Below are 72,089 nucleotides of genomic sequence, written 5' to 3'. Positions count from 1 at the left end.
CTGAGCTGTGGATGGAACCTGTGCTGCCACAGAGACAATGCTGGATCTTTAACCCACTGTGACACGGTGAGAACTCTGCCATTTTCACTTTAAATCAGAGAATATATTTTTCACAATTATAATTTTAACAAAATAAAAAGTAGCCTGTCTTCTCAATTATCCAAGTTAAAAAAAAAAAAGATAGATACCAAACTGGTACATAATAATATATTAAGGGAAAAGGGCTATACAGACTGATATAAAATGTGCTTTGAACACCTAAAATAAAATATGTTTATTGCACCACTTGGGACTTTTAAGACTGTCCTCCCACACACACATACTTGATGATCCTGACTCATTCCTTGGTGGGTGTAAACTCTGTCTGATCAATGATGATGTCCAGACAGGTTAACAACCTATAGAAGTCCTATACTAATTACTGCTGTAGGAAAGATGGAGAAGGAACGTTTAAGAGTTTCCAGGAACAGCACATCTTTTGATAAAGTATATTACTCATAAGCAATTAGTCTCTCCGAAAGTATATATGAGAATCCTAGATTAAGGAGCTCCTTCATCGTGGGAGAACTGGGCTGCAGTTACTTCCTAGGCTTATATTCTTAAAGGATTAGACACCAGAAGCAATTAATGTCCAACAAAAGAGTATTTCTGGGTACTAAGGCTCCTACAGCTAAAGGGATTAGTTTGTCTCCCTTCTAGAAGTAACATTTTGATATTTGGGCAGGCAGGAAGACTTTGACATTTTAACAGGATGGGGAAGATCATTTTCCAATACCATTTGCCCTGACTAAATAAAAGCAGAGGGAGAGCCTGAATGAGAAGGGGCAACAAATCTTCAGTTATGGGCACAGCATTTAAATAAGATGCCCTTTACTCACTAAAGTAATATGGAGTTGAATAGTACTGAGTATGGATGCCTGAACAAAAGTTTGTCTCAAACAAGATATTTTAGGTGCACATGTTGTAACATGAAAGGAGAAATCCCCTTATGTTCTCAGAGATGATCTGATGCTCTCTGGAACCTCCCCAGTTAACACTATCAATTGAAGTAAGAGACGGGTCACAGACTCAGAGGGATGATTTGGGGAGAATTTATACAGGAACTATTTACAAAGGTATGAGTAGGATTTAAGGGACGAGAAAGGATAATGTGTTATTCTGGATGAGTAACATTGTGCCATGGTCATCCACAGGCTTTAAAGGGCAAGAGGACAGTCATTGGATTGCAGACAAGGGGTAAACTGTATGGAGAGGGCTTTTGTTTCAGAAACAATGGTGCCTTCAGAACAGGGACATGAATACTCTAATTTCTCCCACTTATTCCCTCCAATCTCTCATCTGTGTTTCTTATTACCTGAACCCAGTTGAAAGCCAGAAGCTTAGGCAGCCTGACTGGTTTATTACACAGGAGGAAGCCTCTCAACCCAAACATAGGGGAAGACGGTGGGTCTGAAATGACAAAGGCCAAGTAACCAGCACGTAGACTTAATTCCACCATGACAGTCACCCACGGCAGAACTGCCACATTCAGTCCAGTACTCCGACTTCTGTAACCCTTACCCACTTCTCAGCTGCAGATGGATAAAACGAATTCTCTGTATACTTTCTCTTTGCTTTCTTCCTTTCTTCCAGACTGCATTACAAACACAAACTTCCCCCAGAAATCCACCTGGTCACCCTTCTGTCTCCTTGACTCCCAATTCCAGAAAAAATTTCACATCTAGACCTTGCCTTTTGAAAGACGATATTTGTCATTCGGAGTTCAGGATACCTTGGACCATGACTTTGGAGGTCTCTCCTGTCCGTTGAATGTAATGCTTTTGGACATGGATCTTTGCTCTCTACGTGTTCAGTGTGAAGGGCCAGCACACTTCGAATTCTAGGAAGACTGCCTGGAGACCCATTTTACAGCTTCGGTGGGCCCGTTGTTAATTGCCCTCTGATGTTGGCAATTTATTTCAAGTCTGTGAACTTTGATATGTTGTAATCTTTAAAATGGGCATCATAACACCTACCTTAGTTCTTTTACAAAGAACAAAATAAAATAGCCTGTGCAAAAGTCATTTAAAAACCATAATTATAAAATACAATTAAGCATTCTAGATTACTTTTTTTTTTTTTTTTTTGGTCTTTTTTAGGGCCTCACTCATGGCATTTGGAGGTTCCCAGGCTAGGGATCAAATCGGAGCTGTAGTTGCTGGCCTGTGCCACAATGACACAGCATCTGAGCCTTGTCTGCAACATACACCACAGCTCATAGCAATGCCAGATCCTTAGCCCCAGTGAGCAAGGCCAGGGATCAAACCTGTGTCCTCATGGATCCTAGTCAGGTTTGTTATCGCCGAGCCATGACCGGGAACTCCTACTTGCATTTTTAATACAAGCAGGAACAGTCACTGCAAACTAGTTAACTACAGCTCATTCATAAAATCATAAAATATTGTCCTGAGTGGGGTAAAAACATCACTGAAGCTTTCAATAAAAGGTTTCATCTGTTTGCTTGCAGAATTATTGGTTCAGACTGTTTGAGTGTTTCTTCCTAATCAGCAAACAATTTCTCTTTCATCTAGACCTTCTTACAAATGTCCTAACAAGCCTAGCATGTATAAAAAAAAATATCTGTTTCTCTTGCCTTTATTCCTTGTTGGTCACTCAAAATCCAAAGGAATGCACGGTAAGTATGCACAAGTGTTCAGGAGACTTGGGGGGGGGGGGTTGAAATTTAACATTTTCCCAAATATATCCACCCCATTTCTTAATAGCTGGGGGACACTTGCAGGGAGACACTAACAAGGAGAAGGACAAACACATCTATCAATCTGAATGTTGCATGCTTACCACAGAATTAGATGTACTCTGACATCTGCCCCTTCCCTACCATTCTGGTTTCACCTTTATTCCATCCAATTCTCCATCTCTCAGCTCTAATCAGTAGGCTCCAGTCACCCAGATCTCTTGGCATTTCCCTGAATGTTCCTTGATATGTCACACTTTATGGCTTTGCTCAGGCTGTCCCTGCTGTCAAGAATTTTCTTATATCCCTCTGCTTCTGGAAAATGCTTGCTCATCTTTCAACTATATTTTTTCTCCATACTCTTATCTGAATCTCCATTAAGAAATGATTTTCCTTTCTATCAAAGCTTTACGTGACCTAACATGTCTACCGTGCTTGAAACATTTTCTTATATTTATGTGTTTATATGTCTGTCCTCTTAATTAAATTGCAAGCTCCTTGAGGACAAGATCTATGTCTTCTCTCTCTTATCTCCAATGGTTGGCAACTGGATAAGCTCACAGCTTGCTAAATGAATGGATGAATCAGTGTAAGAATGATTGAAATAATTCTCAAAAATAAAATGCCCTAGAGGAGTCAACTTGAACTATCCTTTTTATGATTTTTAAAATTCTTTGAAGATTCTTTTCCATTATAGTTTATTCCATTATAGTTTATTTGATACTGAATACAGTTCCTTATAATACTTAGTAGGACTAGAGAGTCTTTATTATGAATAAGCATTGAATTTTGTCAGGTATTTTTTTCTACACCAATTAAAATAATGTTTTCTTCATTCTATTAATATGGAGAATTACACCAATTTACTCCTGAAGCTAAACTAAACTTCTGGCCTTGGAATAATCTCCACTTGGTAGTGGTGGTACTTTTTATATTGCAGGATTTGATTTGCAAGTATTTTAAAAATCTGTATTGGTGAGGGATATTGCCCTTTAATTATCTCATTATCTAGTATTAGAATCAGGATAGTGCTGACTTCATACAAGGAGTTAATCACTTTTGATTTCATTTTTCCTCCTGGAAATGGAAACTAAAGAATAAAAAGTCTGAACATTTTTTAAGAATTTTGATAGGTATTACCAAATTTTCCTCCAGAAAAACATGCCTATTAACTTCCCAAAGCAATATATAACATCTTTTCCCTATATCTTTCATAATACCAGGAAATATCATTTAAATGAAAAATGAAAAGGATCAGAGTAATTTGAATTTCTTTGATCACTACTAAAGAGAATATTATTTTATATATTTATTGTGGTCATTTGCATTTTTTGAGAATTGCATGTTCACATTCTTTACACTTTTTCCCATGGGTATACCTCCTTTTCTTTCTGATTTGAAAGAGCTCTTTATAGATTGAGAATAATAATCATATGTAGCAAATATTTTCCTAGTTTGTTTTTTCTCAACTAAAACCTCTAAGAACACAGATAGAAGTAATCTAAAAATATCTGATATGGAGATAAATGGTTTCTACATATAGGAACCCTTTCAAAATTAGAATCCTAACTTAAACATTGGCATCTCTGGATGCAGATGTTAATTTTCCTCTGTGAAAACAAAGAATAATGAGTATATGTTTAAAAGGAGCTATTGAATCCCCTTATAGAACTTAGCCTCAGATTATTTAAGGAGATGAGGTTCATCTTTGACAGGTCCACCTTTAGGCCACCCTTAATCTCGCTAAACCTTTTTTAGCTGTCCCTCACTTCAGCATCACCAGCCACCCCAGCTCACTACTCTTCACATCTCATTTAGGCTCTGTCCTTTCTGGCATAGCACTTGCAAGTCACTGCCTTCTTTACTCTGCTGCTTTGTCACCTCCGAAAGTGTGGCAGTTCTCACCTGAGGCATATGGAAGTTTCCAGGCTAGGGGTCAAATCAGAGCTACAGGTGCCAGCCTACAGCACAGTCATAGCAATGCCAGATCTGAGCTGCATCTGCAACCTACACCACAGCTCACAGCAATGCCAGACCCTTAACCCATTGAGCGAGGCCAAGGATCGAACCCTCATCCTCATGGATTCTAGTTGGATTCATTTCCACTGCACCATGAAGGGAACTCCCAGGGCCAGATAATATTTTAGGATTTGGGGATCACTTACGGTCTGTCTCATATCCCTTTTCAATTTGTTCTTCATTTTTTTAATAACCCTTTAAAAATGTAAAAATTATTCATAGCTCACAAGACATAGGTCAGATATGGCCTGTAGGTTGTAGTTTACGGTTCTCTGGTTTAGATTCCACCAGGATATTGCTTGTTTTTTTTTTTGACTGACTTTTTTATTGTTGTTATATATACAAGGAATAAAGTTAGAATCTTCATGTTCCTTTGTGGCTCAGTGGGTTAAGGATCTGACATTGTCACTATTGTGGTTTGGGTCACTGCTGTGGCTAGAATTTGGCCCCAGGAGCTTCTGCATGCTGTGAATGTGGCCAAAAAGGAAAAAAAAAAAAAAAAAGAATCTTCTTTTCAACATTATGCTGGTAAGATTTATCCAGGCTATTGTGTAAAGCTCTAATTCCTTCATTTTCATGGTTCTATAGCATTCCATTGTCAGAATATACCAAATTTTACTCTCTCTACAATGTATATTTTGGTTGTTTCAAAGTTTTTCATTTGCAAAAAATACTACTATGAAAATTTTTATATGTACCCTGGGGTACATGTGCAAATTCATCTGGAGCATAACACTGGTAATGACTTTCTGACTCTACTCTCCAATTTATCAAACCTGTTTTCCAATAGGATTGTAGATATTTTCACCCTCACCAGTGGTGTGTTGGAGTTCCTTTTGATCCACACCCTTATTAGCACTTGGTATTGACAACTCTTTTTAATTTTTGACTATCTGTTTCTGATTTATGTTTGCAAATTGCCAATTGTAATTTTTTTTAATTTCCATGAATGCTAATGATTTGAGCACATTTTTCCTATGTTCATCAGTCATTTGGCGTTTCTATTTTAGTGTGTACCTTTTGAAGTCTTTTGCCATATTTTTCTTGGGTAGCAGGTCATTTTCTTATTGATGTATATTAGTCTATTATCTAATATATATTCTAGATAATAGACTCTGATGTATGCATTGACAATAGCTTCTGCTTGTGTGGGGGTCTTTTTTCCCACGTTAGCAGTGTATTTTGATAAACAGAAGTTCTCAGTTATAATTTGGTTGAATTCAGTAAAATTTCCCTTTGAGATTATTGTTTTCTGGTTGTTTTTGTTGTTGTTGCTGTTTTGTTTTCTAATTTTATGGCTGCACCTGTAGCATATGGAAGTTCCTTGGCCAGGGATTGAATCTGAGCCACAGCTGCAACCTATGCCACAGCTGCGACAGTGCTGGATCCTTTAACCCACTGAGCCGGGTTGGGGGGAATCAAACTCGCACCTCTGCAGCCACCAGCGCGGCTGCAATCAGATTCTTAACCAACTGCACCATGGCGGTAGCACCAATTACTGCTTTCTTTCTCTCTCTCTTTTTCTTTTTCAAGTTAGGGATGGATGAGTTTTGAAAGTGTGTGTAGCAAAGAAGCTTGGCTGCATACCCCACATAAAAGCAGCAGGAAAACTACCTTCTCTGTGTTTTCATCCCTTGTGCCTTTGTAGCCAAGAACCTACCTCTTGCTCACTGTGTCACCATTCATATTATCCAAGGCCTGATGGTCCCTGACAAAATCACTGCAGTCCTCAGCCAATGGCTCTCCACCTGCTTTGTGCCTCTGTGTCTAGCCTTCCTCTCAGAGTGATCTGCTGGTCCTTTATGCCAGTCTTCACTTCATATCTGAAAGATCTACACGTGAAGACTTTGGACCTGTTGGTTTTTTCACCTTCCTTTTCCTTTTTTATAAGCTGCTTTCTCAATCCAATGGACCTCTTCTCTCTCTGAGGTTGACAGAGCCAATCAATAGTATGTTATTCTTCTCTCGGCTTCTAGTACACCTGATTTTTCTCTTATCCTCTTACTAGTTTATTTTTTCTCCCCTTTATCTGACAACTTAAATATTAGTGGTTCTTTACCTTTAGGGGATTCCTGAACTTCTTTGGAAATCTACTGACTCTCTTCCTTAGAAAAATATGCATACGTAAATAAATACTATTTTTCTTAACATTTCAGAGGGTATGCTTCCATTATCTTTCTTGGCCTTGTTTTTTAAAAAAAGTTCAACTGAGTAAATTTTAAAAACCTTACTGGCTTTATTCAATGATTCATAAGTTGGTCAGCATTTCATCTAGCAGGCAGAATAGAGCTCGAAGGAGCTGTTCAAAATGGCAGATTTTATAGGCAGAATGGAGCAGGACTAGGAAATTAAGCAGCAAAAATCAGACAGGTTGTGGCAAGGTCATCTTCCTTTAGGGGACTGTAGGGGCCTACTGGGCAGATTACCTCACTAGTCCTGAGCAGGTAACTCCTGATGGACTGCTTTAAATTTCCATTCCTGGAAAGGCTGAAAATATAATAGAGTTAAATATTAAATCTCCTCAATTTGGGTGATATGGGGCTTATAAGTGACTCCATTTGGGGCGTTTTGGGTTTTTTTTTCTTTATACGGCCTGTGGTAAGTGGAAGTTCCTGGGCTAGAGGTCTAATCGGAGCTGTAGCTGACAGCCTACACACAGCCACAGCAATGCAGGATCTGAGCTGCATCTTTGACCTGTGCTGCAGCTTGCAGCAATGCTGGATTCTTAACCCACTGAGCAAGGCCAGGGATCCAGCCTGCATCCTCATGGATACTATGTCAGGTTCTTAACCTGCTAAACCACAATGGCAAACTCCTGTGTCCTTATTTTTAACAATCTCATCACTCCCTTTGATCAGACTCTCAGCCTGAGAGATGTGATCAAATTTAAAGCATTAGCAGCACTCCTAGCTATAGCTCTGAAGTTCTCACAGGTTTTCCTCAATTCTCTGTGTGGTATTCGGAGGTCACAACTTCAGTTTCACATAGATATATGTATTTTTTCTTAAAACCCAAATCCATCAAAATCAAATAAGTCAAAGAAATACCCCATTGAAGGAGTCACTTTTTAAAATCATGTGGCTTGTTCAGAGATTTTAGGTAGCTGAGTTTTACCCTCACCAGAAGTGTTAATTCAGGCAAAACAAGTGGTGTTGGCCCAGCACTGGTACTTACTTTGTCATCTAGAAGATAATCAAAGGCTCTCCCATTATTAAGGGCAACCTTGGGAAGAGTCTAAGGAATCTTATTGAATGGTTATTGCTTTAGCAGTAGGTTCCATATTACTTTCAAGAGTTAAGGAGAGCAATTCCTTTTGTGACTCAGCGATAATGAACCCGATCAGTATCCATGAAGATGGAGGTTCAATTCCTGGCCTTGCTCAGTGGGTTAAGGATCCAGTGTTGCCTTGAGCTGTGGTGTAGGTTGCAGAGGCAGCTTGTGTGTGGTGTTGCCGTGGCTGTGGTGTAGGCCGGCAGCTGGAGCTCCTATTTGACCCCTAGCTGGGGAAATTCCGTGTGTCACAGATTTGGGCCTAAAAAGCAAAAAAAAAAAAAGAAGTGTTAAGGAGAGGTTCCCAATCATAGCTTCATTTGTACTAACTCCTAATCAGGGAAGTAAGGACCTAGCAAAGGAAGCAAATCCTAATTCTAATTTGGTGGGTTCTTTCTACCCGGATGATGTAAAATCAGCAGAGCTGACCAATGAGGTATCTTAGGAGCATAGTTAAATAACCTAAGAGACATTGTCTGATTATAGATCAGCCATTTAGGCATTTATAGGCCCAAGGAGAAAGATAAATCCTACTGGGGCACAGACCACTCCTACTAAGTTAGCTCTTAGGTAGCAAGGATTGTTGCCTTTGCCTACTGAAGCCAGGGATCAGCTAGGTTTTTGGCATATTCAGGAAATAACTCTCCCAGCTTAAAATTAAAAATTGTTCTAAATTCCTTGCAAAGGTGAGTGTTGCCAGTGAGATCTCTTTGTGATCGCAGGAAAATCGGATTTAGATGATCATAAGAACATGGGGTACAAATGTACTACTATTTGCACAGGTATTTGTGTCTCATTGGGCAGGTACATTATAATCAGGGAAAGGTAAACACAAGGCCCTGAGATTTGTGCCATAGAAGTCAGACTTTGTGAGTGACTTTCAAGGGGGTTGATTGTATTTGATAGTGACATTGGGAAATACAACAGAAAGAAGGCTTAGTATTACTTCTTATTGAACAATGATTTCCATGTTGTGTGATTTAACACATAAAATAAGCCTAATTAGTTTAATATCTCTCTTTTGATAAGGAGAGAGTGCAAATCTTTTGAGATGGTCCAGGGGCCCCTTGGAAAATTTCAAGTTAGTTCAAGGTCAAAAGACTATTTAGAATTTGACTTGGGGAAATTTATAAAATTCTTTCAAAAATCAAAATTTTCTAAGCATTTGGTCGAATAGAATCACAGGTTACTGTGAAATAATATTTAGCAATCCAGTGGAAAATAGTGACAATTAAAGATGTTGCAGGCAAATGAATTTAAATAGTTGTGAAAACCTAAAAGATTACCCACAAATCTTAGCTCTTTTAGTAGAAGAGATTTGGTTTTCTTAAGTAATCAAAGACCTGGTAAATACAACTTAAAATACAGACAATTAATTTAGTAAAACACAGAATCTTTGTTTTCTAGGAAGGTTACTTAGAAAGGTTAAGAAAACCTTTCACAATCTCATATGAGGAGACAAACAACACTCGGAAACAACTTTTTTCTTCTAACGGGGAGAAAGCAAATTCTTATTTGTACTAGTGTATTTTTTAGACCAAAACATATTTTTTAATAAGTAGATTTATTCCAATCTTAGCCGCGTTGATCACACATAAAATTTTTTCCCAAGATCCCTTTTCCACAAACCTTCTACAATTTTGTCCTATTTTCTATTCTTTTTCGTTTTAGAACAATCATTTTACTGTCCTTATCTACTTTCATACACAGTTGTTTTCCTTTTTTATTTCTAGTAGTTTTAGTATACATGTTCATTATAATTCTTAACTCTTAGAAGCCTTAATTTCTATTGAAAACTAAAAATAAGCAATTGTGAGCTGTCTGTTATACCAGCATTCTTTAGTTTGGAAAATTTATGAATGCATTTCAGTATGGTAAAGAACATGTTTAACAGATCCAAATATCTTTAATTTCTTTGAAATAAGCCAAATGTGGATAAATCTATGTTCAGTAATCAATGTTTCAATATTTTATCTTATTTGGAAATAAGCTGAATATTCAAAGAATTTTCATCATTTAACTTAATTTTTCAGTTTCAAGTTACTAAAAAGATTTGGAGAAACTCTTTAAGCAGACATACTATAAAAAGTAATTACTGACAAAAATTTCATTAAAAACTCTTATCTCACACATCTATTTCAATCATTTACTCTCAGCAATTATGTTTAGACTATCCATAAAAATTTCATGACACATTAGACAACTGGTCATAACCCAAAGCTATTTTTCTGGCTGAAAAAAATTTTTTTTTGGTCTTTTTTTTTTTTTCCTTGAGCCGCTCCTGCGGCATATGGAGGTTCCCAGGCTAGAGATCTAATCGGAGCTGTAGCCACTGGCCTACGCCACAGCCACAGAAACGCCAGATCCTTAACCCACTGAGCAAGGCCAGGGATCGAACCCACAACCTCATGGTTCCTAGTGGGATTCTTTAACCACTGCGCCATGACAGGAACTCCTGGCTGAAAATTTTTTAACAGAACCCAGGTAGAATAAATGTTGTATGCCCAGAATCTGAAAAAGAACGGATATGTGTATGTGTATAATTGAATCACTTTGTCGCACTGCAGAAGCTATCACAACATTGTAAATCAACTGTACCTCAATAAGACTTTAAAAAATGAAAAAAGTTGTATATCTATATTTAATGCTGATAATTCTGAAGAATTAAAATAGCTATTTTAATTAAATCAAAAACCTTAAATTAGCTTTTATTTACTAAGAATTATACTAGATCTGATGAAGTTGAGACCATTTATGTTAGTTTCTATATTCCTGAGATTTTTCAGAATCCTTAATTCATTTAAGCTCTTAGTAGTTTTTAAGCCAATTAAATAGAGCTCTTTTACAAATTAATTTGGTAATACCATCAGGAGGTAGACAAATATGATACATCCATAGCATGCATGTATAGACATATATCAACATTCAGACAAATGCAGAAATCTTTTAGCTTTTGTTTTACAATTTTAGCCATGAGTATGATAATGAAAAACTAATTATCATATAAAAAACATTTGGATCCAAATTGTGTTTCTGATAGATGGAATAAGTTAAGGTTACCTGGTCAGATGTCTAAAACTTTTTTTTTTTTTTTTTAATATTTGTGGAAAAGACTTGAGTTTTCACATTTGCCTAAATTCTAAATAACTCCCTCCCCTCTTTTTTTTTTTTTTTTTTTCTTCTAATAAGAATTATCTCCCTAAACTTTGCATTTCAAAGAGGTGGCCTAGATAATAGTTCTCGGGGAAGACCAGGTAGAATTATATCTCAAAAACACAGGGGAAGAATGAAAGTTCTTCCAAGGAGGGTTTTTCTTTCCTAGAGCTAGACTTTTTATCATACTCATAAAGCCTTCGGAGATGAATAAATAGGTGAGGTTTCCAGATTGGCAAAAGTATAGGTGGATTTTGAATAATCTCTGAAGCAACACCTATGACTCAGTTTGTAAGACAAGGGCAGATGTTTCTAATTTCTCAAAGAAGTGGGTTGCAACCTGAATGATGTTGAGGCTGACATACCCATCCAACTATATTATCCTCATTTTTTTTTTTTTAAATATCAGGAAGATGATCTTTGACTAAAATGGACACCAAAAGAATTCTAGATTTAGAGTTTTGTTTTTGGAAAGCTTTAGTAAATCCTTTCCACAAAATCTTCAGTCTTCAGAAAGTTTTTCTTTCCTTCTGGGTACATAACATAGTTTAATTTGTAGCTTAAAAGAGGAGACCCCCCCCCAAAAAAAAGAATCCTGTTAAGCTCTGAATATAAGCTTCCAATCTGGCCAAATTCTCATCATAGAGTTACTTAAAAAAAAAAAAAGAAGAAGAAAGAAAGAAATTCTTTCCAATATCTTGGCAAGTTTCACCTGGGACAAAATAGTAGTCCTAGCAGTTTTGAATGACACCCTACCCCCTTTAGATGCAAGAGGCATCCCTAATGACAGTACAAAATATATTACCCTCCTAAGAATCAGAGTCACTCTCCAAAATAGCCAAAATAAAGAAAAACTTAAGAAATCAAGCAGAGCCCTGTGGGGCTCCTAGGCACCAAGCTTTCCTATGTCCCCCATTGCTTTTTAGGAAATAGGCATCATTCACCCTCCTTGACCTTCCCTGAGTTCAAACAGTTGCTAATCGAAGGAAGGAGATGCAGAAACCAGGGAGCAGTTAAGAGACAATAGTGCAGCCTTGGGGCAAGGTCCTAGTTCCTCCTCAAGGAATATAGATAACAATATCTTTGAGTTCTCCTGCAGCACTAAAACCCCCATGAATGGAAGATGTTAAGAAAGAAGGACCACCAGAACCAGTCCTGGGACCACTTAACAACAGCTTTGAAAAACAGGGCAAGTTCACACCTACCCTGATCCTTATCTGTGGCCCTATTTGTCACTCCCAAACTATAAAACCACCTCTTATTCTCTACTAAGTGGGGGCACATTCTTTATGGCACTAAGCCTGCTGTGACCCTCCTTTGCCTGGCAAAGCAATAAAACTGATTTTTTTTCTCCTTCATCCAAAACTCTGTCTCTGCCTTTCTATTAGGCACCTTTAGAGAGAAGTTGAGTTTTGGCAACGCTTAGATAATTCCCCTGAGGGCTAGCATCAATTTGGTCAGGGACCAGGTGCAAATGCGGTGAAACCCACATTTCTATCTAGCCATATATTCTGACATCTAACCTAAGAACTACAAAGCCAAATTCTGAGGACACAAAACAAGACAAAGAAGAAGGTAACAGCTGTCTCCTGGGAGAAAAAGGATCAGTCACCATTGGGTCCAAAACAGGAGGGAAGGGGGCAGGGCACAGCCTTAAAAAGAATGACACAGCCCTTGAGGATAGACTAAAATTGATTAGGACCCATTAGGCCTATGGTGGCAGAAGGTTGAACTTCCAGTGGACTCATATGCTCATTGCAATACATCAACTAAATGACACACCCACAGGCACTATGAAATTTCTGAAACTGACAGCACTAATGGCCTGAGCCTAGCCAACACACAGATTGGGACTTGAACCCATGTGCTGGGACTCAAACCCAGTCTAAACCCAGATTAGGACTTGAACCCACAGTTTTAAATTAGAATCACTCACCAGGGGTCTGGACTTACAGAGGTTCAGGTTCTTTATGCCTCCTTGCAGAAGAAATTCAGCAAGAGACAAAGTGATAGGCAAGAAACAGATTTATTAAGATAGGGCATTTGTGAGAGATGCAAGCAAACAGGCAAGGAGGCTCTCTGCCCTGAGGATGAGGTGAACTACAATTTTATCCTCCAAGCAAGGTTGGGGTTGGAAAAGACTGCCCTCCTCTTTCTTTGAGTTATAGCTCCTCCTTGGTATTTGGTCATGGTGCTTATTCAAATCAGCAGAAGGGTGGTCCTCAAACTCCTGCCCTTGGTCTGAACCTGAATGCAGGCCTCACCCCAGCCCCCTCCCAATGACCTGAGGCCTATCTCATGCCTCTACCAGTCAAGCAAGCCTGCCTCCTTCTGATTGTCCTCTTCAGCAGTTACTAACTGACAGTGATCTCCCAAAGTCCCCTAGGTTTCCCTATCTATCTATGGTCCCTTACAGGGACTACCTGTGTCTACTCTATCCCTATCAGTTTCAAGGCCAACCATAAAAGGCCAGAAAGTCACTGATGTCCCAATTCCTGGAAATCCATGTCCTTTTCCCAAAATAGTTAGAAAAATTTTCCTACTCATTAGCCTATGAAATTACCCAGCCCATAAAAGCTAACCACAACATATTTTGGGACTGTTCTTTCAGCTTTTGTGACAGACCACATTCTATCTATGGAATGTGTATTTTCCAGGCTGTTCTCACCTTCTGAAATGGCTCACACTCAATACTACTTCTTACCTATCACTTTGCCTCTCACTGACTTCCTTCTGTGCTGAGACATAAAGAACATGAACTTCTGTAACTCCTGGGACCAGGTGTGCAATTTTAATTAAAAGACAGTGGGCTCAAGTCCCAGCCCTTGTCCCAATTTTAGTCCCCATCTGAGTTATATGATTTCAAAAGGGCAAAATGAAGTTTTATTTTTCTCTCTCAACTGAGCATTGCAGACCAAGATTTTGGGGAGAAGACTTGGTTAAGAATTCACACACTTCACTGGCTTCTGCCAGTTTTCTCAGGACCCCTACTGAAGGCTCCAAGGGGGGATATAAAGTAGAGTATAACATCAGGGCCTACCAGAATTTGGCAAGTGTTAATTTTAATTTTAGTTTCCCATGGTTTTTAAAGGGAATAACATAGCATTTTATCAGAAAATCCTGAGAGTCCCATAAACCCTGGGAGGGTCTCAATGGGAGCCCTCCTTTGAAGGTAGATGGGAGGAGGGGTGTATGTAAGGCCATTAACTTGGCCTGAGTTGGCAAATGGTATGTAATTAGGTAGATCATTTTGAATTAATAACTGAAGTTTTCAGTTGGGTGGCTAATCACCAAAGTGTTGATGTAGCAAATTGGCTGATACTTTGCAATGATGATGGGCTTCATAAACAAAATATTTTTAATTATACTCTAGAAAAATGGATGTGATTTCTGGGACAATGGCATGCACATATATACTACATTTTAGCATTGAGCTTTCATTTGGTTAGTCTGGCCATAATGACTTTTTTTTCTGTATACTATCTTTTTTTTTTTTTTTTTGTCTTTTTTGTCTTTTTCTAGGGCCATACCCACAGCATATGGAGATTCCCAGGTTAGGGGTCTAATCAGAGCTGTAGCCACTGGCCTATGCCAGAGCCATAGCAATGCAGGATCCAAGCCGCATCTTTGACCTACACCACAGCTCACTGTCAATGACGGATCCTTAACCTACTGAGCAAGGCCAGGGATCGAACTCATAGCCTCATGGTTCCTAGTTGGATTCATTAACCTGAGCCACGACAGAAACTCCATATTATCTCTCTCTCTTTTTTTTTTTTTTTTTTGGCCACATCCATGACACACAGAAGTTCCCCAACCAAGGATCAAATCCATGCCACAGCTGTAACCAGAGCCATGGTAGTGACAATGCCTGATCCTTAACCCACTGAGCCACAAGGGGACTCCCTGCACAGATTATCTTAAACTTCTCTTACTTATAAAACCAATCTATCTCATTCCTTTTCAAATATTACGTTCCTAGGTTATTCAAAGAAGCATGTTTTGTGGGGGAAGAATTTTAGTCAGCTGGAGAATAATCTTTCACTCAGACACTCACTCATTTATTGTTATAGCAACTTATTTACCTGGATTTTTTATAGACAAGATACTTATTAATTAATTCATGTTAAAATTTGTCCAAAATCTCTTTCAAAGTTCAATGTATACAGAAAAAGTGAAAGAAAATGTAAGCATAGTCCATAACATGATACATTTCCCCTGGGATCATGAAATTTTGAGAATAGCAAATTAGAATTTCCCTGGAGGATCAGTGTTATTGGTTATAAACTACTTTTGAATCTATTTGCTTTTACTTTTATTTGAGATGTTAAAGTTTGTTACAGGAATTTTTCTCTCGGAGCCCTGCGATCAAGCTGAAAGAGTGAGTAGAACTAAGAAGTTTCTGGCAGCAGTGCAGGGTTTAGATTATAAAAGTGAGGAAGGCTGCATGCTTTCTGTTGAAATAGACTGTTAAGAACTTTGTCAAAGAATGAACTCTTACTGTAACCCACACCTCATTTGTCACCCTGATGGGCTGAGGAAAAGTGACATTTACAAACTGAGAATGAAAGCACATCCATTTCCCCAGTCTGACACCCTGATATAATAACTATTTACCTTGAGAAAGAGGCACTGAGATTTCCGATTCTTGTGAATCTTCTCACTTTGGCACTTATTTTCTCACTCTGTCAAACAGCCCCAGATTAATGGAACAATTTGTTCAACAAATCATATTAGTAGAATGCACAGAGGGTAAAGAGGGAGAGGCGGGGGAGCAGAAATTTTTTACTCATTCATAGCAGCGGTATCTCTGCAAATAAAAATGTAGTTATGCCTGACATTTACAGAGGGACAATGTGAAAGGGAAAGAGTGTAATGACTCTGGGCAGTGGAGAGATCATTTTGGAAGGGCAGTAGTGCTCAAAGGGGAATAAGATAAAGTTACACAGAACATCTAGATTGAGCTTCCTTCTAGGATGTATTTGTCAAACACAACAGGACCTGCCTGTGTCCCCCACCCCCCAAAAAGTCTTCCATTAAAATTAAGTACCTTTTGCTTTCTATGCTATGCAGATGTGCTCCTTTCCAGCCCACACTTGCAAAGTTGCAAAGAGTTCCAGGAACATCGGATTTCAGGGAAGATTCCAGACCTCAGAACAGGTTATAGGTATTGGTCTCACAATAGCTGCATGCCATTAGATTGAGGTTGTTAAATCCGATAGGCCTTCAATTCACATTTCAAAGGCAAAAAATAAAATTAGATGAATTGTGGAGATTCTACAATTCATGTTTCATGCCTCTGTGCCAGAAGTTTAAATGAATACTGAGGAAACAGAAATCCAGTAAATAATGGTTACAAAAAATATGTTTATTTAAAGGCATGTTGCCTATTCTTTTTGGGGGGCACAAACACAAAATACATAATGCCATGTTTTCCCACCAACTTTCAAAGGACACTCAAAGTTGGCCAGGATGTTCATTTATTTGTGTTAGGGTTGTCACACTGTTATTATAGCTTGTATCCACAACAGAAATTGTCATTCACTTGTCCCCTGTTTCTATATACTGTGGCCTTGGTGTCAAAGGAAAATATCGCTCTACATTTTTGCTCCTTTGATTTCTCTTTCCTTCCTCCCTTTCTTTTTTCTCTTTCTTTAAGATTCTTGACATATTTTTGAGCCACATGAGAGACCTCAGACACCTCTCAACGTAAAACTAGTTCCCAGAAACCTCTAATTAACTTGGAGAGAATGTTTTCTCTTTCCTGGGTTGGAAGTTTCAATTGACAAATGCTCTGATTTTAATCCCAGGTTTATTCTGAAAATATTTCAGTGTAAAAATGACCTGTTCAAATCATTAAGGGATAACAACAGCTGGATAAAAGACACTTTTAGTCACCTTTCAATGGTAAGTAACAATCTGAAGCCTCCTCGGATATCATGGATTTGACTGCCTCCAAGGCAGTCAAACCTCTCATTTTAGGCATTCATTCTACAGAAAATACTGTGTTTCAGAAGTTTTGACCACTGTTTGCTTGTTTGCCCCACTTTTCACATGGTAAATATTTTATCAAGGAGGATCAAGATATTGCATGTTACTTTTGGGGACTTTTAGGGTCTAAATAAATAAGAAAATACTTGCTATGCCAGATAATATAGTGTTTGCTTATGTCTGTGTGTACGCACATGTTCGTTATAAAGAAAACATATGTTCATGTTAGAACATTTGAAATGCGTATTTTAAAAATGTAAGTCTCTTCTAATATAATGTACAGGTGAGAGAGGATCGTTTCAAGTCACCTGAAATAGACTGAGATGTGTTTTGGGGATACACATGAACTAGAGCTTGTGGCGGTGAGCCCTAACCACTGCAGATAACCCTGCAATAGGCTTGCCCTTTCTGTCTGTTTACCCTGGTTCTATTTACGTGATTTCTCTACTAGTCTTTTGGAGTTTGTGCTAGGTTATTCCTATTTCTGTATCGCTAAGATGATTTAATACCACAGAAGTTTGCTACTCACTCAAGAAACAATCTCATGCAGGGAGCAGCTGTCTTCCTATAGTGATTCAGGGATACAGGCTCATTCTGTCCTGAGGGTTCTAAGGTCATCTGCTTCTAGCCTGTGTCAAAACAGAGAGAAGAGTTTCTTTTGTATCCTAAAGTCCCTGACCCAGGGGTAACACCTGTAATTTCTGTGCCGGGAGGGCTGGGAAATCGTGGCCCTGGCTGGGCAGTTGCCCTCCAGGGACAGCTATCCATTTAGAAAAAGAGGTAAATGCTGCTACCTAACCCTCTGTCTTATTCATTTTCTCTGCTCTTTACTAATACATACTTCTACTTACTTGTTATTTATGCTACCTCATGACCTGGGTTTGGTCAGACAGATTAGTGGCCTTGTCCTACTGTCACTGAACTCAGGCTCGGCTGCTCACTGCTCAGAGCAAATAATTTGAGAAGCAAGTGTCAGTAGCAAGGAAAGTCACGAAGCTCCCGCTGTGGTTCAACAGGTTAAGAACCCGACATAGTCACCATGAGGATGCAGGTTTGATCCCTGGCCTCACTCAGTGGGTTAAGGATCCAGCATTGCTGCAAGAGGATTCATGTCCTGAGACCATGACAGTTTTTAAAGAGAGAAATTAGGGTTGCAGGGTTTGGGTGAGTGGGGGCATCTCAGTGAATCATGGAAATAGGAGGCTGGGTTCTGGATCATTCTCCAGGGCCTGCAGACTGGCTAACCCTCTCTTCAGATGTTATCTTGCCCTCCTGATCTGCCTGCAGGATTGCTAAGAGGGCCATTAGGTAGAAAGCTAGTCACTCTTTACTTAATTCTTCATTCTTACTTCTTTTACCCTAGAAAAAGAATCAGCAGGTTAGGCAAGGCACAGCGTGCATTCAGGAAATCCTAAGTCAAGAGAATGCCTAGTGATCTCATTCTTATAATTGAGTTCTTCCAAGGTTAGAGAGGGACAGACATGGACAGACAGGAAAGGGGTAAAAGAGCTGCTTTCACCACTTCCTGCTGCCTCCCTACATTTTTTTTTTTTTTTTTGAGCTCTAACTTCTAGTCTCAACTGCTTGAACTCTTCTCTGTCTCCCAATTTGAATTTCATAAAGAGAGTACCATTAATCTATTGGCCCCCTTTTCGTCCATGATAGGTGCATCCTGTTGTCACAGGCCAGTCTGTGGAATTAGTGTCTGGATGCCTGGTGTATACACTTAGTCAAATCAGCTATGTCTTTTCTTTTTCTTTTTTTTTTTTTTTTTTTTTTTTTTTTCCGCTTTTTAGGGCCGCACTCGCAGCATATGGAGGTTCCCAGGCTAGGCGTCTAATCCAAGCTATAGTCGCTGGCCTACACCAGAGCCACAGCAACGTGGGATCCAAGCCGCATCTGCGACCTACACTATAGCTCATGGCAACGCTGGATCCTTAACCAACTGAGTGAGACCAGAGATTGAACGGGTAACCTCAGAGCTCCTAATCAGATTCATTTCCCCTGCGCCACAATGGGAACTCCAAATCAGCTATGTCTTTATTCATTGTGTGGGTGTTGGGGGCACAGGCAGATGTTACTGGATCACTGAGTGGTTGTGCTTGATGCAGTTTTTCATAGAAAGGATTCTGGCTACCTTGATTTTACTTGTCTGTTACGTGTTGCTTTATAGCTTGCTCCCCAACCCCCTTCCCCCAAAACATATCAAATATCAGACACACGGTAATAGAATATTTTATGCTTGTCGCAAAATCCTTAAGAAAGTACTAAACCGGGAGTTCCCATTGTTGCTCAGCAGTAATGAGCCTGACTAGGATCCATGAGGATGTGGGTTCGATCCCTGGCCTCGCTCAGTGAGTAAAGGATCTGGTGCTACATTGAGCTGCACTGTAGGTCTCAGATGCAGCTCGGATCTGGTGTTGCTGTGGCTGTGGTGTAGGCCAGCAGCTCTAGCTCTGATTGGACTCCTAGCCTGAGAACTTCCATATGCCACAGGTGTGACCCTAAAAAGCCGCAAAAGAAAAAAAAAAGAAAAAAGAAAAAAAAAAAGAAGAAACCACTAAACCATGTGAATTTTCCTACTTGTTTCCTGAAGCTTCAGTTTCCTTATGCCCCCCTCATGTGGTCCTGGTTACAGGTGACACATAAATGCCCATTTTCCCTATAGAAACAGACTTATTATTTTTGTTTGTGGTGTGTCAGTCTCTGCAGTCACTTCAGGGACTAGAGTATATCCAAGTGGGAAGGAGAAACTTTTATCCACGGTGAGCTCTTCAAAAAGAAGGAATCATAATATTTGGCTTGTTTATGAAATATGTTTCTGAAAATCAGAATTTATGGTCACAATTAGAAAGAAGTTGAGTTTAATTATTTCAGTCTGCCTTATTGGTAGGTACAGGTGATAGAGTGTGATCTTCCTGCTGGGCATCATGCCAAGCCAAACTTCCATTCATTCTCTGAGTTCCCACAACTTTCCCAGGTGGATGTTTTCATCTCTGTCAGATGAGGAGGTGGTGCTTTAGAGAGATTATTTTACTTGCTGGAGGCCCTCCTGCAAATCGCAGGACCTGAATGCTAAATTTACTTCTGCCTCTAAATCCTGTTTTGACTCTATGTTGTTGGTCCCTCAATTTGAATATCTTGTATTTTTTTTTCAGTTTTTAAAAATTTTATTTTTACTCATTTACTATTTATTAATGGGGGGGGGGGTGCTTCTGCAGCACACAGAAGTTCCTGGGCCAGGAATCGAACCCACATCACAGCAGCAACCTGTGCCATAGCAGTGATCACACCAGATCCTATACCCACTCTGCCACCAGGGAACTCTGTATCTTGTACGATTTTGCTGTTTCCTGTATTGTTAACCAGAATAACTCACAGAATGCCACAGAGTATGGCAACCACCATACTGTGGTACAGTGGTAGTTCTGTCACAAAGACTAGATCATATATTTCTTTAGCAACCCTGGGAGGTAAATATTAGTACTATTTCACAAATAAGGAAACTGTGGTTCAGAGAATTAAATAACTTCCTTGGGTGGCAACCATTAAGCGGCTACATCCAGGATTTGAATATAGATCTTCTGAGCCCAATTCTGGAACTCTTTCTCCCTTTCCTCAACTTCTTCACTAGTTAATAAAAATAAATCAGGGAGACAATAATTGCTTCACTTTAGCCTCCTTCTGTAATAAGCTCAGTTAGGGTTCCATATATGTAGTGAACAAATTAATGAATTTACTCCTGCATTTAATGTTAAATTAAAGTTGTTACTAATTTATTGGTTTTTCCTGCTTTTCCATTATGCTCTCCTTTTGATTTGTGTTGCTCTCAATTGGGAGGCTTGATAAAAGAGAGTTTTCAGAGAAAGGTAAAATCATCACTCTCAGATATAAAGATATGAAAAAACTGATTTTTCTTCCACATTTTCCCTTTAGAGGAAGAAAGTAGATTTTACACCCAGTGCAAAGGAAGAATCAAGAGTACACATGTTTATGGAATATACACAATATTCACAGATGTATAAAGAAATATTGAGATGGATTGCAAATGAAGACAAAACTAGTTTTTTTTTTTTTTTGGTGGTATTCAACAAAATCTTCACTAAACAGGACAGAATATATATTACTATCAATTTACAAAGAATTCCCAAATAGCTCAAAAACAATGAACAGGGCTAGAATTGGGCAGCCAGGTAAGGTAAGGTTTGCTTTACATGATGCATATACTTCCATTGAAACACGTTTTTTTTTTTTCTTTTTTTTAAACAGGCCTTTGATGTAGTTTTGAGCATTATACAGTCAAAAAATAAACAGGCAGTTCGAAATAAACAATTCGATAGTCCCACATGTAAAAGATTTATGAATGAACAGAATGTTCTTTTCTATGCTATTTCAGATTCTGGGCAGTAGTCTCTGTGCCGAACATCCCTGTAGGTCTGGTAGAAGGCAAACACAGAGAAGCCTATCAAATCAGAGAAAATGAGCTTAAAATACTTCCACCCTGGACTTCAGACCACCCTTGTTCTCTTAGGTCCCACAGCAGAAGCTGCCTTGCCTTTGGCCTGGGGCAGGGATTAGGAGTAGGAGGATGAGAACCCTTTGGCCTCAGCCTACCATCTCTAAAATGTCTCATATTTACACTTTCAAAATCCCAATGGTGTCCAAATGAAGTTGAACCACAAACGGACTGAAGGAAGAAAATTTTCATTACACTGCTTTCAACGTATCATTTCCAATTACAACTGCTTAGAATTTAAAAAAAAAAATTGGTATTTTTTGAACTCCTGAAATCTTACAAATAACATTATATTGCTCTATGCACCGGGTTTGTACGTATTAAACGCGTTAATTTGTAGGACATAACACACTCTTCCTTCAAGCGCTGCATTTTTCTTTTCTTTTTCTGTTAATCAGGGAGGTCATTCCAAGCGGCCTTGCCTCTCCCAGAACTGATAGGTCTTACCGTGGCCCTAGGCCAAGGCCAGTTTCCCTGGCAAATCGCTAGAGAAGACATCTGTTTGCCGAAGCCTCTTTTAAAAGTCCTTTGAGTGCACGGCCGGTGACACCCGAGGGGCAGCACCCCCACCCTTCCGGATCAGGAGGGTGGGCGGCCGGGCGCAGGGGGTCACAATGGCCCGCGTGGCTCCACTGGGCGGCGGCTGCCAGGTGCGGATGGGGCTGCGCATCCCGCCGGCCCGGGAACTTTCACTGGGCGGCCGCGGCGCGCAGACAATGGGCCGGGGCAGCGCCTTATCGCGGCGCGCAGGCCTTCCCCGAGCGCGGCGGGCGGCGGCGGCGCTTCCTCGGGCCCCGGACCGCCCGCCCCGGCCGCCCGCCGGCCCCCGGCCGCCCCCTGCCGCCGCCGCCCGCCGCTTCCTCTCGCGCTTCCTCCTCGCGACCCCGCGGCCCCCGGGCCAGGCGCGGCCGGCGGAAAAGCTTGGTGGGGTGGCCGCGGCGGCGACACGCGCGGCCGGACCCGGGAAAACAAAGGGGGGATGTGTGAGGCCGAGAGTCCGGAAACGGGGCGCCGGTGGGGGCCGGCCGGGCGCAGCTCCCCCTCTAGGAGCCTATTGTTTGCCGAGGGCCCGGCCACACGCGCTTAACAAGAAATTAACACATCCTGCCGCCGCTTATCAACCCATCGACAGCCAAACAAACAGCAAGGTTATTGTGCACAGGGAGAGTTTTTAATGGGATGACCAGGCCCGAGAATTCTATCTCAGGCCCATCCTAGACGGCCCCCTCTTTGTTTCCACACTGCCCTGCTGTCATTTATGATTCTCACGCTATTGTAATTGAGCCTTTAAAACATGTGCTACTTTTCTTCTTTGTTTAGGAAGGTGGTCTATAATTTGTTCAGGCAAATTTCAAAGATCCCCAGTGTAATATGATGATAATGATGATAATGAAGATTTTGGTACTGATACTGATACTCATCTAGTCTTAAAATGTGCCAAACACTGCTAAGAACTTTATATATGTATTAATTCATTACTCACCATAACAAGCCTGTGATATTTCTAATCTTCACGTCTCAGATAAGGAAAAGAGGGCTCAGAGGAAACCCAGGAGCCCACAAAAATAGCAGATGGGAAGCTAAGATTGCAAATTTAGGCGACTAGTTCCAGAACCCATACTCCTAACTTCTGGAATGCTATGGTTTTGATTTTAGTTTTTCTTTTGATTACTGGAATTAAGGACATTTCTCCAGCCTATGCTGTTGCTGAACTGGTTGTCTGGAAAAACTGTGACAAAGAAGATTTCAGATTAGAGGGGTAAGAAATTTCATTAAGTCTCTGTTTTTCTTTATTCATGGTTCTAGGCTCCTTCATGGTTTTTGATGAAGGGTTGTGGAAATTAAGTGGGTTTTATCCTTTCTGTGAAAAGTACATGTTGCCATTGTCACGGTAAGTGTTCAAGTGAAAAACCAAAGGAGCGTCATTAAGTCTGAAACCAATTAATTAATCAACCTGAATAATTAGGCCAGAATTTCATTTTTCTGATTTATCCAAGTTGGGTAAGTGTGGTCTAAATTCCCCTCTAAATAATTTGAGAAAAAAAGTGTAGATACGTATGTGTGACTGGGTCACTTTGCTGTACCGTAGAAAATTGACAACACTGTAAACCAGCTATAATGGAAAAAATAAAAATCATTAAATAAATAAATAAATTCCCGTTATTAAGTGACTGAATCTATTCTGTGTAAACCTGGGCCCGATGGGTTGTTATAAATGTCAGCACAGTCTTCTGTATTGTGCAAGTCAGCCTCTTGTAGCTGTGGAGTTCACCCCAATTAACATGTGCGGAGCTCTCCATAAGGTCCAAATGCTCTTTGGGGAAGACAATGCACAAATGAATGAGGCCCTCTTCATTCCTAAAGCGATATCTCACTGGTTAGCCAGAAAGATAATAACAGTAACTATAAATTTGTTGTGATAAGTGCTATATAATATGAAAGAAGAACACATATGAGGGATCAGTACTTCATCCTTGGGGTCAGAATGCTACAGGGAAGTTCAAATGCTTCAAAACACCCTTATCCTCTATAAATGACCTTAAAAATAATTCATTCAACACACATGTATTGAATCTCATTATTGTGGAGACATTGTGTCAAAATAAAAACAAAACACAAACAGATCCTATATTCATGGAATTTGCAATCTAGTGAAGGAAGTTTAGAGATGAATATAGGGCTAGGGGATTAAGAGGTACAAACTATTACGTATAAAATAAGCTGCAAGAGTATATTGTACAATGGAGGGAATATAACCAATATTTTATAATAGCTAAATGGAATATAATCTTTAACAAAATAAATAAGAGTACTGGATTCCACCATTGGATCATTAATATTTCTGTCAAAATGTTCATATACTCTTTTGGGGGTTAGTAGATGTAAACTATTACATTTAGAATGGATAAGCAGTGTGGTCCTGCTATATAGCACGGAGAACTATATCCAATCACTTGTTATAGAACATGATAGAAGATAAGATGTGAAAAAGAATATAGATATGTATAGCTAGGCCACTTTGCTGTGCAGTAGAAATTGACAGAACATAGTAAATCAACTATAATAAAAAATTAACTCAAAAAAGTTCAGATACTTTTAAACAAAGTTTTGAAAGAGTATATTTTTAAAGGTGATAAATATGATAAAATTCTATTTAAGATCACTATTAGAGCAAAATACTAAGAATACTTTTAAGAATCTGTCAATTTATGTACCCATAAATCCATTTGATTTCTATGATGCATAAAAGATAAGTTGTGAATATAAAAGAAGAAATGAATTAAAAGATTGCATGAATATTACAATTACTAGTTTGGTAATCGTAGAAGGTACATAATGTTTTAATGTATAAAATAGGATTTGGAATGGCTCAGGGCAGGAAAGTATGGGAGAGCAGACTGTTCTAGGCAGAGGAAAAGCTTGTACAAAGTTTGCCGCTGTGGTCGTAGGAATATAGTATGTTGGAAAGAATGAAGGGAAGCCAGGGTGGATGCAGCTCCTGGAGTAACTGGGAGAGAGTGTTGGGAGATAAGGCTGAATTATGGGCAGGGAAATATCCCACATATACTATATTTCATGTTAGACTTTGGGGTCTCTGTCTTATGATAAATGAATGCCATTTAGAGATTGGGAAAAAAGAATACATGTATATATATATCCCTCTCACTATAAGGTGTCTTTGATTGCTATATGGAGAACAGATTTGAGAGGTATCCTGCAGTCATGAAGCTATTGTTCTGGTTCAGTTCAGAGACGATGACTAATTCCATTAGAGCGATGAAGGTGGCAATGGAAAGAAGGGGGAGATGGAGAAATAGGTATTTAGGAGGCCAAGTGGGCAGAACATGATGAGAGATAGGAGGAAAAAAAGGTGTGACAAAGATGACCTTGAATTTCTGGTCTATGCAAACAGATTAAAGATGTGGCCATTCCTAAGACTGGGAAAAATGGAGAAAAGTCAAGTTTAAGGGGATGGTTATGAGTTAAGTTTTAGGAATTTGAGTTTGAGGTGCCTTTAAGTCATCAAGATGTCATCAAGTAGAGCATGGCAGGTGGGGGTTGGGATTGTCCTTACATGGAGGAGTGGAGGAGAGACATCTCAACTGTAACAAAAGAGCAGAAGAGAGGCAGGGTAGAGATGTGGTAGGTTTGTATATTTGGTATATTCTCATTGGAAGAAGAGGAAGTGGGTGGCCTGGGTAAAGAAGGTTTGAAATAATGCATGGTGAATAATTTCTGAGAAGTCTTGAGGACTCACTAATTATAGTATATTAATTACCTCTCTTTTGTGACTTTCAGCAGTAGCTCTCCATTGACTGGGGAGATCATCAGTTCAGTGAAAGGCAGGAGGTCAAGGGAGTTTGGCTATCCGCATGTCACCTAAGGTGTTTAGGAGGAAGTAATCAAAGGAGAGGGCTGATGCAAAAGTAGAAGGAATGGAGGTCCATTGAAGTCAAAGAACAGTTAAACTAGTTGTAGTTAAGCCTGCAAGGAGAAAAGACAGTGGGTGAGGGTTAGAGAGAAAATGGCTTAATCAGTTAATTACAAGCAATTGCTTGATCCAGAGCATGACCAATGGAGTGAGTGAATAAAATAGGGTAGAAAAGATGGTCATGGAGATGACGAGGACAGGAAATTGAGAGTCCAGATTGCTGGATACTCTTCTCAACACAGGCTGAATTAACCCAACGATGAGATGACCATAGGCCTTAGGATGAATTTGAAGAGTACCAGCCAACCATTTTCTTTTTTTATGGTAAAGGGAGACTGGCCAGTAGATTTGTCAGTGGCATCAGCATAAGGGTTGAAGGTAGCATATTGAGCAGGCCTGATATTCAAAGGAGTTGTGTGTTTAAGAGGATGGAGGGTAAATTGGAAGCAGGCTAACTCCTCTACTCTCTTCATCTTGCCTCCGCCAGCATGGATCCCAGATAAAAAGCAATAACAAAGGTAAATGCTGTCATCTTTGAAGTATTTCACACACACACAAATTTCCATGATATTTTATTTTCAAAGACAGAAGTAATTTAATAGGTTAGTTCTCAAGAGAGTCGTGTCACATCAGTAAACTGGAGGGACCGAGAAAAAGCCATGGATGGAAGGCACAGCTTTTGGATTTTACATTTAAAAGAGAATTAATCAGTTTTTCATTATGTAGTATCCCTCCTTTATCCCTGATCATCTTACTTGTTCTGAAGTTCTTATTGCCTGAAATTAGCATGGTTGCTCCTATTTTCTTTTGATTAGTGTTAGCATGTTACTTATCTTTGTCCCTTTACTTTTAACCTATTGGAATCATTATATTAAATTTGGACTCTTGTAGGTAGCTTACAGTAGGATCTTAAATTTTCATTTATTTAGATGCTCTTGTTATTTTAACTGGTGTGTTAAGATGATTCAAATTTAAATTGTTTATTGATATATTTGGGTTAAAATTTATCATTTTTATTTATGACTGTTTTCTGTCTGTTTCTTGAAGGTTTTTTGTTTTTTGTTATTTTTCCTTACTCCCTTGTCTTTTTTCTGCATACTTTGGTCTTACATAAGCATTTTATATAATTCTAATTTATCTCCTCTCTTGATAATTATTTTCACTCATTTTTTTTTAACTTTTAAGTGGGACCCTATGGTTCATTAACTAAGCTAATTCTACCTTCAAATAACACTAGATTACATCCCATGAAGTGCAGAATCTTTATAAAATTGTTACAAATCTCCTTTTCCATTTTTTCCAATCTTGCTCTTATTTATTTCTTTATCCATATGCTATAAACAGCCAAGCACATTGTTACTCTTATTCCCTTAAATAGCATTAGCTTACTGATCAGTTAAGAAAAAGAAATGCAAAAGACTAATATTTTTCTTCTGCCTGAAAAAGATTTTTCCCCACATATTTTATGGGAAAAGTCTACTTTTAATGAATTCCCTCAGTTCTTGGTTGCCAGAGAAAGTCCTTCATTTTTGCAGGATAATTTTGTGGGGTATTGAATTCTAAATTGGCTGAGGTTTTTCTTTCTTTCTTTCTCCTTTAAACAATTTAAAGATTTCACTGAATGTGTTTTTTTCCTTCACTTTTGGCATGCCCTGTGAATTTTTCTTGAAATTTATAATGTATTAGGGACTCAGGTAAATAGACCTGTGAATATTTATGTTAATCTAGCTAGGCAATGGATTGTTTTTAGTGTTTGTTGTAGTTATAGACACCAGAGTCTTCTAATTCCTCCAGTGTCTTTGTTTTATCTCTTCTTGGCTTTGTGGCTTCCCTTTACACTGTTTCTCAGAAAGAATGTGTTTTGCAGCACTTTCTGTTACAATCCATTGTTGTTATGGCTGAAGCTTGTTAGTGTGATGGTGGAACATGGGGGAGACATTTATTTTTCTAATATTCTTATCAAGTTTCACAGTTTTAGTAGGACTGTTTCTCAGAAACGAGGACTTCAAAGGTTTTATATCCTTCTTTCAGGAGTAGAGATTTTTTTCTACCCATGCCTCAGCTACTCCAACCCCAGTCTATTTCCTGAAGGCTTCTCTTCTGTTAATGATAGTTCTTATTTATTTATGTTTTCTTTGTGACAGGAAGACTTTCACGGGCTGAAGTAGAGTAGAGCTCCCTTTCTCCAGCCAGGATAAGTTTTCAGAAATGCCCTCTGGAAAAATTATTTCTTCATGGAGACCAGGCATTTTTAGGTAGAAGAGTTAGGCATGGTTTCATCATGACTCCTCTTTCTCTTCCTTCCTGAAGCATATGAGGAGCTTTCTTCCATTTTTATTATGAAAACCTGGTGGGGTTCCTGGAGAAAAAGCCCTCAAAAAATCTGAGGCCCCACCTCTGTATTCCCCGGTAGCTTCTCCTTCTCACACTTGTCTGCACTCAACTGCCAGCAAGGCATCAACATCATCTTTTACGTGTTCCTACACGTTTATGTTGTGCCAGGAAAGCAGATATTGGGTTTTATATCTCTGTGTCTGACACTCCAGATTTCATGGTGGTGGTTTGTCCTGCAACCTCAATTCCTTGATGGAGCCAAGAAAAGTCATTGATTTCAGCTTTCTTCAGCTTTTGCTTGTTTTAAGGATAAGAATCACAATCTTTAAGTTGTTTACAAGTCAAAGCTGAAGCTGAAGTCATCTCATGCATTGATTTTCTTAAATAGTAAACCAACTTTGCATTTCTAAGATAACCACTGCTTACTTGGTCATGAGGTATTATTCTTTATTCTTTATTCTTTATTCTTTATTATTCAGGGATTTGATCCATTAGAATATTGCTAATCAATTAGAAAATTTTCTTTGTTCCCCCTTACCTCTGTTTCCTCCTTTTTTTGGTTTATTTGGCATTTTAGTTCATTTCCTCAAATATCTTCTTATATTCTATAACTTGAATGTTTTTTCATTTTCTATATTTAGCAATATGCACCTTTAAAGGTTTATCAAAGTTTATCTTCAAATAATGTTGTTTCATTTCTCAGATAACATGCTATTTAAGTACTATGCTTCAGTTCTCCCTGTCCTTTTATTTCTATTATTGTTTTCATGTACTTTACTCTATTTCTGTTTTAATCCCCACAGTAATTTATTTTAATAACTTGGAAGTACCTCTAGTAAGTTAATCATTTTCTCTCGTTTAATTTTTATGTTTTTTTTTTTCTTTTTTCTTTTTTTAGGGCTGCACCTGCAGCATATGGAAGTTCCAAGGCTAGGGGTAGAATCAGAGCTGTGGCTGCCAGCCTATGCCAAAGCCAAAGCAACATGGCTGAGCTGTGTCTGTGACCTATATCACAGATCACCGCAATGCCAGATCCTTAACCCACTGAGCGAGGCCAGGGATCGAACCTGTGTCCTCATGGATGCCAGTCAGATTCATTTCCCCTGAGCCATGACAGGAACTCCTTATGTTTTCTTATTTCATCCACTCAACTCAAATACACTTCAAATATGTCAGCACTATTGAGTTCAAGGACAGGGGTGTTGGAGGAGATGAACCCTGGTGGGGAGAGCTCTACCGCACCTCACTAAACAACTCAAGTAAATTCTTACCCTTGGTCTCTTACCAACAGTAAAAACTGCCTAAATTTTGATTTTCCTAAAAGGAACCAACAATTTTAAGACTCATTTGATTATGTAACGGTTATCATTTTTATAGATACTTACTGAGAACATCTGTGTGCTGGGTACTCTTTTATGGTGTGGAGATAAAGAGATGATGAAGATGTGACCTACTACTTATCCCTAGAAAGTTTACCATGTGTCAGAGGGAAGACACACATAAATACATAATTGCTATGATTGTTATCTGCAGAGTTATTTGAAAATACAGTGGGAGAAGAGATTAATATTTCCTGGAGAATCTGATTTGATGAAATCTCAATGACATCCATTTATTTGTTCATTGCTTATATGCTAAGTATCAATACCTCAACATCTGAGGGTGTTCTCATCCACTGTTCTCATCCAGTCATTCTCAACTTTGGCTCTACATTATAATCCCCCAAGGAGATTTTTAAAAAGTTCTTTCCAGTGTCCACCCTCAAAGGTCCTGCCTGCATTCTTAAAAGCTTCCTAGGTAATTTTTTTTTTTTTTTTTTTTTTTTTGCCTTTGTCTTTTTGTCTTTTGTTGTTGTTGTTGTTGTTGCTATTTCTTGGGCCGCTCCCGCGGCATATGGAGGTTCCCAGGCTAGGGGTTGAATCGGAACTGTAGCCACCGGCCTACGCCAGAGGCACAGCAACGCGGGATCCGAGCCACGTCTGCAACCTACACCACAGCTCACGGCAACGCCGGATCGTTAACCCACTGAGCAAGGGCAGGGACCGAACCTGCAACCTCATGGTTCCTAGTCGGATTCGTTAACCACTGCGCCACGACGGGAACTCCCCCTAGGTAATTTTTTGACCAGTGAGCTGTTTAGAACCACTGTTAGAGTTTTTTGTTTTTCTTTTGTTTTTCATGTCTCACTTGTGATCTTTGCTAATCTTAGATCCTTCTATTTTAGTATAATAGCATTCTTGTACATTCTTGAATTTCAGTTTCAAGCATTCTTATCTAAATTAACAAATCCCCTGCCAAACATCGTCATTCTTACTGTTTTTTGTTCAGAGAACCACTCTATTTTGCTGTTAGGAAGTAGTATCCAAGCGTCTAGAAAATAAGTTTGTAACAAACCAACTAGATTTCAGTACAAAACTTTCTAAAATATTTAATGATAGTAGTCTTATGTCATCAAGAGAGTGTTTTATTTCGTCTTCTTAGTACATTATCAAATATATTAATGGGAGTTCAGTTTACCTCTTTTTTTTTTTTTTTAAATGATTGGACCCGTGGCATATGGAAGTTCCTGGGCCAGGGATTGAATCCAAGATACAGTTGTGTCCTGTACCACAGCTGTGGCAATGCCTGATCTTTTAACCCACTGCACCAGGAAGGAGATTGAGCCTGTGCCTCCTCAGCAACCTGAACTACTGCTGTTGGATTCTTAACCCACTGTGCCACAGCAGGAACTCCCAGTTTACCTCTTAAATTCTGTAATTTACACAAAAATCCTCATGGCATAGATGATGTGAGTGAGAGTAAATATTTAATGTCTTGGAATTCTTAAGAAACAGAGAAGGCCACATAGGTCTCTTCACAGGTTATAGTCTATCATGGACAACGAGAGAATACCTGAACTTGTATTAGGCAGAGTGTTTAAAGTGGCCAAGGTAAAATTTACGACAACAAATTTGTGCTCTTTTTGCCAATGTCATAAAAATAATTCTCAGCAGTTTACATCTGGAAGAAAAAAGGGGTTTCTGTATGACACTCTTACCTGGGTTATCATAACTTCAGCTGCACATCATCGTGAGTACAGATTGATTATGTAAATCATTGGTAGAAAAGCATTGTAGAGCAAATATGTGTTGAAAGATAATCAAGCCAGAATTTAAAGGTAATACTGTAACTGTATTGTGCTAATACAGCTACTGTAGTGATAGGTTCAAGAATAATAATAAAAGTGTATAGCTCATGACATTTTGATATTTGTTTCTGTGGAGAGAGACAAAATTCCATCTTTGTATACTTTGATCAAGGCAATTGGAAGAATTCATCTAGCAGAGAATACTATTCATATTAAATTTAACAACTTGTAAAATCTTCAGCATAACACTTAAAGCAGCGTGTGAACATTTGTTTATAGAGACTTCTGGGTTTTTCACTTGTTTTTGGCTACTAGTAATAGTAACAGGAGATTTTTTTTTTGACTTTATGAATACTTACTTGACATTTCTTCTTGGAAGGAAAAACTCCTAGGTTTGAGATCCTTAATAACAGTGATTGTGCAGATTATTTGTGATATGGCAGGTCAAAAATAGCCATATGCAATAAGGCAATATTATGCTGGAAGTTCATGCATTTTTGGATGAGGTGAAGCAGGGTTTATTTGCAAGCTCTTTGGGCTCATTTACTTTCATTACCTCTTCATCTGTTTCAGTTGGTTTGTCATCTCTAGTGCAGTGAAACGGTAGTCTATCTAATTTAACCTGCAGTGCTCAGTTCATTTAGCTAGGTCAGTGGCTGGTTATGGCAGTTTTTTTTTTTTTTTTTTTTTTAATTTAAAATAAAAAGTCACTGAAATAGAACTAGTCAACTAGTAGCATAAAATAAAGTTTCACAGGAAAAAAAAGTATCCTTAATAAATCCCCCATCAGATTCAGGCAATATAGTAAGTTTTTTGGAAGTATCATTTATTTTACACTATGACAGTGTTTTCCTAAGGAAGGCCTCTGATCTTCCTGGCAATCACCTGTCCACTCAAGGAAACAGGAAGTCATAGTTAATTTTTAACAGCAGTAAAAAATGAAGAGTGAAAATAGGGGGTGATTTTCATTTATCATTTTATGTACTACTGTGTTGCTTGAACTTTTAAACAGTGAGACTCAGTACATTTGAATTATAAAATACAACAGAAAAGATAGCTCAGGATGGGTATGGCTGTGATGGTTCTGTATAATGAAATGCTGAGCTAGCGCATGGAATTGGAAGGGAGCATAGTTTCAGTGTTAGTCATGTTCCACCATTTTAGAACACCTGTGAGCAACGCTAATCATTCATTTCTTTCCTTTTATCTATTTGCCTTTCTTTCTCTTATTCCACCTTTTATTTACTGAGGGAAATTCACATGGCATAAAATTAATCACTTTAAAGTGAACCATTCTGTGCCATTTAGTACATTTACGATATTGTGTAACCACCGACTCCATCCAATTTCAAATATTTTCATTGCCCCAAAAGAAAACCCCATACCAAATAAAGAGGTATGCCCCTTCCTCCTCCTGTCCCACTCTTGAAAACCACCAATCTGCTTCCTGTTTATCTGGATTTGCCTATTATCTATATTTCCTCTACATTCAATGATATGTATACTCCAATTAGCCTAATGCTTCCAGGGTTCCTGGATGTTGTAACACGTAGTGGTGTTTCATTTCTTTTGTGGTTGAATAATATTTTATTGCATGGATATACTATAATTTGTTTGGTTGTTTCTACCTTTTGTCAATTGGAAATAGCGCTGCTGTGGACATCTATGTACAAGTATTTGAAAATCTGTTTTCACTTCCTTCAGGTATATACCCTGTAGTGGAATTCCTGGATCATAAGATAATTCTATGTTTAACTTTTTGAGGAACCACTAAAATGTTTTCTATGGTGTGCTATTCATTTTTGAGTCGTCATTTTCACTCTTCTATTTCTTAATGGCGTATGACAGTTTCCAGCCCAGGGATTGAATCCAAGACACTGCAGCTATGGCAACATCAGATCCTTAAACCCACTGCACCAGCTGGGGATTGAACCTTCGCCTCTGCAGTGACCTGAGCCACTGCAATTGGATTCTTAACCCGCTGCTCCATGGTGGGAAATTTTCACTCTTCCATTTTTCTTCTCTTCTTACCTGAGGTACTCTGCTTTTCCTAGAGGAGACAGCTGGAATGTTGTAGAGAGAGCACCCGACTCATGGGTCAGGCTTGTCTCTTACTAACCATGAACTTTGGCAAGCCATTTAGGTCTCCAAGCTTCAGTTTCCTTATCCTATAATATAGGATGCTCTCTAATGGAGAACAGCATTTACATCACAGAGCATTGCAAAGGGTAAATGCTGAGATGTCTGTTAAAGGGCTTGGACATTGCACACATTTGATACTTCCTGAAACATTCATTGTGCAGAGTCACATAATTCTGTACGAGCTGGGAGAGCATTTTTCAGTCTCTTGAACACCTCCCTCCCTACCTCTCTTTATATTAGAAGTCTATATCCATTAAAACACAGTTATGTGGAGTTCCCGTCGTGGGCTCAGTGGTTAACGAATCCGACTAGGAACCATAAGGTTTCAGGTTCGATCCCTGGCCTTGCTCAGTGGGTTCAGGATGTGGCGTTGCTGTGAGCTGTGGTGTAGGTCACAGGAGCGGCTAGGATCCCGTGTTGCTGTGGCTCTGGCGTAGGCTGGCAGCTACAGCCCCGATTAGACCCCTAGCCTGGGAACCTCCATATGCTGCAGGTGCGGCCCTAGAAAAGAAAAGAAAAGAAAACAAAACAAAACAAAAAACATAGTTATGTAATTACAACCATATTCAAACTTGATTAAGAAAGATATAGATGAAGAATGAAATATTAGTTTAGCAGTTACACTTTAGTCAACTTTATTGCTTCTAAGAACTAACAATGTTCGTGTTTTTGGAGAAAAGGTTTGCTCAGACATTTTCTAAGTTCTGATTGATGCATATTTGCTTTCTAGGAATTCCATTCTGTATTCATTTAAAATCATCCTCCCCCTGTACTCAGAATCCTCAACGTATACTCCATCTCATTGGGAGGAAAATCCAGAGTCACAGCAGTGGCCCTGGTGGCTTTCCATGATTTGGTTGACACCCGTTTTCTGTCTTCAGCTTCTACCACTGTGCTCCAACCTTATTCTGCCTTGGCGACACTGCCCTTCCTACTCTACTTGCAGGACAGAAGTGTACCCCAATGAATCCTTTGCCTTTCTTCTTTCTGGAATGCCCTGTTTCTAGACATCAATATAACTAGTTTCGGAGTTCTTTCAAGTCAACAGTTAATTGGTACCTTAACAGAGTTTTCTTTGAACACCTATATCAAACAATCCCCCCTACCCTACTGTTACTTTCTTTTCCTTTGATTCAACTTTAATTTTTGTCTTTGCCATAGCTCTGGTAACCTTCTGCAGTGTTATATGTTCATTTATTTATTTGCTTATTATGTGTCTTCCCCCGCTAGAATACAATATAACTTTATGAGGGCAAGGCTTTTCTTTATTTGTTCACTGCTCTTCAACCAGCACCTAAAATAAGGCTCGGTACATAGTGGGTGTCTCAATAAATATTTGTGCAAAAATGACCATTAATATAATTAATAATACTGCAAAATATTAAATTACTTTCTTGGAAACATTACACTCATTATGCAAAAATAAATTGCTCATTGACGCCAAATTAAAACTTTTGTCAAATTCCCCCTTATCTCTCAATGAAATATGAAAGATTTAAATGTAGAATATTGTTTATGTAGGTTATAAACTCCCACAAGGCTGAGATTCTGTCCTTTTACATTTGTTATAGAAAATAGCCTATTATGAGTGCTGAATTAATATGACTCATGATTGATTTAAAATGCATGGTGTTTTGCACTGGTATTCAGCCAACATCTATATTCAATTAAATAATCATTACAGTTGCCTGCGTTTGTGCATTATACTAATGGCAAGAGCTATACTTGCAAAGGGTGGATTTTATTCTGGGATGGTATAGGTGCCATCCCAAGTCTGGATGAGATGCATACATTTTAAATTTTGTCCTCCTAAGTTAGTTTGTGCAGAGAGGAGGGTCAACTCACGTGAGCGCCTAATTTTAAAATCTCCTTGTGCACACAAAAGAAAACAAAGGAATCCTTCGTCTCTACTGAGTTTGGAGGATAATTCGGAGAGCAGGTTTGCATTAAATTTAACTCTAAAATGTGTCATTTTTCCTTGTAGTTGAATCTGCAGGCAGCATATCGTTCTGTAGCTGATTCACCTGCTCTGCCAGGTGTCCTCACCCACCATATGTATAAATATTTGTCTAAATTCTTCCTTTTTTATCATTCTGTTTTTGTGTATATTAGAAAAACCAGAGCCAATTTGCTAGGGAAGCGCAACTTTTCCAGTTTTCTTTTGGCTGTTGATGACTTGGGTCTCTGTGAATAGTCCCTCTTGTATTTGGCTGGGAGGAGACAAATTTCCCTGAGCTAAAAGCAGGCTCAGTGCATTAGAATAGAAAAGAGTGCATTCCAAGTGTCTCAAGCTGCATATATGTGTGAGCATCTTCTCAACATGTCTGTTTCTCTGGGAATCACTTCACACTTGCATTTTTTATGTGGTGACAAGGTGACTGGCTTTGAAGTCAGACGGACTTGGATCTGAATATCACCTTTTCCACTCTATGGTTTTGAGATCTTGAGCAATTTGCTTGATCTCTTTGAACCTCAGCCTGCTCATCCATGAAATGTGTGGACTTGCAGAGCATAGAGGCCGTGCACTTCTTTCTTCAGATCCTTGCTCACAGGTCACCTTCTCAGAAAGACCTTCCTTCCCTGACCACCCCATACAAATGTGCGCCCTTGTCTCCCTGCATGGAAGGGGCCCTCTGATCCATAATGGTGGCTGAGTTTATTAAACCCACCTATATCTTAGCAAAGCTAAGAGAAGGGAATGCTGGGATTCCAGAGCCAGGTTACTTAGTCACCTGTTTTGCTGGATTAATGAAATTAGAGGACAGCGGTCCAATCTGGAGATTATATATTCTTTTTTTCAAGTTTTTTTTTTTAATTTTTATTTTTTTTTTTTGCTTTTTTAGGGCCATAACTGCAGCATACAGAAGTTCCCAGGCTAGGGGTCAAATCAGAGCTACAGCTGCTGGTCTGCACTGCAGCCACAGGGAATCTGAGCTGTGTCTGTGACCTACACCACAGCTCACGGCAACACTGGATCCTTAACCCACTGAGCAAGGCCAGGGATTGAATAAGTGTCCTCATGGATACTAGTTGGGTTCATTACCACTGAGCCACAATGGGAATTCTAAGATTCATTTTTTTATACTTACAAAATTGTATTAATTTCAGGTCATAGCAAAATAAGTGAGTTATACATGTACATATATCCATTCCTTTTCAGATTCTTTTGCCATATAAGTTACCACGAAGTACTGAGAAAATTTTCCTGTGCTATATAGTAGGTCCCCATTACCTGTCTATTCTATATATTCTTGAAAATTAGAGTTCTCCATTTGCATAGGGCTTAGGAGAAAAGTAGATTCTTCCCCCCCCCCAAAAAAAACCCCAGCAGACAAGCAAACAAAAAGCAGAATGAACTCAACAGAAGTCAGACAGTTGAATCTTATCAACCAATATTTAAATCAAATCACTAAGTGTTTCCTGACCCTGTTTATTTTTTTGCAAGAAAGGAAAGAATTTTACTGACCACATTATTGATTATTTCTTCTCACTGAATTTGGTTTTCATGTAGATTTAGTCTGGAAGCCATTTGGCATAGTAGGAAATGGCACTAAAGGAGCAGTTAAAAATCAGTTTATTTTTTCTTCTGTCAATTAGCTGAATGAAATTAAGAGAATTAAGTCACTTTCTTGAAAAAAAAATTCTTGATTCATTTCATTTTTCTTTTACTTTTTAGGCCTGGACCACGGCATATGGAAGTTCCCAGACTAGGGGTTGAATTGAAGCTGCAGCTGATGGCCTGCACCACAGCCACGGCAATGCCATATCTAAGATGCATCCACAACCTACATCACAGTGCATGGCAACACTGGATCCTTAACCCACCAAGCAAGGCCAGAGATTGAACCCATATCCTAAGGATACTAGCTGTGTTTGTTACTGCTGAGCCGCAATGGGAACTCCCTCATTTCATTTTTTTTAACTGCTATTATTATCTAAGAGAGACAGATTAATAGATAGTCTGTTTCATCTCTTAGGTTTCCAACAATTCTTGACTTCTCTTAGCTTTGGCCTAGAGAGTTGGAAAACAGTTCCAGGAGTTCCCGTCATGGCGCAGTGGTTAACGAATCCGACTAGGAGCCATGAGGTTGTGGATTCATTCGATCCTTGGCCTTGCTCAGTGGGGTAAGGATCCGGCGTTGCCGTGAGCTGTGGTGTAGGTCGCAGACGCAGCTCAGATCCTGCGTTGCTGTGGCTCTGGTGTAGGCTGGTGGCTACAGCTCCAATTAGACCCCTATTCTGGGAACCTCCACATGCCTCCAGAGCGGCCCTAGAAAAAGGCAAAAAGACAAAAAAAAAAAAGAAAAGAAAAGAAAAAAGAAAACAGTTCCAAAGAGGATATGTTTGGCCCTCAGGCAGCTTGTTCTTGTTAATGTAAACCCGATGGAAGAGTTCTTTGGACCTTTTGTGAGATCATTATGACAGTTCTTCTAAAAATGTATGTATTTACATTGGATTACATCCTCAAGTGAAATAAAATATCTGTAGAGGCGAATAGTTTTTTTTTTTTAAATCATGTCTTCATTATACATTACTTTATAGACTTCAAAGAATTTTTTTTTATTTGTTATTGCTTTTATCATTATTTTTTGGGGGGGTATGATTTCATTTTATTTAAAACAATTTTTTAATAGTTATTTCCCCAATACAATTTTTTTCTACTGTACAGCATTGTGACCCAGTTACACATACATGTACACATTCTATTTTCACGCATTATCATGCTCCATCATAGGTGACTAGACATAGTTCCCAGTGCTACACGAAGTCAGTATTTCTGAGTCTGTTTTCTCATTGGTATATAAGGCATTATAATGTCCAACTTTAAGGCTTACAAGTAGGATTAAATTGAGTAATGAATTAACTAATGAGTCCAGTATATCTGGTCCATGGCACCTGGATCATTTTGTGTCCTATTATTTATAAAAGGGCTAATGAAAACTGCAAGATTTTTTGTTACGTTATATAGTGTTTAGGTTTCCTCTACATTTCAGGCTTTTGATTCCTTATTATCTTATAAAAATACAAATCTATTCCCATGTGTTTAAATCATAGAAACTATGAATAACATAACCTTGCAGGCAGGTGAAACACTGCATTGGAACTCTTCCTGCATTGCTTAATTGCCAAGAAAGTTTTGCCCGTTATCTTATAGGGAGAATGGATTGAATATCCTAATTTCTGTATAAAAGGAGAGACTTTCCTTTTATTCCTTTCTATAGTCTACCTAATATTATCAAGCTTAATGTGCATGAATATTTCTCTCAGATCAGATACGGGAGATTTAAGGGATTCTCAGCCATAATTTTTACGACAGGTGGTTTTTACCCTCTATGCATATTTCAGAATGTAATGCTCTTGTAGGATGTAGCATTACGTCTAAATAATTACAGCAAATGATTCCATGTAGAATAGCTTTGATGCCTCGTGAATGGGTATTTGGCATGTTTTAAATAGTTTCGTGGCACAGGCTTCAGTTAGCATCAGTCCTTTTTGTTAGTTCCATTTGACTTTTCATTTTGCCCAAGCTGACCATTTCTGATATTAATTCCTTCCTCAATCTTATTTGCCCTTTGTTGCCAGTTCTAATGAAGATATCCCTTTCTTTTTTGCCTTATCTTATGCTTTATCTTAATAACCTTCACAGTTTCCTAAAGTCTTGTCTTCATTTTGCAGCTACCCATTGGTCCAAGGACTGCCCTGTCTACTTATGGTCCCTGTTGCCAAGGTCTTGCCCAGCTGGACTTAAATGCAACCACTGTGAGTATCTGAAACTCTGCACATTTCTGTCTCTAGTTTCCCTGTTGATCTATTAGTTCTCCTAAAATGTCTCTGAGGTCACACCAACCTCCTGTCAGGCATATACACACACCTCTATACCAGCTACTTTCAAGAAAAGGATAAGTCCTGGAGAATGTTTTAATTTTCCCAGTAGACTCATCTTTTCAGTAATTTTACTTACAGGTGGAGTAAGGGAACCCTACTACAGAGTTTTGCAAAAGAGTAAACATCTGACAGCTTCAGTAATTCAGCTCTCTCTGTAACAGTAACATGAGTGACTCAAGCAGCCAAATTCTAAAAAGAAATATATTTGACTCTGTTCTCCTAAATCCATCTGTTCAAACTGGCTCTAATACAGCTAGCTGCATGTAGTTTTAAACTGGTGCACATTAGGACATGCAGCTTTATGGCTAGAAATAGGGATGATACTAATGAAAAAAATTATTCACAAATTCCCACAGGCTCATTGATACAGTAATCTGGGCTTCTGAGTTGGGGAGGGGTGGGGTGGGGTGGGGTGGCTAGATCTGTGGGAAATCTAACTTCAGCTTAGAAATCAAACAACACCTAACCACTTCCATTTTTCAAAAGTCTCAAACAGGGTATATGAAAGCTGATACCTTTATGATAGCTAACTAAGATGCAATGGTTACAATTTTTTAGTTTCTCTCTGTTTTCACTTGGAGATATCTTCTTTTGCCAAGTTTAAATAGGAGAAAAAAGTAAATTAATCCTCTGGAGCTGAAACAGAAACATTTGGTCTTCTGTAATCTTCAGCTCTTAACCTAATGTGGCAGCTCATAGGGAAACTGTCGGATCTGCAATCCTAATTACTCTAAGTTGCCTCCCCTGTGTACATCTGTAACGGTCAGGAGCGAATGTGCATTGACAACTCATCTTCTCTGTTCCGTGGTTCTAAACATCCTGCCTCTGTGTAGGGTTTTATCTCTGTGGCTCTTTGGTAGGCTACATATGGGTGCCTAAGGAGTTGCTGCCAGTGTAGAAAATAGTGTCTTCTGAGACTATTCTTAATGGGTGTGGAGACAAACATGAGTCTATGGCATTAAAGTATTTTGTGAATCGTGTGGTGACATGAATATAGTTGAACACTGATTCTTCAAGACTACATTCTCTGAGACCGTGTAACCCAAAAGTAAAGGACACCACTAAGTGTCATGTCAAAAACTCTTCATGCCTTTGTAAGAAAGAGAAAACCAATCAAGGAATGTTCTCATAGCAAATGATGGTTGAGTACACATTTATACTCTCATTTTGAAATCTTCTTATGGTGTTTGTATGTATACAGAAGTGTACACGTGCCCATACGTATACTCACATCCTAGGGCACTGTTGTTAAATCAACAGGGCAGATGGCAAGTTGTCAATCAGTGCTCGTGGAACTGAACATAACACCACATATAGCTGACCTACTGTAACAAACATTTTCTCATTTTACTTTAATTGTGGTTGGAGGAGGGATTTTAACAAAACTGACATGGTCACTTGTACTAGGGAAGAAAGTCTTCCTAACCCAGAGTATGGGCAGTAGGTGAGGGATTTATTTATTGTTTACTGCAGAAGGATTGGGACTTTGTGTTAATTATATAATTGAAAAAATTGTGATATAGAGGGCAGGAACCTTTCATTTCTGATCAAAGACTAATTCTTTATTGGCAATAATAAAGTTAGCAGGTCTCCTTTATAACATAGTAAAGTGCTAATAAGCCCACCAGCCCTGGGAGTATTTAAAATCAGATTGCGAAGTCAGGTCCCACCTTTTCTTCCTCAACTCCTCTCGTGGTCTTTATATACTTAATCCTTTCATAAAGCAAATGTTCTTCAGCAGATTGTCTCCATCTTTTCCCCTAAAATCCTTCTAATAGCAGAGGAATCCTAGGAAGCAAGAAGGCAGAGACAGTGTGGGCATGCACTGCAGTCTATCACAAAAACAAAATTTATTTGAAGTCTTAGGTATGATTTTAACACAGTTATGTAATTTTTACATTCAGCTTATTACATATGTGTATATTTTTCTATTAAATAAATGTCCAGCTTCCAACTAAAGGAAGTTGACTGCTGTGGTTCCTTCCGACTCAAAGGAAGTTAATTGTTTGCTGTGGCTGTTCAATGGCTTTTAATATACTTTGGCAGAGGCATCGATGTATACCAATTTTAAAACTTTGAACTTTGTTTATTCTAGCTTCTCATCTTCTATTGGCTCACCATGAGTCAGTTTTGGGATAATCACCAGTCTATGGGTCCATCTTAGTTTCCGTTTTGCCTACAGCTGAGATTTAAGTCATGCCAAAGAAGAGTAGGCACCTCCATCTCTTGTTGAGATTCAAATGAAGCTATACTCATTGTGTATACTCCTCTCTTTGTGACAGCACCGAATGGTCCTTTACCCTATTTCAGGCAAGAGCCCACCTCTCAGTGTTACTTCCATTTGATGAAAACTCCCTCTGTGAATCACCACGGGACCTGGTGTAGTTAGAGTGCTTCCTAGGACCCTCAGAGGCAGTCTATGCAACCTGAGTCAGATAACAGTAGGGCTGACAATGCAGAATGAGTCTTCTTAGTCATGATTCTGTGCATCTCAAATATACTAATCAGCCTGTTCAACTGAAAGGCATTCACTGGTTAATTCTCATTTAATAAATACATGACTGCTTCATAATGGGATTTATGTAATTTTCCATTTATTAAAAAATCTGGTGGACAGATGGATAGAACCACTTTTGAAGATGACCTGTTTTACCTATGCTTGATTGCAAATATTTTGCAAAATGGAAATAGATCTGTTTAGAATGGAAAGTCCAGATCATCTCCTTTTCTCTGTCCCATGAGTACAGGATATTTTGAAGTAAGATCACCCTAACCATCTTGCCATGTTTCCTCATTTGCTTCCACTCACTTGCCTCACATCAAATCTAACTGTAAACCTTAGCTCTTCAGGTTTTTCCACTAAAAATCTACTTTTCCAAGCCTTCCTGAAGTTTTGACCTGGTCAGATATCTGTATGTGCCTCACAGCGTTCTCAGGCAGTGAAGTGAAAAGTGCTAACTCTGGAACCAGGGTTCTTGCACTACCACTTCCTATCTGTGTGACCTTGGGCAAATTACCTCTCCTTGCTTCAGTTTCCTCACCTTTAAAGTGCAAATACCAATAATTTCTATCTCATAGAGTTATTGTGACAAATGAATTATTACCTACAAGGCATATAGAACATTCTAGTCTACAATAAATGTTCAAATGTGAATAACTTTTTCTCAGCTCATGATTCTTTCTTTCTCTTCCTCTCATTCTTCTCTCCCATCAGCCTCATCAAGCAGATGTATTTTTCTCTTTTGTTTTAGGATACCAGCAAGAAGGACTTTTTTTTTTTTTTTTTCTTTTTTGACATGCCCTTAGGATCTCATCCGCTCCTTAAGAAATTTACAGAAGTGTTTATTGAAATAACTCAAAAAGTGTTCTGGAAAATAAAGATTTTTTTTTTTTTTTTTTAAACCCTATGCCTGTAGGGGCTTCAAGGAGCTTGGTCAAATTGTCCTGGGGTTTTTCAGTCCCAGCATCCAGTAACCAATCAGTTTCTTCCTTCTCTTCCTCCTCTTTCTCCCCCTCCCCTTTCTTCTCCCCTTCCTCTTTGTTCTCCTTGTTTTTTTTCTTCTCAGTAGTTACAGGATGACTATAATATTTTCCCTTCCTTTTAGACTGCCTGTGATATTAATCTCTTCCCTGAATATACCTTGTTCATTTAGGCCTCTCTACCCATGAGCATTCTGTTATTTTTGCCTGAAATGCCATTTCCTAAATTTCCGAATAGCCAAGTTATACATATCCTTTAAGACCCATTTTACATATGATTTCCTTGGTTGTAAATATCTCAACTCTGCAACTCTGTGGCATTGTATAAACCTCAATATTTTATGTATGTATTTATACATATATATGTATATATATTTAAACACTTGAATATTAAGCAGTATTTATTACTTTGTAATTAGATGTGTTTGTATTTATTTTATTTTTTTAAATTTAATTTAATTTTTCTTTTTTGGCTGCCCCGTGCATATGAAGTTCTTGGGCCAGGGATCAGATCTGAGTTGCAGCTGTGACCTAAGCCGCAGCTCTGGCATCACCGGATCCTTAACCCATTATGATGGGCCAGGGATCGAACCTGTGTCCCAGAGCTCCCAAGATGCTGTTGATCCTGTTGTGCCACAGAGGGAACTCCTTATTTTTTCTTTTGAACATCTTAAGGGCAAGGTTTTGGGTGTCCATCTTAGTCTTACAATGTCAAACACAGTGTACACACTCAGATAAATGTTTATTGAATGAGTGAATTTCTGAGTGTGAAAGGGAGAATTTCAGTCAGTTTCTCCTACTGGGAATTGGGATGAGGGCAGCAGTTAACAGTGATTAAAAGTACATGGTTTATGGTCAGTCTAAATGCTGTGTGTTCTTCTGTCAGGTGCTTGGATGGAACAACTTAGCATGGAACACAAATTTTCTATTATCTTTCTCTTTGCTTCCAACAAATACCCACTTCAACTGAATTAAATTATTTTGGTGACCTGATTCCATAAAATCATTTTGTGTCTCTGGGGAGTAATTGTTGCTTTGTTCTTTAGGCCACTGGAAGTCCAGGACTTTACCATCCATCTCTATATTCCCAGAATCCAACAGAGTCTGCTCTTAGTAGGGGTCAAGAACCATTTGTTGTTGGACAGATGAAAGGATTGACATTTCTACTTGCTGTATGAATATGTATTTGGCAGCACCTTGGCTTAGGAGGTAGAGGAAGAACATCTGGGAGTGTGTAGCTAAATGATTCTGCAATTATGAGGCAACTGACTACTCTCATCCTACTGAGATGGGAAGGAAATGCTGATGAGTAGTTTGGTACAATTTGTAGACAGTGACACGGGAATAGTTACTTGGGTAGCATAGCTTGTCTCCTTGCTGGGAGGAGAGAGCGCTGAGGAGAAATTAGTATTTATGTGTTTTATAATCATTATTGCTAAAATGTTCAATATTAATTTATAGTTGAATTTACTAGATCTTATAAACATCAGAAAATAGACAACTTTGGCTAAGAACAAGGTTGATATCCAAAAGGATTTCAAGGATCTGCTGTTATATATAGACGAGGTTTATCTGAGATGTGTGCAGAGCATGGAACATCATATATCTCCTCTGAAAATATCTTAAATGCTATGACATTAGCCACTTGCTTATAATTAAAGTATGTTGCCATTTCACCAAGCTTTCATTTACAGAAGAAAGTGCAAATTCCATTCCCCTTGAACTTTAGCTACTTCCAACTTTTTTCTTTGTTCTTTTCTTTAAAGCTTTGCAACAAATGCATCCCCATATGCTTATATTAGTTAATCTAGTATTAAACATATTGGCTGTGCAAAATGTTGGCACCCATTAATAAATGTTTTCATTTTTTCATTCTCTCTCTTTTTTTAACTTTAGATTCTTCCTTTGACTACATAAGCAACAGCTGTCTAGCTGCCTGCACAAGACTGGATCTAATGCCTCTATAGAAATCTAGGTCAAAACACTTGGAATGCATGAATATCAAACAGAGTTTTCAAAACAGCGAATGAATACATCTTTAACTGGTGACATTTTCCTGTAGCATATGGCTGCAAGCTCAGGGGACTGGATGCTTTTTTGATGAATATGTTCCATCAAAAACTAAAGGATGGCAGTAGGCTTTTGCCACCTTCTGTTTTGCCTTATGAAATGATAATGCAAACGCATAGATAAAGATTCAATGATCACAAGGCTTTTACCTTCAGACCTATTCTAAAGATGCATTTTTCCCTTTTGGATGAGTCGTTTTGTCTTTGGTTGGGTTTGGGTTTATATATAGCTGTCAAAGGTGACAACCAGTGGGAGCAGTTGTCTTCCTTGGGCAGAATTTGATTGGTAGAATCTTCAAAAAATTGAACGGAAAAGCAAATATTCACTAAAGAGAGAATTGGGGAGTTTGGTCACATGAGTAACTTATAGCCACAGCAGTAAGAAGTTGATCCAAATCCCTTGTCAAATGTCAATATTGAGAGGCTGGATAATCATTTACCAATGTGAAATGCAGAGAAAAGCCCTGGGGAATTGGATGTTGGTTCCTTAATCTTGGACCTGCCACAAATATGCCCAATAAGCCTCTTCCTCTCTGACATCACAGTCCTATTGTGTCATATGAGAGAAAAAGACCATATTATCTGTAAGGTCTTTCCTGGTCCCAACATTCCCGGTTTGCATAAGTTTATGAGGTTGTGTTATGGTTCATTGTGTCATGTTGATTGAAATGGCAGAGCAGAGACAATTAGGCTTTTCTTTCTTTTTTAATTCATTGAAGATTTGTTTCTTAACCAATTATCCAGAATCCTCCCCTACACCCCCTTTTAATAAGTGCATGGATAAGGCAACAGTGAAGATGGTATTGTTTGGAGAGGGGAAGGATGCCCCATAGCTTCTCTTGTGTCTCACCCCTTAGGGCATCTTCTGAACCCTGTGTGTGAAAAGTCTGGGTCTCCACCGAACCCAGGTTGAAAACCACTGGCTAAGAAAATGTGTATGTGTGAGTATTTTTGCTACTAATGGTGGGGTGATGATGGAGAGAAGTGTTGGAAATGGCATGTCTTTCTTTTTGCATTGAGAAAACCTGTATTAACCAAAGAGTACATTTCAGTTTCAAGTTAAACTTTAAGCCTGTGCTGCTCCTGGCTTGGCTTTTGTTTAAAAAATAACTGACAAGACTTGTAAATGTCACAGGAATTCTATAAATGGCCCTTTATTACAGGGTAGTCTTGCTATCCTTTGCCTTGTTTTGGTAGTGCTCCCAGCAATATTCTTGAAACCACATTCAGAAGCTTACTCATTATTTTAGAATAACTAGAGGTGAATTCTTCCTTCTATCACTGTTTCTGAGCATCATTCTGAAAAAGCTGTTATTGTTACCAGGTGCTCGGGTAGCTATTCAGAATAGGCTATGCATACACACTTGTATGTGTACATGTGTTTGTGTCTGTTTATATGTGTGATTTTCTTTTTAGCAAAGTAATAGTATAAGTATATACATAAAAGCGCTTTGCTTTTTTTTGGGAGGTGTGACTACAGCTTACAAAAGTTCCTGGGCCAGGGAATGAACCCACACCACAGCAGTGACCTGAGCCACAGCAGTGACAATGCCAGATCCTTAACCCGCTAGGCCACCAGGGAACTCCCTGAAAGTACTTTTCTTATTAAACATCATAATATACTCTTAGACATCATATACTAATGGAGCATTACAATCTGCATAGTCCCTTATTATGCATATATGATTTTTGGAAACCAATTTTTCATTTATTTATTTATTTATTTATTTTGCTTTTTAGGGCCACACCCATGGCATATGGAGGTACTCAGGGTAGGGGTTGGATCAGAGCCACAGCGGTTGGCCTACACCACAGCCACAGCAACGCAGGATCTGAGCTGTGCCTGCAACCTACACCACAGTTCACAGCAATGCCAGATACCTAACCCACTGAACAGGGCCAGGAATTGAACTGGAAACCTCATGCTTCCTAGTTGGATTCATTTCTGCTGCACCACGAGGGGATCTCCAAAACCATTTTGTCTTCAAGGGCATTTATTTGGTTTTACTTTTTTCTATTTACTTATAAGGTAGGAATGAATATCTACATATTTGTGTCTTTACAAATACATGTAAGAACCTCTAAAAGCTAATCTCCTAGAAATAATATTGTTGGGTCAAAGATAGGTGCACATTTAATCTAGGTAGATGGTGCCAAATAATATTGAACTATAGTTATTATTTGTAGTTTAAAAATGATAACTCTAGTTGAACATCTTTTCATATGTTTAAAAATTACTTATATGTAAAAGCTCTGTTTATATCCTTTGTCCATAAATGGAGTTAGAACAACTTAGTAGCCATCTGGAAAAAAAATAAAATTGTATTCCTACTTTATTTCCAACACCAAAATAAACTCCAGATGGACCAGAGATTTTTTACGCTAAAAATAAATGCATTAAAGTACTATTAGAAAACATGAGAAGATGTTTTTTGTAAGTAATCCAGAACTAAAGGTCTTTCTAAGTATAATGCTAAACCTACGAGGATTGATTCTAAAGATGTATAAATTAATAAGTTGATAGTGTTTGAAAAAAAGATAAATGACAAAGTTAGATGAATGACTGTGACATATTTAACAGGAGTTGATTGCTTTAAATGTAGCTTTACATGTTAAGCTCAGTGTGCAGAATATTGAAAGAGACTGTTGTTCCTTTTACCCCAACAAACACAGAAAGCTGGATAAGCTACAAAATCATAGTTTATTTAAAAACCAGCAGAGGTCCAGGAACACAAAGAAACTCAAGTGAAATTAATTCTAAAAAGCAAAGATTCCCTTCATTGATTATCATAGACTCATAGCTACTGTCATCCTTCATGGAGCTTCAAGAGGAAGAGGGCAGAGCATAGGTCAAGGTAGGAAGAAGCTAGTCTAACTTTCAGTGGTCTTTCAATGGCTCTGTGTGGGCTGACAGGACAGATTAGAATTTCCGAGTCTCAACCTTGGAGCAAGTCTGTCCTCCAATTCTTCCCTCTGTGTCTTCACTGATGACTCAGGGGTATTCTCCAAAGGCTGGTGACATCTTAGGCTATCTGACCGTGATTGCCGTAGATCTGAAGAAATGAGAGAAAATGCCCAATGCACACAGCCCTTTACAGACATTACTGATGCACCTCTCTCTCAGTGATTAACATATTATGGAGTCTTCTTGTTTCCAAACTTTATAAAAGAAGTGTTATCATTTTGCTGGTTGTCTTCCGGAATTTTTATTCAAAGTAAACCAAAAATCGTTTACAATATTACATATGACTGTGGTTCATTTTCTTTTCTTTCATTGCGTTTATTCTCACTGCAATTCCTTTGTGGAGATAGACCTCAATGTTTTTATCTGTTTGCTGTTAGATAAACCCTTACATTGTTTCTGGGTGGGTAAAGTGCTGCAGTAAGCATTTTTGTGTGTATTTTGTGGTACATATATACAAAAGTTTCTGTTCTGTTACCTAAATGTGGAAATTCTGGATGTGCAAATATTCAAGTTTACAAGATAATGCCAAATTTTTTCCCAAATGGATTGGAGCAGTTTATGTTTCCACAAGCAAACTGTAAGGTTATACTGAATCACATCCTCTCCAACACTTGGTAGAGGTTTTTCTATTAAGAATTCTTAATTTTTAGGAGTTCCTGTTGTGGTGCAGTGGAAACGAATCCAACTGGTATCCATGAGCATGCGGGTTCAATCCCTGGCCTGCTAGGTGGATTAAGTATTCAGAGTTGCTGTGAGCTATGGTGAAGGTTGTAGATATGGCTTGGATCTGGTGTTACTGTGGCTGTGGTGTGGCTGAAAGCTGCAACTATGATTCAACCCCTAGCCTGAGAACTTCCATGTGCCACAGGTGTACCCAAAAAAAGCAAAAAAAAAAAAAAAAAAAAAAAGAATTCTTAATTTTTACAATACTGATAATGGTGAAAAGTTATATCATTTTGTTCTTGAGTTTCACTTATGTGATTAGTGATCATCTTCATTTATGTTTAACATTTCATCAATTGTTTATCAGGTCTTTATGTTTCCTCTTCTGTTACATTTTGCTCATGTTTTTTTTTTTCTTTCTAGGGCTGCACCCATAGCATATGGAAGTTCCTGGGCTAGGGGTCAAACTGGAGCTACAGCTGCCGGCCTATGCCACATTCTCACAGCATTGCGGGATCTGAGCCATGTCTGAGACCTACACTACAGCTCACAGCAACATGGGATCCTTAACCCACTGAGCAAGGCCAGGGATTGAACCAGCATCCTCATGTATCCTAGGCAGGTTCATTAACCACTGAGCCATGAAGGGAAGGCCTATATTTACTAATTTATTTTAAAATAAATATATATTGCAAACATTGTCCACTATGTAGCTTATTTAAAATTTTTTTTAATAGCTTCTTTTCTCAATGATCTGACATATATTTGTGATACATCGAAGTTCCAGATATGCATGGAACTATTTACTCCACTGGTCATTTTGTCTGTCTTTGGAAAAATACCATATGTCTTAATTACTGCTGTTCTATAATGTTTTATAGCTATAATATAGCTCTGTAATGTTTTTTATAATACATTTATATATCTGGCAGGGAAAAACCCCTCTATCCTTTCTTCTTCCTCGGAAGTGTATTGGCAGTGGGCAACAACCTTTGTCCAATCTTTGTTTTCCAAATAAACTTATGAAGAATTCTGTAAAATTCCCTGAAGAAGTCTATTGGAAATTTGATTGGACATGCATTAAATACACAGATCAGTTTAAAGAGGTTTGATATCTTAAGGATGTTCTTTCTTTTTATGAATATGTGCAACTTAATTTATTTCCAGCTTCCTTCCTGACCTACATTAAAGTTTTGTAGTATTCTATGTATGTCTTTCCCATTTTTTGTTAGATTTATGACAATATTTTATAATTTCAGTTTTTATTGTAAATATTGCATTTAGCATATTTTTATAGTTGTTTTTAATAGTGTATAAAAATGCAGTTGACTTTGGATATTCAGCCACCTTTCTAAACTCATATTATTTATAATTATTGACATTTTAGCATTTTCTACATTGATCATATCAACCACAAAATAACCAGCTTTATTTCCTACTTTCTGATCTCAATGCCTTTAATTTTTTTCTTCTTTTTTATTGTACTGGCCAGTATCTCAAAAGAATGTTGAATAGACATTGTGATTTTGGAATGGGTGCTCTCAACATTTCTCTGTATAAGATGGTGGTTTTTATTTTTCAGGTTAAGGAAATACCGTTCTATTCTAGATAGAAAATTATATGTATATTTCGCATCTTTTCTAATGGCTTTACCTCTGTCTTATATGGCTTATCATATTTCATTGGTAAAAATAACTATTATTAATAGTAGTTACATTGGGAATTCCTCTAATGTTTCAACTGTGCTGATTGCTCTTGGTTGGGATAGAGGCGTACATTTTTTTTCTTTTTGAGAGGGAGTCTTTCCCACATGCAAATAGTTATAAACAAAAATAAATTAGTTTTTATATTATTCTCTAATCTCAAATTTTCGTGTAGTATAAGATTTAACTTTTTTCTTTTTTTTTTGAAAATTTCAAGGAATTCATTCAGAATACTTTGTAACTCAGTACCCTTTTTCTGATATTATTTTTAAAAGATTTCTTAAAAACCTTAAATGTTTAGCATCCTACCATTCAATTTTGCATTCTACTTTCTTAGTAAATAATCTTTACCATTGATATTTTAAATGTTTTGCCATAAATTCCTGCATATTTCCTTATACTTTTAGCACCTTCTCAATATCTTTTCTATTCTTTATGTTTTTGTTGAGTTTTTTGCTCTTTTTTTTTGAAATTATATTTACCAACAAGTATTGTTTTTCCCCTCAGTGAATAAAGTACAGATTTGGAGGAGGATTAATATTAACTCTACTTTTTGAATCAACTTATTCTTTTTTAAAACTATTTTTTTAACCTTAGGTTTGTTTTTGTCTTTATTTTCTAATGTATTTACATTAATCCAAATGCTTTATCTTCATTTTCTTTTGTTTACTAATAAAAATATCTTCATAAGCATTTATAAGCTTTGAATTGTATCTGAAACCAGTGGTTCTCAACTGGAGGCAGTGTTGCTGGACATAAGGTATTTGGCAGTGTCTGAAGACAGTTTGAAATACGGTGACTTGCAGTGGAGGGGGAGAGAGTGCTACTAGCATCTAGTTGGTAGAGGCCAAGGATGCTTCAAAACAGGTTACAATGCAGACAACTCTTCCCAGCAACAAATAATGAGCCAGCTTAAAGTGTCAATCAGGCTGAGGTTGAGAAACCCTCCTACAGACTGTTGAGGTATAGATAGTTATTTTGATCAATGTTATAAGCCTTAATAAGAAACATGCGCTCCCTCTTGATTTTTCTCCTGTGATTATTTGCTGTAGATCAAAACCCATTCACATGTGCTTTATTTGACTAGTTCCATATTGTAAAAAATAATTGAACGCTATTGGGTAAGATATGCATTCTATAGATTTCTGCAGTTTCTGCCTGCCACTTAATATTATACTCCTTCCCCTAGTAGAGTCACACTTTTATAATAACCATCTGACCATGGTGGAAATATATGAGTTCACACTCCTGCATTACATACCAAATGGTCATCAATCTCTTTCTCTTTGTTAAAATTTTCATTTCCTTAAGGGAGACAATATATTTCCATTGGCAATAGTAGCACACTGAATTACGATAGCTCTGTTTCTCAAATATTGCCAGCCCTAGGGAGGGCTAGTAACATCAAAATCTTTCCACATGTCATGGGTGATTCTTTAGAATCCTTTGCTGTCTGTTCTCCCACTTGCTTGGTGTCTGTCCAACCACTTCCTTCAATCAAAAATCACTGATATATAAAGGTACTAAATTAAAAAGTACTAAATTAAATAAGGAATGCTTATATTGTAGCCAAAAGCCCAAGGTGTTTTTGTTTTTGTTTTTTTTCCAACTTCGAGGATACCGATAACAGATGCATGTTTATTTCAGAACAGGTTATGATGTGCTGTTTTGTAGTATCAGGTTTGCTAATATTTACTTTACTATAGTGATTAGGGAGCATTTGTATCACGGATATTTTTTTCCCTGACTTTATTTCATACTCAGTGGATTTAAATGTTTGATAATTGTTTATTCAAATGTATAGTTATATATATAAAATGATTAAGGTTTCCTTTTATGGAAGCAGCGTCAATACCAAGATTTACCATTCATGAGTTACGAACTAGTGACTTTTTCTTTTTACATTAACAACATCTTCCAAGTAGGTAGATTAATGAGCTTAATACATAGATCACTCTAACTAAGTCAGGGAACAGAGCTGTTGATAAGAAATGACACAGAGTCAGGAATAATCTCAGGCATTGAGAGTCAATGTTGGGATTTTTTTGTTGTATTTTTCTTGAATTGCAAACCATACCATCTCAAATATCAAGTACACAACAGAATATAAATCATACCTTTTCACTTGGAGGAGAAGTAGTCTCATCAGTTCTTATAAGGTCTGAGAACTTCAGGAAGTACCTTACTCTTCTGACACTGTTTTTCTTTCTATAAAATGTCTATAATTATTTCCACCCACATACTCCAGAAGGAACATTTGAGAATTCATGAGGTAATCAGGGGATTCCATTTATCCCTTCTCTTCCTTCCTTTATCTTTGCAGCGAACATCCTTATACTTTTTGATTCATTTAGAGAAAAAAAAAGTATGCAAATATATCAATTTCTCAGGAACAAAGATATTGTTCATTTAACAGCTAAAACAGTGAATGCAATACTGAGTCCTACAGAGAATGTTTAAAGACTAAAGTGGGTTCAGATGACAAAGCATCAAAACTATGCCATATGAGGGACAGTTGAAACGATGAATAAGTTTTGCCATGTGAATAGCAGCATTAGAGATCTCGAAAGCAAAATTCTTGTGAGGGTTCTGTCCTGTTGAGGATGGTTCATAGTAGCTCTGAAGGATGAAACCATGGATATTGGACCAATTACTGGGAGAAAAAGGATATATTAATAAAAATGAAAATATTCTTTTTTTTTATAGGATGGGAGTGGGATAGAAAAAGAAGAACATTTTAAAAGCAATGTGCTCCTATAGTCCTTAGCATGGCTTTCCAGTGTGGCCTTCCATGGAATGTTGGAGGCAGTGGTGCAAGAGGAGACCAGTGTTCATTGGATTAATCTATTCTTGTATACTTAAGAATTTATGATCTTAGTTTCTGGTTCCTGAGCGGGACATTCTAAGCCCTTATGATTTCCCAAGTTGTAGAAGTGTCTGCTATTCATGGTGGGCCCCTTAGATCATAATCTGAATTTATACTAATAAGTTGACCCTTAGTGGGCTCCAGATATTTCATGCTAGGAAGACAAATCACATGATATTGTCCTGAACTTCTTACTTCCAAGAATGAAGGGGTTCTGGAGATTGGGTTCATTGATATAACCAATGATTCAATCAGATATGTCATTGGAATGAAATCCCAGTAAAGACTCCGGACACCCGTGCTCAGGTGTACTCTCCTTGTTGGAAATCATACACTGATGCACTGAGAAGGTGACATGTCCTGAGGACAAGGAAACAGCATCAGGAACCCTCCCAGGCTTTATACTATGCTTTTTTTAATTGTCTGCTCCTGATTTGCATCCATTGTAATAAAACTGTGATCACAAGGTGTAGTGCTTTCCTGAGCTCGGTGAGTCAATCTAGAAAACTCTCAAACCTGAGGGAATAGTGGAAATCCCCAAATTCTTAGGTGATCAAAATTAAAGATAACCTGGGAATCACTGAATTTGTGGCTGGTATCTGAAGTGAAGGCAGTTTTATGGAGGACCATGCCTTTAACTTGTGAAATTTCACATAATTCCTAGTAGGTGGTATCAGAATTATATTGCACCAAGAAGTAAGACACTTGTTCTGATGTACAGCTGCAAAGAGTGAATCCACACTGTGGGAGGCAGTCCTGCATCCTAAGTAAGATCTGAGGCCTTGGTGAGAGGCTTCTCCTGTTCCATTCAGCTTTGCCACTTTCCAGCTTGGACAAAATGCTGCCCTTTGTTCATAGCTCTAGCATCTATTAAATTGAAAGAGTAAAAGTAACATCCTTCTAGTATTAATGTGAAACTTGAATTGATGTGTTTAAAGTATTTACAACACTTCCTGACACACACAAAATCCTCGTAAGACTATTTTAAAATAGCGTTTCGTAGTTCCTGCTGCTGAAATAATAGAACATTTAGAAAGTATAACCTAAGGATTAACCTTTTAATTTTTCAGTAAATTATCTTCTCTCAATGGTTAAGAGGGTTACAGTGGAAATAATGTATTAAATATAAGGTGTCATATCAAGTAATTGATGTGACCATTATCTATGTATTTGGAGTAGGAAAAAAATAATCATTTAATAGATTTTATTATGTTGCTAAAGTTTCAGTTGCCACCTCTGCAATGATGTAAACTTTTGTCTTGTGTATAACATGATCTCTTTGGTCCAGGCAATACTCCAAAACGGAAGAACACACTCCAGAGAAAGTAGAATAAACAGGAGATGGGCAATCACATTTAATCTGGGATAGCTGTGCTGATTTATGTTCTGTGCTTATTTTTAATTTTATTTTTAAAATCAACATTGAAAAAGAAAAGTTGAGATATTAATTACCCGTTTATTGTCAATGTAGCGGAAAATGTAATTTATAGCCTACTTGCAAAGAAAAAAAAAATCTGCCTGCTTAATTTAGGAACTTAAATTATTCAAATAACATTTTGAATTTGATTATTTGTTTAATTGAAATGTTGCTCTTTCCATCAGAGTTGCTTTTGAGATTCCAATTTCAGCAGTAGTTAACTAAGAGCTCTCTGTGGAAAGCTCTCTCTAGAAGGGGGAATCCACAGATAAAAAATAGAGGGGAAAATAACTGCATTTGATCAGTTTTGTTTTCCTGAAAGAAACAATCAAATTCATTAGCAGTGTTTTTTCTTTTTTCTCAACCTGGTTGTTGTTCAGGTATAGAAAACAATCATGGGAATAATCTAGTCCCATAGCATAACTAAAAGTGAGAGTTCAACCCAGAGCTCAGAAGCAAAGCCTATCGAAGCAATTTTAAAGGAAGGATCTGTGGGCTACATCTGTAGAAATTGCCTTTAGACTTAAATTTAAAAGAGAAAGAACGGGAGACTCTACCTTAGAAAGAAAGTCTCTCTCTTCTTCCTGCTATAGTATTGTTTCATGGTTGACTATCCATCCAAATTAGTGTCTCAGCTCAAAAGAATAATAGGTATACCTTGTCAGACACTAAGAGTGATAATAATCATTATTAAACAATTGCCAGAATTTATTATTTTCTTATCATTATTAAGATGCAATTTGCATACAACAAAATGTTCGTTTTCTAAGAATACTTTTCATGGTATTTGGCAACTAAATACTGTCATGTGACCACCACCAAGACAGAAAATTCCACTGATGCTTAGCATTTCCTTGTGGATTTTGCAGTTGGTTGTGGGCATAGGCAACTGCTAATCTGCTGTCATTACACTTCTGCCTTGAATTTCGTATGGTCATTTGGGTTTGATTTCTTTGACTTAGCATAATATTTTTGAGACATTGATTTGTCTAGATACTACTACAGTTTTATCTATAGTCTATAGATATATCTACAGTTTTGAATAAACCTATGAAAGTATTCCTGTGAAATTATGCTATCATTTCCTTTGGGTAAATACATAGGAGTCAGATTGCTGGCTAGTATATTGAATGTAAGTTTAAACCGTATTAGAGACTTCAATATTGTTTTCCAAAGTGGCTATCTGGTTTTGCAGTTCCGCCAGCGAGATACGAGAGTTCTGACTTCTCCTTATTTTATTTTATTTTTTTGTCTTTTTAAGACTGCACCCACAGCATATGGAGGGTCACAGGCTAAGGTCAAATCAGAGCTGTAGCTGACGGTCTACGCCACAGCCACAGCAATTCCAGATCTGAGCTGCTTCTGTGACCTACACCATAGCTTATGGCAATGCTAGATTCTTAACCCACTTGAGCACAGCCAGGAATCAAACCTGCGTCCTCATGGATGCTGCTCAGATTAATTTCTGCTGAGCTATGATGGGAACTCCTGATTTCTCCTTATTCATAGGGTTTTGAATTTTAACTCTGTGTAATGATATTTCATTGTGGTTTCAAGGCTGTTTTGGTGTTTTGGGTTTTTCCTCCCAGTTGTATGGAAATGTAATTGACATACATTCCTGGAAGAGTTTAAGTTGTATAGCATAATGGTTTGACTTATATATATATTATGTGAAATGATGACCAGCATAAGTTTAGTTAGCATTCATCATTTTACATAGCTACAATAAAAAGAGAACACAAAAATTTCTTTTTCTTTTGATAAGAAGGATTTAATCTGAACAGTTTTCCTGTACACCATGCAGCAAAATTAGCTATAGTCATTTTGTATGCTACGTCCCTAGTATTTATTTATCTTACAACTAGAAGTTTGTGCCTTTTGACCACCCTTATTCAGTTCCCCTTCCCCACCCTTTTCCTTTGGTAACCACATACCTGATCTCTCTCTTTTTCAAATGGTTTTTGTTTTTTGTTTTTTTAACGATTTCACATGCAAGTGAGATCATACAATATTTCCTTTGTCTGACATTTCATTTAACGTAATGTCTTTCTGTGGTCACAAATGGTAGGATTTTCTCAATTTTTATGGCTAACCTTACATTGGACATATGTGTATGGTTTTTAATTTGTATCACCTTGATGACCAGTGATGTTGAGTATCTTTTCATATTTATTGTCATTTATATATCCTCTATTGTGGACTATCTGCACTAATCATTTGCCCACTTTATATATTTATTTATTTATTTTAAATTTATGGCCACAACTATGGCATGTGGAAGTTATGGGGCCAAGGACTGAATCTGAGCCACAGCTGCGACCTACACCACAGCTGCGGCAATACTTAATCCTTAACTCATTGTGCCAGGCTGGGAATTGAACCTCTGCCACCACAGAGACAATGTTGGATTCTTAACCTGCTGTGTCACAGTGGGAATGCCTGCTCACAATTTAATTGTTTATTTGGTTTTAAGGGTTTTTTTAAAATATAAATTCTTCATATCTTAAGCCTTCTGATAGATATTTGCTTCACAAATATTTTCACCCTATCTGTGGATTCCCTTTTTGTTTTCTTCATGTCATGTTTCAAATCAGAAACAAATGATTTAAACTGTATAGTCATTATTATTATTATTATTATTATTATTATTATTTTAAGTTTTTGGGATATTGCTTTTTGTGTCTTCTTTAAGAAATATGGTCCTAGCTCAATATCACAAAATTTTCCTGTATTTTCTGCTATATATTTAATAGTTTTATAATGTAGGATCCATTTTGTTTATTATGTGAGGAAAGAATTGAAATTTTTTAATGCATATATTCGTTTGTTCCAGCACTATTTCTTTCTCTTTGGTCTTTTTTAGGGTTGCACCTGCAGCATACGCCACAGCCACAGCAATCCCAGATCCCAGCCGTGTCTGCTACCGACACCACAGCTCAAGGCAACACTGGATCCTTAGCTTACAGAACAAGGCCAGGGATTGAACCTGTGTCCTCATGGATACTAGTCAGATTCGTTTCCCTGAGCCATGATGGGAACTCCTGCACTATTTCTTAAAAAGACTATTTCTTCCCCATTGAACTACCCTGTTACCTTTGTCAAAAATCAATTGTTCCAATTCGAGTCTTGCTATCCATGAATCTGGTATATTTCTCCACTACTTTGGGTCTATTAAAATTTCATTTTACAGTATAATGCAGTTTTCAAAGTACAATATTTGCATAAAGTATTTTTTCAATGGCATTGTAAGTGGAGGTATTTTTTAAATTTCATTTTCAAATTTTTCATTGCTACTATATAGTCATACAATGTATTTTTAGTTTTTAGTTTTTATATAGATTTTTGTATCCTTCAAAATCACTAAATTTACTTTTATTTTTAAAGTTTTTATTTTACCTCTAGATTCTGTAGTATTTTTCCCTGTAAGCTATTACATTCTCTTCAAATAAAGACAGTTTTATTTCCCTCTTTCCAAGCTCTATGTCTTTTGCTTTCCCTTATTTTGTTGTTTTGGCTAAAACTGCAGGACATTGTTGAAAATAAATGGTGAGAGCAGGCATCTTGCCTGTTCTTCTAGGTAGAAAGAATTAATCTATTCAGTGTTGAAGATTGTTTAAAGGTAATTTTCTTGTGTAGTTTTTGTACTTAGATTGAGGAAATTTCCTTCCATTTTTATTTGTTTACTTTTTTTCATGAATAGATGTCAAATTATGTCAAATGATTTTTTTCATCTATTTCAAAGATCATATAACTTTCTCCTTTATTCTATCAATTTATGTAGTTACACTGATTGGTTTTCGAATGTTGAAACAATACTGAATTCCTGGGATACAGCCCATTTGGTTGTTACGGATTATGTTTTAAGTCTTGATGGGTTTAATTTGCTTAGATTTTTGTTAAAGATTTTTGTGTTTATATTCAAAACTGATGCTTGTGTCTCATTTTAGTATCATAGTTCTACTGACCTCATGAAATGACATAGTATTTTCTTCTCTATTTCTAAACATGTTTTTGTAGCATTAATATTATTTCTTCCTTAAGTATTTGAGTAAATTCACTAAGGAAGATATCTGAATCTGGAGTTTCCTTCATGGGTGTGTAGTGAAGAATTTGCCTTGTCCAAAGTTCTGGCCTTTGATCTTAGCTCCTGGGATGTGATCTCTAAACCTTGGAATGTCCTGCCTGATAAGACTGCCATTGTTTACCTGGGAGACTTGGGCCACACCAGAGAGTCAAACAATAAAATTTATGGTGGGGCTTTAGATTACACTGTAAGGACTCCACCTCCATAAGAGCTAAAGACTAAAGGACAGTCACATGACCACTTGGGAGGTCAACTGTATCTATGTGAATGACTGAGCTCAATAAAACTGGATTAATAAGGCTCAGATGAGCGTCCCTTGTGGCTAGTACTCCATGTATGTCAATATACATTGTTGCTGGGAAAAATTAGTACTGTTCATGATTGCACTGGCAGAGGAAAATTTAAAGCTTTGTTTTGGAAATTTTCTGTACTCTATACCATGAGTCTTTCCCTTTGGATGATTTTTAATCTGTATCCTTTTACTGTAGTGAATCATAACCTTAAATAGAACAGCTTCAGTGAGTTCTATGAGTCTTTCTAGTAAATTTCCAAATTGGAGTATGGGATTGGGGACACTCAAAACTTGCAGAGTGAGGTTGGACCCTCCCTCCCCAAATTCTGCTGTTGGTAAAGTCTCTTCTTTTAGAATTCAATTTTTTTTTTTTTTTTTTTTTTTGTCTTTTGTTTTTGTTGTTGTTGTTGTTGTTGCTATTTCTTGGGCCGCTCCCGCGGCATGTGGAGGTTCCCAGGCCAGGGGTTGAATCGGAGCTGTAGCCACCGGCCTACGCCAGAGCCACAGCAACGCGGGATCCGAGCCGCGTCTGCAACCTACACCACAGCTCACGGCAACGCCGGATCGTTAACCCACTGAGCAAGGGCAGGGACCGAACCCGCAACCTCATGGTTCCTAGTCGGATTCGTTAACCACTGCGCCACGACGGGAACTCCCTAGAATTCAATTTTTAAAACGTTGATGAGAGCTGTTTGAGTTTTATAGTTTTTGTGGCTCAGTTGGTAGGTTTTATTTTTAACAAAATAATTTTCTCTGATAAATTTGTCTATTTCATTTAGATTGTCATATTTATTGGCATGAAATTATTCATAGTATTTCTATGTCCTTATAACATCTGCATGATCTGTAATGAATGTCCCTTATTTCATTCTGAATTTTGATAATTTGATTTTTCCCCATTAAGATCAGTTTTTTTACTTTTTTTTTTTTTTGTCTTTTTAGGGCTGCACCTGCGGCATATGGAGGTTCCCAGGCTAAGGGTCTAATCAGAACTTTGCCTCCAGCCTATGCGACAGCCACATCAATGCCAGGTCTGAGCCGTGTCTGCAACCTACACCACAGCTCATGGGCACGCCAGATCCTTAACCCACTGAGTGAGGCCAGGGATCGAACCTGAAACCTCATCATTCATAGTCAGATTCGTTTCCACTGCACCACAACGGGAACTCCCTGGATTGGTTTATTTTTATTTTATTTATTTATTTCTGTTTTTTGTTTTTTGTTTCTTTGTTTTTTTTTTTTTTGCCTTTTCTAGGGCTGCACCTGCAGCATATGGAGGTTCCCAGGCTAGGGGTCTAATCGAAGCAGTAGCCACTGGCCAATGCCAGAGCCACAGCAACACCAGATCTGAGCTGTGTCTGCGACCTACACCACAGCTCACAGCAATGCTGGATCCTTAACCCACTGAGTGAGGCCAGGGATTGAACCTGCAACCTCATGGTTCCTAGTTGGATTCATTAACCACTGAGCCACAAGGGAAACTCCTGGATCAGTTTTTTCTAAAAAAATTTTTTTAAATATATTCAAACCAGCTTTTGGTTTTATAACCTTTATATTACTTCCTCAATTTCTATTCCATTGATTTCTGCTCTTATTTTTATATTCTTTGGGGTAATTCATTCTTCTTTTACTAATTTCTTAATATGGAAATTCAGATAATTGGATTTAGGTCTCTCTCCCTTTCTAATAAAACATTTAAAGCTATGAAATTTCCCTAAATATTGCATTAATTGCATCCCTGAAATTTTGATACACTGAATAGCCATTCAAAATATTTTTGAACATCTGTTGTAATTTCTTCTCTAGATTATAGATAAACATGTACTTTCTTATCTTCTTAAAATATTGAAATTGTTTTAAAATTTTTATGTATTTGGTATATTTCTTGCTTTACTATTACTGTTGTTATTAATTTCTAGTATAAAACTCATTTGAATTATTTGTCTTTTATTACTTATGAAGATTTGTTTTATGATGTAGCATATGTTCTTTTTTAGTAAACATACTATGCACTCTCGAAAAGACTGTATATATGATGTAGGTTTTTGGTGTTTTATAAATATTCTTCAAGTGTTTTATAAACATTCTTCAAAGTAGTTGATAACATTGTTTAGATCTTAATTGATCTTATATTATTCTTTCATCAATTGCTAAGGAAATGATATTTATATATTCAACTATGATTGTACAATCATCTACTTTTATTAGTTTGTATTTATTCTTAGCTACATTATTTGATACATACACATATATAATTATTAGAGCCTCTTCATTAATTGATCTGCTTATCATAAGAATATATCCTTCTTATCTCTGCTTATACTTTATATCTTAAAATTTATTTTATCTGATCTTAGTGAAACCAGTGGTTTCTTCTCATAGACACTGTTTGCCTTGTCTATCCATCCATTTACTTTTAGTCTATCTATGTCTTTATACTTGAAGTATGTCTCTGATAGGCAGCTTGTATTTCTATCTTGGTTCTTTTTTTTATCATTTCTTTTCTTCTGAGCTATTTTTATCATTCTCTTTTTTTGTTTTGTTTTGTTTTATTTTTACTCATAGTGAGCATGTATAGTTTTACTTAAATGAGGAAAGTTACATATGTAAAGTGGTTTAAAAATCCTTGCTTCCTAGTTTCAATACTTGGCTCATCTCCAGGCTAGTTTCAGTTGATTTTTTTTTCTCTTGAAAACAGGTTCTATTTTTGTGGTTCTTTATATGTCAGATAATTTTAGGTTGTATTCTGGGCATTATGAGTGTGAAGATGTGGAGATTCTGAATTCATAATTTTTCAAATGAATGTTCTTTCCTTTGTTTTAGCAGGGAATTATCTTGGTTGGATTTGAACTACAAATGTTTTCTTGGGCATTAGAGCTACTCTATGCTCAAATCTTTTAACTTAATCTGCATCGCTTTCAGTCTTTTCCATGAATACATTATTCAGGGCCAGTCAGAAAGTGTGAGTTGACAAAATTTGGGATTCCATTTCTGATTCTGTTCATTCCATGATTTTTCCAACTTTTATAATTGTTCATGGATTTTTTGATTTTCAATTTCTGATTCACCAAGTAGCAACCTCTTGCTTCATTTCCCCAAAAGTTGAAAACCATGGAAACTCACTTCATTCGCTCCCTCTCCTACTGTGCATTCATCACTGTGTTCTGTCAGCTATTTGTTTGTTTGTTTAATCTTATATGAAGATTTTATACTCATTTTCCACATTGAGTCTGTCTGGTGTGTACTTTCTTTGTTATTACTGGAAGTCAAATACAACAACAATGATTTTCATTTAGCAATTTCCTAATTCTCATCCAAAGTTTGGGACTATGGGTATCCCCAGTGTAACATTTCTTACACACAAAGTATTTTTCAACCCCTGCCTTCAGTGTAAATTTTTCCCCTCCTCTGGTCTCCTTTAACACTTCATTATGTGTCTGCTATGGAAATTAGAGCATGACGTTTCCTTAGACATGATATTTCCTTCCTGTGACTATAAGCAATGATTTTTTATTTTTTTGCTTCTGTTTCCCCAGAATCTGAGACAGTCCTAGCATGAAACCTTTGTCTGATAAATGCTTTTTGAATGAAAGAATGAATTCCCATTCTTGTATATTAATGTGAATAGTTCAGAAGCAGTCATTTTTGGGCTTTCATAAAAATTTCTACATTGTATACATTGCAAAAAATATCACTTTATACAATAAGCATAGTGATGATATGGCTGCTTCTGCCAAAAATATTATAACAATTCTGGCTTAATATTGTATAGTCCAGGACTGCCTCTAGGTAAAATTGTGACATTGGTGCCACTTCACCTTGGTTCCCTTCTGTTCTGCTGTCTCCATCATTGGACACCACCCCTCTCCTTTTGCCTCTGTCTGTTGCTGAACCTGTCCAATGGGACCTGGTTTATTATGAGAAAGATATGAACACAAAAAATCTGCATTTAATCTACTATAAATGCCACATGGAAGAATTATATCTATGGGAAGGATCCTTGTATGTATATTTTCATGATTTTGGAGAATAAGCGTCTTCTGTACACAAGAAAAGAGAGATATAGTTGCATTTGTTTTCATGAATATATTTTCCCATATAAAAATAAGCCTTAATATTTAAAACAAAGTCTTGTCTTAAATTTAGGATCCTAAACAGCTGCATAATATTTCTGTTTCCTTCCTTCAATAAAGTGGGACAATTTATTTGCTAAAATTTAATCATAGTTTTCTATGAAATTGAATATAAGGGTCTAATTATAAATTAAACACACATACACACACAGTTAATAACAAAAAAATTCACAAGTTATCTAATTCAACTTTTTAATGACATTAAATGACTCACTTTTTTATGTCTACAGATATTTTTTTTATTATTTAAACCTAATTTTAAAACTTTTTTTAATTTGAGGTATAGTTAATTTATATGTTGTGTTAGTTTCAGGTGTAGAACAAAAGTGATATATATATGTCAGATATATATGTATGTATACATATCTTTTCCATTATAAATTATTATGTTGAATAGTTCCCTGTGCTATATACAGTAGTCCTTATTGTCTATCTGTTTTGCATATGGTAACATGCATATGGTAATTCCAAACTCCTAATTTATCTCCCCCACTCCCTGCTATTCCCTTTGGTAACCATAAGTTTATTTTCTATGTTTATAAGTCTATTTATGTTTATAAATAAACACATTTGTATCGTTTCTTAGATTACACACATAAGTGATATCCTGTGATATTTGTCTTTGTCTGACTTACTTCACTTAATACGATAATCTCTAGGTCCACTCAAATTTAAAATTTTTGCCTGTCATTTTAGTATTTTAAATGGAATTCCAGAAGTCATCACTTTTATATTTTAATAAATTATATTTCTTGAACTTCTGCATATTTTGTACATGAGACCCATTAAGAAATACTACACACTTAAAATAAACCAAGAGCATCAACATTTCTTATTCAAAACAAATGAATTTGTGCGGATGGACGTAAAAGGTAAATATTCTTTCGGGTTACCTGCTCTCTAGGGAAAATCTTTATCCTTGGTTGATGAGGACATCAACTGTTACTTTAGCATTTACCGTAATATTTTTACATTTTCTTCTCTTTTAAAGGCCTCTGGAGTTCCCCGTCGGGGGCAGTGTTTAACCAATCTGACTAGGAACCATGAGGTTGCGGGTTTGGTCCTTGGCCTTGCTCAGTGGGATAAGGATCTGGTGTTGCCATGAGCTATGGTGTAGGTCGCAGACGCGGCTCGGATCCTGCGTTGCTTTGGCTCTAGTGTAGGCCGGTGGCTACAGCTACAATTAGACTCTTAGCCTGGGAACCTCCACATGCTGTGGGAGCGGCCCTAGAAAAGGCAAAAGGACAAATAAATAAATAAATAAATAGCCTCATTGACATTGTCCTATAGGCCTAACCCTATTACTCATTCTAAATTCCCTTCTATACTCTAATTTCTTCTCCTAATGCCTCTTTTTGCAGGAAAGGGTTAAAAAGGCCTCATTAAGCTGTAAATGGCTGACGTTTTGCTATCAAGTATAAATCCATGGTTAAAACATTTGTGCAAATGAGTTTCAGTGTCTGCTTTTTTAATATATGGAGCATCCCAATAGCTCTCCATTCCTCCTTTTTCTCCTGTCTGTGCATTTCATTATATAAGGGGATAAACTTCAGTACTTATTTTCCCCTCTGTTCCAACCCCACTGAGAATTAGACTTTCAGAAGAGGCTCTCATTTCGATGCTAAAAGCCCCTGATATTTTGCCTGACCAACTAAAGGTGGAATTAAAGAGAAGCAATAGGCTTATCTGTGAAGTGTTTCCACCTCATGTATGTGCAGCCAGTAGCAGAAAAGCTGAAGAGGCAAAGCCAGCCTAGCCCGGGGACCCTGTTAACAATTCTAATGTCTGAGTGTCAGCTGGGAACAAGGCGTTGGCTGTTCGCCTGCTGCACATCAGGCGAAATAAAAGTCCTCTTCTCCAAGAAACTTTTCAATAAAACAATTCTCAGTCATTCACAAGTCAAAGGCAAAAAAGAAAGAGCCTCAGTATAGAATGCTGTAAACCAGCACATTGTTTTCAGTCATTTTCTCACTATTCCCAGCTGAAGAGGGAGAAGCTGAGAAAGAAGGGGAAGAGGCAAATTAAGGCGTTGTTCCCCTGAATGTCTGTCTGATCCCAGCCAGTGAATCCTCCAATCATATCCCGCACTTGAGTTATACAATCTCTTCCTGGGCTCTCCAGCTCTCCCTACAGCCCTAACTCCACCCTCTGGTGCCTCAGCAACTTTTTCTTGCTCAGATCCTTTCATTCCATTTGATAAGACAGTGAAAACGTCTAGTCTTTTCTCCTGTTTGAGGCATTCTAACTCAGTTTGGTTTTACAGATATTGTATTACAGATATTTACAGATATTAGATATCTTACAGACATAAGACATCTATCTTGTGAGTCAAGATGCTCTTCTAAAAAGTCTAGCTCAAAGTGCCACCCTCATAATTTCCACCCAAGTGTTATTTCGGTTTTGTAGGTGGTGAATTGGCATCTAGAGAAGTTAAGAAATTTATGAAGTATCTAAAGACAGTGGCAAACAGACCATAGGTATTTGCCTTTTGCTCCTTACTTTGTCTAAATTTGTGTCTTGTCATAGCCAGATGTATTTGTCTACAGTGATGTCCTCATGGCTGGGACCTTCTTGTTCCATGGAGGGAGATGGGTCACAGAGGATGACCACAGTGAAGAAAAGTCATAGGTTTTCACCGAGGCTCCAGATCTGAGCTCCAAATCTGATCATGGACAACTGGTGCAACTCTCACCAACTGAGGGCATCGAGGATTATTTTTTGCAGTGGCTGGAGCTAGTTTGTGAAGTAAGGTGGTTATTAAACCAGTGGCAGCTTGAAATCAGACAGGGTAGAAATATGTATACCACAGAAATTGGCAAAGTCCACAAGTCAGGGTATTTATTTATGTGTTGGTCTGTTTGTTTATTATTAATTTCCTTTTTTTTTTCTTTTTCAGAGATCTGGTTTACTAACACACCACTATTTAAAGTGTACCCTTCTTGGGACAGGACCACTGGGAAGACACTTAAGATTCTAAGGATGAAACATAGTTGTTTATCCCTGACATAGCAAAGGTTCTAGAAATTCCTCCATGTGATTCTGAACATGACCTCCAGCTGGCTACGATCCTGTAATATCCCACACATTTTCCAATCCACCAGGGTAATTTCTGCCTCAACCAAAATAAAAAATCCACAAAGCACCTTCACCCAAATGCATTTTTCTATTCTTATTTTTAGGCTATGCACAAGAAACTTAAAATGGAAGTATTCTCCCTGGGATTGAGTACAAAGAGGGTTCAGTTCAGTAGAGTTACTGAGTACCTATTGTATATGGCAAAATAAATACATATTAAATAACTTTAAGATACCCAACAACAGTGTTGAAGAGGAATACAGATTTTTAGTGGATATTTATAGGGATGTGAATGAAGTTTACACCACAATCTCACAGAAAAACACCTTTAAAATCCTTCTTTAGATATTTTTACTAACTATTTTATGCCAAATGCCCAAATCATTCTTACTTCTCCACTTTTTTCCTTTCTCCACTGATTTGCATGCCTCCTCACGTCTCCTCTTAAGCAGCTCCTGCCTCCTCTATGCTCCCTATTTTTCCATCTAGATGTCTTCTTCTCTCATACTTTCTTATTCAGCCACTTGACCTCTCTGGGTTTCTCCAGTTGAGGAAATTTTGTTGTACTATTCATCTCAAAGCCTACAACCCCTCAATTCAGAATGAGCTTTCCTTTTGGATAGCAGGAAGAGGGGTTCTAGTAAATGCTTATGATTTTGTTTCCAGAAGCAGAATTTTTGTCTATGATTTCCTTATACGATCTGCCTTTTATTATGATGATATGTATTCCTTCTTATATGTGTTACTCTTTATTGGGAGATAATACAATTAATATCCTACCTTGTGGGGTAATGGACTACCTTTTATGGACTTTATGTTTAAAATATATTTCTTGAGCAGAAAGGAAAGGAGGCAGAGGTGTCCCCAAGCTGGGGCTATTAAATATAAAACTTCATATTTATTTATACCATTCTTAAGATGAATTTTCCAGAGACACAGGTAACTGTACTGCACAGAACCGATCAAAAATGAAGCTAGTTTTTTAACTCTGAAAATAATCCATTGTTCTTTTGGTCAAAACAATGGTGATTATGCATATATACATATATGTGTCTAATATAATTAACATAAGAAAGAGAAAATGTGGCTGTAAAATGGTATACTGCAGGAGTAGCTCATAAGAGAAAGCAGTGTTATTGTAGGTTTGACTGGTTATATGCAGGACATCATCCTGGTTAAGTGGCCTTGCGCATGCCTACTATTTATCGGTTGAGTTGCTGTGAGATTTTAATTCACTAGAGGGAGCTTGCGGGTTGGAGTGATGCTGTTACCACACAAGGAAGATTGATTGCATTCATTCAATCCCCACAGCCTGAAAAATACTTCCTATTTATTTTATTCAGGAGCTTGTTGTAACATATCCCAGAGTTGCCTAGTCATTTTTTTCCACTAGTGAAAAGTCTAATTTCCTTTTCCATTTTTTATTCTTCTGTGCAGTTCACTCAGTTGCTGTAATGGTCTAACATTCCACTGTATTGGCTCTCTTAGTTCTTATCTGCTTTCATCACCAATGTTCTTTTTATCCCAGAGAATGGCCAATAAAAGAGTTAATCCAGTTGAGGTGCCTACCTGTTCCATGTGTGAGTGATAAAAGATTTTCCTGATTGTTCAACCAGTATTTGAACACTGAAACAATCGACTTACTCTTTGATCTGTAATAAATCTGACATACCTAAGTTACCATTTTAACAGTATGTATCAAATATAAGGTACATATTTCCCAGCGTTGTGTTTTTCACTTGGTTTGTCTTTAGGTCAGATTCTATATGAGAGGAATTAGTATAGTGCAACAAGAATTATTTGCCATTTTACCAGTTATTAGCTCAGAGGAAAATAGTAGGCAGTAATTCATATACGAAACAGTAAAGGTTTCATTTTGGTATATGTATTTTTTTCACCAAATGGCAAAAAAACATGTGTTGAAGGAATATTTGTTCTGTGTTTCTCTGTGTGTGTGTGTGAGTGTGTGTGTGTTGTATGAATACGCATGCTTATTCAGAGTTACATATCTCTATCCTTCAATTTTACAAATGGAACATCCAGATTCAAGGTCACCAATGACTACTTGCTCCTCAATATTGTCTGACAGTTTTTGGTTTTATTTATTTTCCTAAGTTTGCATCAGAAGGAACCCAGTGTTATTATTACTCTTAAAAAATGTTTTGGAAGATCAATGAGTTTCAAATGGCTTCAACTCTGCCCCCCCGCCCCCAAAATTCATTTAAATGCAATATTAATGAGTAAGTCTGTGAGAGGTCTTAAAGACCATCCTCAGGTTTAACACATCTCCAGAGCAATTCAAAGGACTTAGAAAAGTTGTTATAATCATGGCTAGAATTCATTAACAACAAAAGGATATAGATTAAAATCAACAAAGGTAAAAGGCACTATCTTAGTCCATGTGGGTTGCTATAACAAAATATCACGGACCACATGAGTTATATAATGACAGAAATTTATTTCTCACAGCTCTACAGTCTGGAAGTCCAAGATCAACATGGTGGAATGAGGGTCCCTTTTCTAATCAGCGTTCTTTTTGCATCTTTACATGGAAGAAGGGGTAAAGAATTTCTCCGGGACCTTTTAATAAGAACTGTGCCCTCATGACCATAACCTTCAAAAGGCCCCACCTCCTAATATCGTCACAATTGGCGTTCGGATTTCAATATATGAATTTGGAGGGGGGAGCACAGACCTTCAGCACACAGAAGGCACACAGGGCAGAGTCCACGAGAAACCAAATGTAAGGTTCTAGGTATTTCCTCCCAGTGGAGCCAAAGACATGCTTAATTCTCCCAGCAATGATGGGTGACCACAAATTTTTGTCAACCAGAGGAACTAACTCAAGCCTGCGCATCCAGAGTTTTAAAGGGATCCAGTCACGTGGGCATGAAGTGCTCACTCATGTGGCTGACCTCACTGCCCCAGCCCAATAAGGGCAAAACTCCAGCCCAATTAGGGCAAAACTCCAGTCCAATAAGGGCAAAATGGGCCTTCATCATATGTCACAGTGTTAGAATAGATGTATCTGATCAGACTGGCGCAGTGTAGCCAAGGCCTCCAGCGCACAAAACCACTCATCATGCAGAATAATCCAAGGGCTCAGAGATGATCTCTCATGAGCCACCAAGGACCAGTCCTGAAGACAATTCTTTCCTGGGAATGTTGTGGATTTGAGCAATCCAAGCTCATTGAGCTAATTGTTTCCTTCCCGGTAGTGTTACTTAAAATTATATTTCCTTGACCAAATTTTTAAGACACACTGAGTTAAGTCGTATTAAACAGCTTTCTCCACTGCTTTTAACATGCTAATAATCATTGAGATATTCCAAGTGTATGAGTGTATGTATTTATCATCAGTAAATGGATTTCAAAATCTTTCCCTTCCCCAGAGATCTTATTTTAGAAAATGTTGCTCTAAATGACTCGTCACACTTGAGCAAAGTGTCTCTCTAATCAAAGAAAATATTAGTTAAAAGAGCAAATGCAAAAACATGTTGAAGCCCAAGAGTTACTGACAAAGTATTCAAATTAAATATTTGTTGTGAAGAATTGTACTTTGCTTATTAGTATCTGTCGTCACTACTATGTTCTTTCTTTCTTTCTTTCTTTCTTTCTTTCTTTCTGTCTGTCTGTCTGTCTTTCTTTCTGTCTTTCTTTCTTTCTTTTTCTTTCTTTCTTTCTCCTTCCTTCCTTCCTTCCTTCCTTCCTTCCTTCCTTCCTTCCTTCTTTCTTTCTTTCTTTCTTTCTTTCTCCTGCTTTTTAGGGCCGTACCCACGACAAATGGTAATTCCCAGGCTATGGGAACTCCCTACTATGTTTTCATTGGTAACTTGCTTTCGAATGTTTCACCCAATCGTTATTAAGTGTTTTGGTGATAAAATTAATGTATTTTCTTGACCTTCGTCACTTGTGTCATGAAAGTAGATATTGGTTTAAATTATATTTATCAGAATTACTCTTCATTGTTAGTATGTGAAAAATATTCACCTATTAAAAGTACAGCAAAACGTCAGAGTTCCCAATGTGGCTCAGTGGGTTAAGAACTGGAGGAGGATGCAGGCTTGATCCCTGGTCTCCCTCAGTGGGTTAAGGATCCAGCATTGTTGCAAGCTGCAGTGTAGTTTGCAGATGCTGCTCAGATCTGGAATTGCTGGGGCCATGGCATAGGCCTGCAGCTGCAGCTCCTATTCTACCCCTAGCCTGGGAACTTCCATATGCTACAGGTGCAACCTTAAAAAGAAAAAAATATATAAAAATAAAAATGTAGCAAAATTTGTTAGAAAAATCAGCGGTTCATTTTGATTGAATAATAAATAAAAATAATCTTCTAGTTTTTGAACAAAAGGTTTCCTACTTTTTAACTCACTGATTATATTTGAAATTACCTAAATATCTGCTAGAATTGGCTGAGCCTACTGCTGAGCCATGAAAATACTTCTTATTTTAGTTGTTACTACAATGCTTATTCTGTGAAATCTGCAGCAGAGCCACAAATGAGGAAAATGGGCAATGTGAAAGGCAATTTGAATTAGCATTTGAAAACTTGGTTTCAAAAAATCTTATGGTCCCATTAATGCAACGTGGTGTGAAAACACTCTCCCAAGCATTTTGTCTCACATGAAGTCTTGCAGTGACAGGTAGATCTTGCAGGAACCAAAGGAGCCGTGAAGTCAAGCCAGCTTGTTCACAGGAGAATGTCTTAGGATTCAAGGATTATGAATCATTAACTCAGTTCTGAAATCTAATAAAAAAATCTTTGTTAAAATGAAAGCATGTTTCCTTACCAAGGATAGTTTTGATCTGATAACAAACACATTTTCTTTTATTTATTTAGCATGTGTGCATTATGAATGCTTTTGACATAACTATCAATGCATCACAAAATAAATACTATCTAACCAGGCATATTTAGTATGTTCTGTGTTGTGCATTAGCCACATTTTTCAGCACAAAGGAGGCCTATACTAGTATATTTCATACGAAATACATTTTAAGGCCTGTCTTATGTTATACGTATTTTTTCCCATAACTGGTATTAATGAAAGTGAGTGCGAAGTTCATAAACATCTTTTTTTTTAATTAAAAGATTCATAGAATCTTTGACATTTCACACTTTTAAAGTGTAGACTGTGATGGTATCCTTTCATAACCAGTGTTTTGGTATGTTTGATCGATAGACAAGCCTTGATTTTCAGCAATCTCAGAGTTAGAGGTAGAAATATGGTCAGCAAGAACAAAAGCCTATAGTGCAGAAATGTTCTTGGTGTCAAACGACATGAAATAGCAGTAGAAACATATACATGAACAAAGCATCATATGACGAAACAGCTAGAAGAGGTGTTTTTCTTATAAAAAGTAGAGAAAATGGGAAAGTTCATCAACGATCCTCAGGCTGAATGAGGCTCTTTGGGATCTTCAGAAGCTTATAGTTAAATATTTGAAGAAGCTCAAAGATTAGATCTCCTTTATCTTCAAACTCCAGCTTGCCATGGAATTTAACCTCAAATTAAGTCTACTGCAGACAAGAGGAACCGATGAGTTCTGTAAAAAACAACCAAAAAGGATCTCAATATTTCATTAGGAAATGGTTTGTGTGGAAGCCCTGAGCCAAGCAAAGAGGCAGCTCTGGAGATGAAGCCTGTCTCTGCTCTGCTTTATTTTATCTTGCCTGTATAATATTGTTTTTAAAATGAGAATATTTCACATAAAATAAGTTCAGGCTTTTTTTTTTTTTT

The 72,089-nt window shown here is 37.6% G+C and overlaps 1 long non-coding RNA gene across 2 annotated transcripts; it reads left to right on the top strand.

The window, feature by feature from the left end:
* LOC102161104 lies at positions 21,260–57,671 on the top strand. 2 transcript variants are annotated; one of them, XR_002346193.1, is made up of 4 exons: positions 21,260–22,333; positions 23,366–23,442; positions 39,395–39,478; positions 57,631–57,671. It is a non-coding gene; the product is annotated as an uncharacterized LOC102161104 (long non-coding RNA). The 2 variants fall into 2 exon arrangements; XR_002346192.1 differs by lacking the exon at positions 21,260–22,333 and having other exon boundaries at positions 22,583–23,442.

Source organism: Sus scrofa, chromosome 7 (assembly GCF_000003025.6).
Source record: "Sus scrofa isolate TJ Tabasco breed Duroc chromosome 7, Sscrofa11.1, whole genome shotgun sequence".
NCBI classification, from domain to species: Eukaryota; Metazoa; Chordata; class Mammalia; order Artiodactyla; family Suidae; genus Sus; species Sus scrofa.
Note: the sequence above shows the minus strand (reverse complement) of the source record. Positions and strands in the feature narration are given on the sequence as shown.